The sequence below is a fragment of the Diabrotica virgifera genome, chromosome 8 (genome assembly GCF_917563875.1).
Source record: "Diabrotica virgifera virgifera chromosome 8, PGI_DIABVI_V3a".
Classification (NCBI taxonomy): Eukaryota; Metazoa; Arthropoda; class Insecta; order Coleoptera; family Chrysomelidae; genus Diabrotica; species Diabrotica virgifera.
Window position 1 is genome coordinate 81,590,654 of NC_065450.1, and position 72,089 is coordinate 81,662,742.

Sequence of the window (72,089 nt, forward strand, 5' to 3'; positions counted from 1 at the left end):
AGTTTTGGTTCAACAAGCAGAAATATTTTTACACCAATATATTTTTTTAAAAGTAGATAACTAGAGTTACCTATAAATGTTTTCGTTTGGCGTTAGTGCTGAATAGTAGATATCTGTACATATCAAGTTGTAGTTTTCATCATCTGAAAATTTGGGCTCTTCCTTTATTTAAATTTTTTAGTTAATGTTTTAGCATCAACATCATCATCACTATTAGAACGTTTACCATTCTGATCATTACTAGCAGAGTCCTCATCAAATTGGTATAACACTTTTGGAATATAGTTCTTTATTTTATATAAATATCGATCTAAGCTTGCTTTTAAAAGGGAGATAAATGCGTGCAAACAAATTTGATTATCTAAAAATAAGTTACAAATTTCTTCACCTTTATTATATTTCTTATATAATTCGGTACACTCTTTACTCGTATACGATGCACATATTCGTATTGCTCCATACATTGCCTCATAATCAGCATCCCACGCAAGATTTTCGAATGTTTGTCGCAAGTTCTGCACACCACTCTTTAAATCAACTACTTCAATTTCTGACACGTAGCACATCCACATACTTGATTTGTATTTTAAGATTTACTGTGCTTTAATACAGCTTCTCAACGGGTTAAATAGTTTACATCCAGCATCATGGAGTGACTATAATAATGGAGTTGACTATAATAAAGCATTCGACAAAGTACGACATGAACAATTAATGCATGTCCTGGAATCAAAGAAGCTGGACTACAATGACCTCAGGATTATATCGAATTTATACTATAAGCAACGAGCAAAAGTACGTGTTAACGATCAGCTGTGGATCGGCAGAGGAAATTGAAATCAGACGTGGAGTGAGACAGGGATGCGTGTTGTCGCCGGTTCTTTTAATGCCTACACGGAAGAGATCTTGAAAAAAGCTCTTGAGGGTGAAACAGCTGGAATAAAGGTAAATGGAGTTCCCATTAACAACATTAGATATGCGGATGACACTGTCATCTTAGCTGAAAATATTGGGGATCTTCAGAGGCTGGTGACCAGAATAGCAGAGTTTGGAGAAGAATACGGGCTAACAATGAACGTCAAGAAGACAAAGTTTATGAGAATATCGAAAACTCAAAGAAATAACGAAAATCTCGTCATAAACGGATCCAATATCGAACGAGTCGATCAATATGCATACCTTGGAACAATGATCAACTCCACAGGAGATTACTTACAGGAAATCAAAATCAGGATAGAAAAGGCTAGAGCAAATTTTAACAAAATGAGGAAAGTGCTCTGCACAAGAGATTTGAAGTTGGAGCTAAGAGTTAGGTTGGCTAGGTGCTACGTTATCTCGACTCTGTTTTATGGAATGGAAGCTTGGACCTTGAATGCTGCATCAATGAAAAAACTAGAATCATTCGAGCTGTGGGTGTACAGAAGAATTCTGAAAATATCGTGGACAGAACACGTTACAAACAAAGAGGTTCTTAGAAGGATGAATAAAGAAATGGAAATCCTAAGTACCATCAAAACAAGAAAATTGGAATATCTCGGACATATTACACGTAGAGAGAGATACAGTTTGCTCCAATTGATTAAGCAGGGAAAGATTTAAGGAAAGAGAAGCATAGGAAGACGCAGAATATCGTGGCTGCGCAACCTGAGACAGTGGTACGGATGTACATCAAATGAACTTTTCAGAGCAGCCATCTCTAAAATACGAATAGCTATGATGATTGCCGACCTCCGCCGCGGAGATGGCACTTAAAGAAGAAGATCATGGAGTGGGGTAAGGATAGACTTGTCCGTAACCGGGATAATCGGTTTTTTAATTGCTCTCTCTCTCTCTCTCTCTTTTAGGTCATTGACTTTCTCTATGCTAGGTCATTGACTTGCTCTATGCTTGGTCCTTGACTTGATCTATGCCGGATCCCTGACTTGCTCTATGCTAGGTCATTGAGTTGCTCTATGCTAGGTCATTGACTTGATCTATGCTAGGTCATTGACCGTACCGTACCATTTGGGTTCTCCAATACATCCTACTAAGAATGGCTCATATAACAGATACCTACTTTCAAACAAAATGCCATACCTAACGAACTAGGGACAATATCATATATCTACTTATAGCATTCGATACATTATTGCGATATGTCATAAAATGGATATCTCAGAATCGCAAAAAAGTTGAGCTACCTAGTTATAGAATTAAGGTATCGAACACGGCTTCAGGAATATCTTGAAATGTTTATTAAATAATATTGATAGTGTATTTGATAAATAATTGATTTAAGACATGAAGTAAGATGTGAAATTAATAAATAATTATTTATTGTTTATTATTTATGAAAGATCCCAAGCAGAGAATAAACCACGATATATTTTGTGATCCAAGTAAATTTTTTTGTTAAAGATGTTCGAAATTTATTTAAGCGTTTCATAGTATATTTATTAAAAAAGATCACTTTATCACTTTTCCTCTTTTATCGATAAAGTATTATTTTTTATTGCATAGTAAATAAATTGCTATAATCAGTGAATAAAGAGTTAGTGAAAAAATTATCATATTAATTAACTGAATTAATAATATAAGCGATTATACAAGTAACAATTATCCAAGATTATTCAAAAGTCATCTCTAAGTTAATGGAATGGTGACAATGTCAGTGTCAAGTAATGTTTATGTACGTATCCATATCCATGAGAATATTACTACACGTAATTTGTCGTCTGAAGAAAGAAAAGCTAGGAATTAGGCAATCCATCGACCTGTCAAAGATAAACCACGTGATCTTTGGTTGGCACACAAAACTGTTCTTAACCTAAACTCAATGTAATTATTGATTTTTCTCATTTGTTTTTTGTCGTGATTTTGAGGTAGTATAGTATTTAAAGACACTCATTAGATTAATTATTTTATAAACTTTACGTTTTTGGTGATTTTGAGTGCTGACAACATGCCTGTGACTTGTATAGTAGTGAACTGTGGAAGTCCAACTGATCGGGATAATGTTAATTTTAATTTGTTTTTTGTCCTGATTTTGAGCTAATATAGTATTTAAAGACATTCATTAGATTAATTATTTTATAAACTTTACGTTTTTGGTGATTTTGAGTGCTGCAACATGCCTGTCACTTGTATAATAGTGAACGGTGCAAGTCCAACTTATCAGAATAATGTTATTTTTAATTTGTTTTTTGTCGTGATTTTGAGCTTAATATAGTATTTAAAGACATTCAGTAGATTAATTATTTTATAAACTTTACGTTTTTGGTGATTTTGAGTGCTGACAACATGCCTGTGACTTGTATAGTAGTGAACTGTGGAAGTCCAACTGATCAGAATAATGTTAATTTTAATTTTTTTGTCGTGATTTTAAGCTTAATATAGTATTTAAAGACATTCATTAGATTGATTATTTTATAAACTTTTCATTTTTGGTGATTTTAAGTGCTGAAAATATGCCTGTAACTTGTATAGTAGTGAACTGTGGAAGTCTAGCTCATCGGATAATGTTAATTTTTTTCGTGTTCCCTCTATAGGGCTTTTCATTCACAGTCATTTGTTTTGAGCTTCTGTCATATGTTGTATAATCCGTGTATAGTAATATTATACACGGATTATACAACATCTAACAGGAGCTCGAAACAAATGGCAATCGATGAAAAGCCCTATTAGAAACACATTTGTTTCCTCGCCTAACTAAATTATCAAAAAACAGGACGCACTCATGCTAGGAATTATGGTTTTTATTAATATTATTACAATTATTTATATGTGACACCAAAGTAACTAGTGACATTAATTTTTAGGCTAATGTGACAAACTTTATTAACACTAAATTTTAACATTTATCCCCTATTTTGTTAAAACAATAGTACTTTGTTTTTCATTCTATTCAAAATAAATGCAGTTTTGACAGGGAATTTGTTTTGTTATTTATTTTTTCCATATAGACCTGGATCCCGCGTACCAAAAAAAAGTTGATCAATATCAAGCTGAAAATTTATTAATAGCTAACGGTGTGTAGTCCGACAAACTTTGATGTACGGGAACACTGGAAGTTTTAACTGTGGAACAGATTAAAAATTTGGAACGTCAAACTACGAAAATGTTTATGTAATTTGTCAGATAAAACTTCCAATTGATTTGCTACCAATTCATTAAACTCTCATGCAAAAACCAGACTGGTGAAAAAATCACGAACTGGGCATTTTAATGAGTAGTACACGAAGACCATGTCAAACTACAGGAATCATGTTGGTTGGTAATAGCAGTCTGATTTTTGCATGAGAATTTAATGAAAGGATAACAGATCAATTGGATGTTCTGTCCGACAAAATATATGGGATATTTTTGTAATCTGATGTTCCAAATCTGAGTTTCCAAACTGTTTCACAATTAAAACTACCCCTGTTCCAGTGTCACAATACATCAAAGTTTGTCCAACTCGACACCGTTAAGCTATTAACAAATTTTCAGCTTGCTATTAATCAATTTTTTTGGTACACGGGATCCAGACCTAATAGGTTTGTTCGTAGTACGACACAAACGATTAGCAACTGCTGCCAACCATCAGATGCATGAGCAGTTAACAGTTAGCGTTGTGCAGTTAATAGTTAGCATTCATAGACTACGAATGCGCATGTGTCTGATGGTTGGCAAGAGTTGCTGATCGTTCTACGAACAAACCTATCAGTAAGCACAATTTGTGATATCCATGGATAGTTACTAACAGAAAGAGGCAGGAGTCGATTTTTAAAACATTTATTTTAGAGTCAAAACATAGTCATACCTTAAACGATAAATGTATATTATCATTACAAGTTGATACTAATTACAAAAATAAATACACATTTAAAAGACCAATACATAATTACTCATGATGAAGAAGTACATTATAATTAAAAATGAATAACCATTTTCATATCGCTGCAACACAATGCCAAAGCCTTCTTATATTTCAGTTCGTTTAGTGAGCGCAACAAGAACTCTGACCGAACAGTTTCAAAACTCATTAGTTTTTCATCAGAGAATGCATATGTTGCTATCTCCAAACCATATAGCTGTAACATATGTACATGCATTGGATTCTTCTTCGTCTATCTTGCCCTGGGCATACTCAGCTAAAAATAGGATTGCTGTAATATGGCTGCAGACTTCACTATTACCGGCCATACGTATACAATGTGCATTTGCTATGTCATCAGAACTGGCTATCACCCCACCCAAGCATTTAGTCGTTTAGCATTAGATTTTTGGAAATGCTTCACCTAAAAAAAATATTTTATTTTTTTGGAAATTCTTCAACTGCAAACATTTATTTTTATTAGAGTATTTGCGTTCTATACAATGATTGAGAATATTTTATTTAAAATCAGACATTCATATTATAATATAATTTTAGAACAATCATGACAGTAATTCAAATAGATGGCAGTAATAAATCATTTTCAGAGAATTATGGAGTTCGCTGTTTACAGATTAGGACGACCATATGTCTGGTTTCATACAGATATATAAACGTAAATAAATCTAATATTTAGAACCAATTTATCCAAAAGACACTAATACTGTTATCCATATATATTTCTTAATGGTGAATAAATAAAATAAAGGCATACCTTTCCAACAATAATATGGAAATCAGGAAATCATTAACAATTTTTACTCCATTCAAAACAAATCCAGCTGTAAAATATTTATGTGCCTGAAGGCTTTTGTATACTTTCATCTGCTGCTTAGAGTAGCAACTGTGAGACTCCACCAGATATGTATAAATATCTATAATAGTAACTTGATGGACTGCACTTTACTGTAAAATCCAATTCTGACTGAATTGCGTATGGTTATAACTTCCCAATTATTTTCAGCTTCAATAAATATCTAAAACAATAAAAGAAATAATGTTATTGCTTGCAAAATTCATCATTATTGATAAATATCGGGGCAAAATGAACAGTAAATAAAAATTGTTTCGACTACCTTTCTCGCAACATCTGGAGTTTCCAATAATAATTTCCTTAAATAATCAGTTTGCATTGTGGTAAAGTTTATAAAGTTCACAAAAACAGGAAACGAAATCCAAATGAATCCAAAATAGAAAAATACGGCGATAAACAATGAAAAATCATTGAAAAATAGATTCAAACATAACCTCTTTGTTAGTTTGTGTGCCAACCAGAGGTCACGTGGTTTGGATTGCCTAATAGCCGTACAATATTTGCGCCTGCGCTCTTAAAAAAACAATCGGTAAATGATCAGTAGTCGAACGTTAAGGAGTGTAGTTTATATTTTAGAAAATCTAAGATTTATCTGATATATTGTATCACAGTAAGATATCTGATCACTTTAAACGTTTTTATACAAAGTCAGTATGTGATGAAAAGAAATTCGTCGAAATATAAACTGAAACACACGTCATCGAGCAACGTTTTTGGTAAATAATTTTTGACGTTGATGCCTCATGAAGGCAAAACTTCAGTCAATACTACAATTAATCTCTTTGCAGCTGTTCCGTGTTACAAAAAGGTAAAAATAGATATATTTGAGAAAAGGTTAGTATTTAAGGTTAGAATTTAACGCCTCTCTTTTTGGTACAGGGGAGAAATAATATGTCTAAAAAATTTTCACAAATATACGAGTTAGATAGAGGTATAGGGAATAATTACAATTTCTAAAAGGACAGGGCCTGTTCTAAAATTATATTTGCACGATTCATATTGCAAATACAAAATAAAAGAATGCTAAAATATAAAACAATGCTATTGAATACTGCTAAATCATATTATACACGGTAATCGCGCGATGAGGGAATATCTTACGTGAAGCGCACTGACTTAACAATCGAGCCATATTCTGAACCACCGTCTGAGCAGACGGGTCTATTCGATTGTAGAGGAAGGATATTAGGAGACTAAAAGGAACTACAGCATGTGTATTTGTAATTTACCAGGAAAAAAGATGTGTGCAATATTCCGAAACCGTGAGACAAAATCTCATATAGCGACCAATGCCGGGTTAAGAATATTTCATTCTTTTCAGGTTTTTGATTAATTTGTTTCCACTTTTTGATTTCACTTTCTGTAATTTTTATGACACTATCTATATACAAAAAACTATTCGGTTTCAATTTTTTTTTCTATATTTGAATAAAGTTCCTCAGAATAAAAAAATAATCTATGCGTAGAAAGAATTAAATATTTTAATAGCTATGAACGAATTTTCGTTAACTCTGTTAACAAGTATTTGGCAAATATGATATTTAATTTTCATTCTTCGTATTGGACTAAAGATCCGCTGTTAATTAATCAAACGGGCCAAACACTAGCAATAGTTCTATTTGGAAGCGGGATGCGACTACCTTAAAGTTTGGATGTCGACCTGGAGAACGATCTGGATTATGTGAACGAATTACAAAGAAGAATCGAAGATATATTATATACCAGTTAGTCCGTTCCCATCTTCTGATCGCTAGCTACTCCATAAAGAAACGGTACGATACCCAAGCCGAAAAGGGATATTTTAAGAAGAATGGCAAAGTCTGGGTCTATAATACAACGAAGCGTAACGGTGTCAGCAGTTCAGGGGAGATCCGAAACTTGTTAATGAGAACACTAAAGATGTCATCTACCGAAAAAACAAGATTCCGAGGCAAAATCTAGTGATAGTACACTGTAACCGACTAGCGTCATTCCAAGGAGATCACAACGTAGATGGAATTCAAGAAGCACCTGTCCAAATGTTTTAGCAGTTCATGGGAGCATATGGAGGAACAAATAAAGCAAGATATGGTGTTACCACTAAAGAAAAGAAAATATGTACCATCTCGTAAGGAAGGGACAATATTACGCCAGCCTTCTTACGCCCCTGATTAAATATTTGCGTTATTCTAGGAAGCGCTATGAGTGGCACGACGCCGAAAGAATTCCACTGGGTTCTAGAAAAGTTTCCTAGACTTATGCAAATTATGTATAAAGGCAATAAGAATTTAATAAGCTAGTCTAAAATATAAATGTGTACGGCCAAATAAATAAATGTGATCAATTCATCGTGTTTTAGTATTAGTATTAGAAGACTTTAAATAAATTAAAATAAACATGTACAGTACTGAAGAGAAACTAAGAACACATTTTAGTGAACGGAAGATACATTCATTCTAATTTGTTAAACTAATGTAAAGTGGATTACTCAAATAATTATATGGCGTACTCAGCGTAACATTTAATCGAATAAATTATAAAATGTGACATTTACCAATATAAACAATAAGTTAATATTTGTAAATTATGACCGAATATTTCATAATATTTGATCCGCTTTGACATGATTTCTAGCAGGGGAGAGTTGGACAAAACCGAGTACCAGTCAAAAAACCGTCTGTATCTTATGTTATGTTAGAGTAGCAAACGTTTGCTGCAGATTAAAATATTATCAATTGGCTTCATTTTGATATACCAATGTCAATTTATATAAATATGCGTCAAATTTTTAATTTTTTTATTTTTATATAAATATTGCAAAATAACCGGTTTTGTCCAACCGGTAGTAACTTAATTATCATGTAAAAAATTAATGGGCAGAAAATAAAATATTTTTTCTACAACCGTGTTAAAAATGCAATTTTTAGCACTCCATAGGAGCGTTAAAAATGCTACTTTAAGGCACTAGTGCTTTAAAAATTTTAAGGCACTGCAGTTAAAAGTTAATTGTCAAATTGTGAAACGTCAAAACATTTATATTTCATTTATATTAACATTATATTAACATTAATATTTAATAGCACAACTTGCGCAATTTGAAGAAGGTGGTTTAAAAGGTTTTTTAAAATTTAATTTAAACTGTATTATTGCATTTTTAACACGTTTGTAGAAAAAACAAATTTATGTAACGGTATAATATTTTCGCTAAGAATTGCTAGACATTCCCCTCGAGTGTAGAAAACCAGTTCTACCTTTTACGGGTCATAGGTTTCATGGTTTCAGCAATTAACAAAAATATTGTATTTTATAAATTTATAACGTTTGTAAAAAAATATTGTATGATATACGTGTTAAACAGTACATTTTTAAGGCACTCATGTGAATTGCAGAATTCGCTTCGCTCATTCTGCAAACTTGCACATACGTGCCTAAAAATTGTACTTTTAACACTTATTTTTAACCTTTTTTTTTTTTTTTTTTTTGGGAGGTGAGAATCTTCTAAAGACTTCTGGGAAGGTGTCCCAGGTGTGTTGGATTCAACTCTCTACGCCTAACCGTAGCAAGCCGCCTACCAACTAAACTCACCTCCTCTTTCTCCAACCGGCGGGCCAGGAACCGACCTTAGCGGGCATAGCTCTGACCCACCAGCTTTGCTCGTCACCCCATCTAGCACTCTCTGCGTGCGCTCTGTGACTGTCATGACAACCCGGTTTCGCCACCCCATCCACGCATGCAGCCAGCCAGGGTCCGTAAGGCAACCGACCTATCTGCATGATAATGGGTGAGGAGGCGCGACCACGCTATCATCCCATCCACCGTAAACTGGCAAAGAATTACTAAACAGCCAGTGAGAACAACTAAACTTTCATTCCCCACCCCCTGTAGGAGTGGCCCATTCATCTATACACTCACAACATAAGATATAAACACATGAAAAACAAAACATCTAACATTTACTAACACTAGGATTAAAAATCCTTTTATTTTAAAGGACACTGCCCCGGCAGAAGTGGGAGTTGTATATTGACTGCCCACCCCGGTCGGTGCAAAACGACACATGTTCAAAAGAAATACAAACAGATTATCTTTGTTGGAGTCTCCTCTCTCTTTCTTCCTTATGCTTCATCGTTTCAGTGACAAATCCAATGATCAAGTCAAACATTTTTTCATTCATAATGGCTTTATGCATTAATTCTTGGGGCTCACCCAGAGGGGACCCCATCCTCAGCTGCAGCGAGGTTCGCCCTGCATGATATACAGGGCATACGAATATCACGTGGTACGCGTCATCTACCACTCCACACTCGGTACACAGATCGTCCTCAGTCTTTCTTATACGATATGTATATGCCCGAAAGGATCCATGGCCCGTCAAAAATTGTGTGAAATAATAGTTAACGCGCCTGTGTCTGCATTCATACCACCTCACTACATCAGGGATAAGGGTCCTCGTCCAGGCGGCTTTGCCTGTTTCTCTTGACCACTGATCCTGCCAACTTTCCAGGCTTCTTCTTCTTTCTTCTGGTCCTGAACTTATAGCTCCGTTACCCCTTCGATGCATTCGTACCCTCTCCTCTGTCAGAATGTGCACCGGCACAGCTCCGGCCACTACCTGTAGAGCAACGGTTGATACGGTTCTGTACGCGCTGCACACTCTGATCAGGGGTTTTCTTTGTGCTCTGAGAAGCATGTCTCTGTATTTGGCTTTATTTACAACTTCGTGCCATACTGGAGCCCCGTATAATATTATTGACATAATGGATTGTAGCATTACTGCCCGTTTGTGTGATCCAGGGCCTCCTATATTCGGCATTAATTTTTGTAGGACTGAGGTCCTTGCCTCCGCTTTCCGACATGCTTCATGTATATGTGGGCCGAATGACCTTCTGTCGTCGAAGATTATTCCCAAATACTTAACTGTTTTCTGGGGTTTTAGTTCGGAGCCTCTGAACCGAAAATTAATGTCTTTTCGATCCCGCCGTCCCCTCAAGATAATTATCTCAGTCTTTTCTACTGCCAATTTTAAATCGTTGTTCTCTATCCATTTCGCGGTTTTTTCTATTGCTGTGTTTACTTTATGTATGATGCCCCGATTCGTGTCGTCCTCGATTAGTAGGGCTAGGTCGTCTGCGTATGCTATTGCCCTTACTCCTAGTGTTCTATTTACCTCTAGTACCCCATTGTATAATATGTTCCATAATGTGGGTCCCAGGACTGACCCTTGGGGTACTCCAGCAGTCATATTCATCTTATTTTTCTTCGTTATGCATACGCTTCTTTCCGATAGGTAGTCCTTTATTATATTGGACATGTAATCCGGGGCCCCCAGCTCGACAATCCTGTCGATGATGAGGCCCCAGTTCGCCGAGTTGAAGGCATTTTTAATGTCCAATAGAACAAGTACCACCCACCTCTTTCTACTTATTTGTGCCGCGTCTCTAATCCAGATCGCTGCGTCTACTGCTGATCGACCTTTTCGAAATCCGAATTGTTGACTGGATAGAGCTCTCTCACTTGCCAATACCCCTTCCAGCCTCTTCTTCACAAGAATTTCATAAAACTTGCCAAGACAGTCTAGAAGGCATATCGGCCTGTAGGAGGATGCCGAGTCGGGGGGTTTCCCAGGCTTGAGTAGCAATACCAGATTTGCTTCCTTTAATTCCCTGGGAAACTCTTGATTCCGCAGTAGATTGTTAAATACTCTTCTGATCAAACCTGGTTTCTCTGTTGCTATTATCTTCAGTGCCTCGGGTGGCAGACCATCGGGGCCGGGAGCTTTACCCGATTTGATTTCCTGACCAGCGGCTTTTATTTCTTCCTCCGTAAACTCCTCCACTACCGTGGGGAAAATCTTCAAGAAAGCTTGCTCCTCCTTGGCAGGAAAGAGAAGTTCCGCAGATTCACGCCGCTGGTCTTCGTCTAGTCTGTATGGGGCGATCATTTTGAGAGACTTCATTGTTATTTTGTATGCGTCTCCCCATATGTCATTTTCTAGCGCGTCTATCAGATTCTGCCACCTTTCCTTTTTCTCTTTCTTTATTTTGTTGTTTAGATTCCTCTTCGCTGTTTTATATATCTCATTGAGCTCGGGGTTGCCCTGGCTTCTTGTGTAATTCCTCCGAGCTCGGAGGCACACTTTCCGTAGTTCTCTTATCTCATCCGTCCACCAATAGGGGGTTCTTTCGTTATTTTTTGTCTTTTCTGTGGCCAACTCAACGGCATTAGCGAGTGTCTTCCTAAGTTGGCCGAGATCTGTAATTGCATCTTCGTCGATTTTTTTAATCTCCGACAGGTACCTGTTTTTGTTTAATATTTTCTCTCTTCGACCTATCGGTTTTCTTAGAACCCTCCCTTTAACCATCACCTCGTACGTTATGTAACAGTGGTAGGTGAATAACTGTTCGTCGAGGACATCCCAATTTTTTATGCGTCTGGATAGCCTTTCGGTTGCAATGGTTACATCAATATGTGATTTGCTAGCCCCTCTTACGAATGTGGGTTTGTTGTTGTTGAGTACATGGAGGCTAGCCTGGGCTATCCATTCATTCCAGAACTCTCCCTTCTCATCATTCATGGGAGAGCCCCATGACCTAGATTTTGCGTTGATGTCCCCGACAATCATTATTTGCTTCTCTCTTGTAGCGATGCTCATTATTTCATCTACTTTTTGTTTGTAGTCTCTGATGGGTATGTTTGGAGATATGTAGCATGCCAGGAGACAAAAATCCTTCATCTTAATGAGAATATAATTTCCGCCCCTGACTATGCCACGCACGCCAAGATCTTTATTTCTGAAGAGCACCGCCACGTTTTTGTTTGTATCCTGCACCCAGCCACCGTCCGACGTTATTTTTTTGTTAGGTTCCGGGACGATGAGTAAGTCTATTTTTAGCGTGCAGGCTTTCGCGTGGACGAGATCGTGTGCCCGTTTTGCGCGGCCCACGTTCACCTGCATTATCCTTATACCAGGTTGATCCTTGAGGTTCATTTTTGGTTCAGTTCCCTAGAGAGTTGACCCGTATCCGTTTGTATATATTGAACACAATAAATATAAATAAAATAAAGGTGTAAATATAAAATGAATAAATAGGTAAATAAATAAATAAAAGATTAAAATGGTATACTGGACAATACACAACACACTAAGTTTTTTAAAATTATATGTGAAATTAAATTTTATATAAATAAAATTTATATAAATAAAATGTGTATAGATAAAATTTTCAAATAAATTAAATAAATAAATAAAAATATGTATGATTAAAATCGATAAATTTACCCTATAAAAGGTGATTTCCTGTTTCACTGGTGGGCTGAATACGGACCCACCTCCGTTCATCAGGAAACCACTTCTCACCCTTTCGCTTTTGTTTCTTTTAATGTTTTATGGGTTCCCTTTCCCCTCCCCTGCCGTACACCCACGCCCTATAGGCTGGGCATGTCATGCGGTCCATTCTATGACCCTCTTCCTTACAAGTTAAGCAGTACGCAGTGCTGCTACACTGCACCGCTGTATGCCCGTTTTTAAAGCAGTTGTAGCAGCATGCTACCCTGCTCTCCCCTGTGCACTCATAGGTGCTGTGACCATAATGGAGGCACTTATAACACCTTACTGGCGTATGGCGTTCCATTATGGGGCATATAACCCAACCTATTACTATCGTTCTATACCTCCGTAGCTCTTCTGCTTTTGAGGGGCGTACGGCTATGGTCGCCACCTGTTCCCCATGCCTATTTATACGTAGCGTTTTGACATCTATTTCGTCCTCGGGGATACCGGTATATGTTGTTATCGCGCTTATTAGCTGTTCTTCTGTAAACCCAGGGTCTATTGCCGTGATGGAAAAATAATTTTCTTTCTTCCGAACAGCCATGCTCATTCCCGTTATTTTACTGTCCATCTCCTTCTTCAGTTTCTCCGCTGCTCCCTTCCCCTTTAGTTTTACGAGGATGTCTCCCCCTTCTGTTTTTTTTAGCCTATTTACTTTTAAGCCAATCTTCCCTATATCAATTTTCTGATTCATCTCTTTTAATACATCAGTGTATGATTTCCCCCCCGTTTTGATTAGGAGCGCTTCTTCCTGCTCATGCCTCTCCCCTTTATCCATCTCCTTCCCTCTGATAACTATTTCCCATACTATATTTTCTTTTCTCCCCACAAATTCGAGAGCTTTTCGCACATCTTCCTTATTTATCTCGTTGTTAACGATGACTCTAACGGTTTCCGGGGGCTTCTCCCTTTTTTTTATTATATTTATGGCCTTTACAGCCATTTCATACATTCCCTGTTCACCCACTTTGGTTACATATGTGTACCACTGCCTCCTTTGGTTGGCCATAGAGCTTTTCTTTACATTTTCTATGTACTCTATGTCGCCCACTTTGCATTCCTCAATGATTTCTGCTACTTCTTCCCTGAGCGTTCTTATGACGCCCTCTACCCCTCCGTCTTTTATTTCGTTTTTAGTTATTATTATGCATTCTTTTTTTTCAATTGTCTCTTGCAGTCCCCCATGTTCCCACTTCGTTTTTTCAAACACCTTGTCCTCCCATTTCTTCTCGTGGATTTGACTAAAGGTGTCTATGTCTCCTCCCTTGTTTACAATTCCTATTATTTTTTCTGTTTCTTTTCTTTGTCTCTCTTGCTCGATCTTAATTTTACATTGTTCGCATCTTATATTTTTCTCCTCCCCTTGTGTTGTTTGATTTGGGCTAATTTTTCTGTTTTGCATAGAGTTAATTTCCCCTATGAGTTTTTTCATTCTTATTCTTTGGTCCTCTATTGGGCCTTCTGTATTAAGTATATCGAGTATTTGTTTCATTTTCCGTTGGACCTTTTCCCTGTCGGTTTCTTCTGGATATTTTTTGCTTTCTTCAAGTTTTTCTTTTTTGAATTTTTCATTTATCTCAAGGCTGTCCCCTTTTCTTTTTTTCATTTGCTGCATTTCTCTTCTGTCCTCTTCGTCGAACAAGAAGGCTGTTAAAACACTCTCCTCTATATCTTCCCAAGTTCCTCCCCTTTCTTCTTCCGTTTTTTCATCGTGACTTTCTGTGAAGGCTTTCGCTTCCAGGATTTTCACCGAGGGATCTTCCTCTTCTTTCTCTTCCTCCTCTTTTTCTTCTTCTTCTCTTGTATTAATTTCTTCCCCTACAAGTGTCGAGTGCTTTATGGCACCCGACCTGTTTAGTTTAGGCTGTTGATCGTGCCGTTGTAGCAATTCCCTTTCAAACTTTCTAAGCTCATCTTCATCTATTGTGCCGTCTTGCGACTGTTCTTCCCTATTCTCAATTTTACTAATTAATGCGTCGTCATTGTCCTTTTGCCTTTGGTCGTCGTTATTTTTTCCTTTAGGTTTTTTTGAGTTGGTTTTATTCATATGAATTCCCACGAGTCGGGACGTGCTACGCGTCCGACGTGGCAGTGCGCCCTTACCACGTTAAGGCTAGGTTCTTCGGGAGGTCGCCAGGTATCCCGAAGGGATCGTTTGTGATGCTCTAACCCTCGCATCTCTCATATCTTTGGCACGATGCCTTCCACCGTGATAGTGGGGATTATTTTATTGAGGTTTGCTCCTCTAGGCTTTTTATCACGGTTGCCTCCGGACGCAGTAGCAGCCTGTATTCACAGGCTACCTGGAATTTCCGCGTAACTGCTGCCTCCACTGTTACGCGGGATTGGGAGTGGATGTGTGTTGGGAAAGGTACTTTGGCGGGGTAAGACATGGCGGCTACTCGTTATGGGTATGTCGAAAAAGATTTCGAATAGAGATTTGTGATCGGAGTTCGACGGCAGAGCCCCCGCATGGTGCGTGGGGCTCCACCATCGACCCCCGGCCACAACGCTGGAGTGGGCGAGATTAACTTTAGGAATTAGAGTAGTCGCAGGGAAGTTGGAGGGTGAAATACGACTGCTGAAGGCGAAGGCGTCGCAACTGCTCGCCTCAGTTGCGCCGCCTTTTAGCGTCCAGCGGCGGTGTCCGGCGACCACCCGGTGCACAGTCGCTGGACGCTGGAACTGTTCTTGGTTTCATCGGTCGTGCTCCCCTCACAATTTTTTTTAGGGACCACGACCGGTTACTCGGCCCTCCCACCGTCGTCGAGGTAGAATTACAGTCCCAGGGAGGGAACTTATTTTTAACCTAGGCTATTTAAAATCCACTCCAGTCCAAATAATGGAAAATGAAGCAGTGGAACCTCCATTGCATTTACGCCGCCAATTTCTCAGTGATAAATTTACAACTCGAATTCTGTCCAAAAAATGTAATTACCTTCAAGATCTACATGAGCTATCAGTTTTAGACCTCACTCATAGGTACTGGAGAACTAAAAAATCTGTACCTTTGGTAGAAAGTTATCTAAGTACGGTAAAGTACAGTGAAGTTATCTATAAAAGCCAAATTCCGCCTTACTACAGTGCAATGACAAACACATTATTTTCTAACAAGGTTAAAACATGTTATTTAAACTCACATTTACCGCCAAATATGTTTGATATACTTATTACAGAAAAATGGTTAAATTTTCAGTACATATTTACCGATGGGTCAAAAGAGGCAAATGGAACGGGCTGTGCAGTATTCCACGAAAATAAAAATTACCATCATCAATATAGCCTACCTATTGAATGCTCAATATACACAGCAGAAATGATAGCAGTAATGTCTGCTGTTCAGTATGTACTACTGAATCCAACTAGCAATTATGTTATATTTACTGACAGTAAAAGCGTGGTGGACAGATTGAGTAACATTCAAACAGTCAAACACATAAACCACATTGAATTGAATATTGTTAAAACTCTGTTTGAAATTATACAATTAGGAGTAAATGTAACAATTGCTTGGATTAAGGGTCATTCGGGAATAAAAGGCAATGAAATAGTTGACAATTTTGCTAAATCAGCTTATGTGATCGGAGAAAAAATAAACAAAAATTTAATTCCAGCTTCAGATATTGATACTTTTAGCAGACAAAAACTTAAAAATAATTGGCAATTGCATTACAGAGAATGTAATACTGGCTCAAATTTTGCTCATTGTAACCCTAGGATATTCTCAAAAAGATGGTTTTACACAGAATATAACAGACATTTTAAAAAGACCATTAATCGGTTGAGAGCCAATCATGCTCTTAGGCCATCTTACATGCATAGAATCGGCTTGGCAGATACTCCCAATTGTACTTGTGGCAAAATCGGAGATCTAACACATGTCATATTAGAATGTCATTTAAACATAAATAACATAAACGACCTTTATAAATCTATTGCCACTAGTTGTAATAGCTTAAACCACATTCCGACTTGGTTAATAATAAATTATTGCAAAAATAACGGTTTATAGTACGTTTACTCAAGGATTTTGCTCTTAATTTTAAAAAATCCACTAGGATTGACATGAAATTTGGCATACACTTAGCTAACATATCAAAAAAAAAACAAGTGATATTGTGCCGATGTCTTTTTTTAGCCTGGGGGTGTTTTAATCTCTTTTCGTGGGTGAAAAAAAACCTTTAAAATAAGTCCTGAAGTAGACAAACTGATTAATTCTAATCAACTTTTGTTCTATAGAGCTTTTTCACTAAGTCAATACTCTTCGAGTTATTTGCGAGTGAATAAATCTGTTTATTTTTCAACAAAAAACCCAAGTTTTTAGACGGTTTTTCCCAAATCACTCAAAAAGTAAGAAGTTCTTCAACAAAAATTTATTAGCAAAAATATAGAGTATAAAAAGGTGAAAAAAATGGTGTAGATGTGAAGTCCGTAGACACAGTAGAAGCAGAGTGGTAGCTAATGAACAAGAGGTTCATATTCGTCAAACTCCAAATCTAATATTTCAACATAAAATAACCAAAAAATGACGCAATTTTGAGGAAAACTCATTACAACTTTTTTAAAGCTTTTAAAAAACGTTATTTTTGTTATTTGAAAAAGTGTCTAGTGTCAAAAATAAGCAATTTACCAATTGTTTTTACCAAAATCAACCCCTAATTAGGATCTCAAATAATATTAATCGTTACCGCTTCACAAGTTGCTTTATTTATGTTGTCTTTATATGATCTGTAAGTTTCATCGGTTTAAAAGTGCCTATAAACGACTAAAAAGGTGTTTTTTTGTTAAAAAAATATTTTTTTTGTTAAAAATGAACATATTCACTCGCAAATAACTCGAAAAGTGTTGACTCAGTGAAAAAACTTTATGGAACAAAAGTTGCTTAGAATTAATCATTTTATCCACTTCCGGACTTGTTTTAAAGGTTTCTTTTTTCAACCCCGAAAAGGGGTGAAATTCACCCCACGGTAAAAACACACATCGGCACAACATCACTTGTTTTTTTGACATGTTAGCTACGTGTATGCCAGATTTCCTGTCAATCCAATTAGTTTTTTAAAACTTAGAGCAAAAACCGTGAGTAAACGTACTATAAACCGTTATTTTTGCAATAATTTATTAATAACAAAGTCGGAACGTGATTTAAGCTATTACGACTAGTGGAAATCGATTTAGCGTATAAAAATACTATTAAAAATACTATAAACTTGCTGTAGATAGCTCATTATTTCAAGCATTTCGGCGAATAAACAATTTTTTTTTTAACAAAATAAGAACATATTTTGAGTAATCGCGACTAGTCGCATTCGATTCAGCGACCAAAAATACACCAGAGAAGACCTTAACACTATCAATTTATTTACAAGGCTTCTAATAATTCTTGAAATATACCTAATTTTACCATAATTTGTTAATAACAATTAAACGCACCATATTTGGGCCTCCAGGCCACTTCCATTGGATTCAGCGACCCAAAAAACCTATAATATCACCATCAAATCACGGCGAGCTAGAATTTCCCACAGGACTCCCTGTTGCGACTAGACCTAAAATTAAGTAGAATGGAATACAAGCGACTGTTGGCGGTTTAGAGACACTAATAATTTGGACATCTTGGATATTAGTTCACCCTATATAACATACAGCTGAATCTTATGTTTGTGCGTCACTGTGTTGCCATGCCATTTCTTTCATAATTTCAATCAATATTAAATGTACCTACAAGAATAATAGAATAAGAACTGTCATTATACTAGGTAGAATGACAAATCTTCTTCTTTATGTGCCGTCTTCTACCGAAGGTTGGCGACCATCAAACGATAGGTTTCTCTGTTTTGTGCCGCATGTATTATGTTCGCAGCTTCTGGTATTTGAAACCATTCTCTCAAGTTTCTCAGCCAGGATTTTTTCTTTCTGGTCAAACCTCTTCTACCTTCAATCTTGCCTTCCACGATAAGCTGTAGCAGACTGTACTTATCATTACGGAACACATGGCCCAGGTATGATGCTTTCCTCCTTTTAACAGTTGTTAACAATTTCACCTCTTTACCCATTCCTCTCAATACCTCTGTTTTGGTCATTCTGTCTGTCCAAGGTATTCTCAGTATGCGTCGATACAGTCACATTTCTAGAGCCGCTAACTTCTTTATAGTTGCTGCTGTTAACGTTCACCCTTCTACTCCGTAAAGTATCGTAGAGAGTACGTAGCATTTCGTGGCGCGCCATCGGAAATTAATGCTTAGGTTGCGGTTGCTTAAGAGCTTTCTCATTTTTATGAATTTGGATCTTGCTATTTCAATTCGGATCCTAATTTCTACGTCTGGGTCCCACTTATCATGTACTGTATATCCCAGATATTTAAATCGGTGTACTCTTTCAATATGTTCGGCTTCAATATTCAGGTCGATATGTTGAATGTTCTTTTTACTGATCACCATAAATTTAGTTTTCTCTCTATTGATCTTCAATCCAAATCGGTAGCCAGTTGTATTTACTCTATTTAGCATCATCTGTAAATCTTCGATGTTATCGGCCAGTATAACAGTATCATCTGCATATCGAAAATTATTATTGGTACGCCATTAATCTTGATGCCCTCATTGTACTCTTCCAGTGCCTCTAGAAATATTTGTTCCGTGTACAGGTTGAAAAGCAGTGGCGAAAGAATACAGCCTGTCTAACTCCTGTAGAAATGGTTATGTTTTCACTCACCATATGTCCATTCTTTATGTGGGCTGTTTGATTCCAATATAGATTTTTTATAATCTGGATGTCCTTAGTGTCAAGTCCTGAAAGATGTAATAGTTCTATGAGTTTGTCATGTTTGATAGTATTGAATGCTTTCTTATAGTCGATAAAACAGGTCGATAAAACAGAATGACAAATGAGGTGTCAAATGAAAGCTTATATTCCAAGGATAGTACTAAAGGTGAGAAATTAGACCTAGATTGTCTGTCCCTCAAAAAATTAGCGTTATATTGGGGATTTCTAATGTCGACATTAAAAGTTGCACTATTTTTTTTTCTATAAAACATTTTGATCTAAAACTTACCAGAAAACTTCTTTGTACTCTCTACTTTCAAATAAACGTGATTAAGAAGCTAAATTTTAAACTTAGTTACACAACTTCTGCGATTAAACTTGCAATGCAAAAATCCGCATCTTTTTCTTTGAAAAATTCATAACCTTTATCATGATAAGAATAAAAACTTGTAGCAGATACCATTGTCTTCAGAAATGTTAGAGCTATATACTGTGAAAATTTCAGAAAAAAAAATATTAAAATGGAACAGAGTTGTAGCGAGGTAAACGGAAAAAACGTGATTTCATTTTTTTTTATTTTTAGGTTAAATTGCGATTTTGACAATGTTCCCCCACATGAAATTCAAAATAAACCTCATTTTCGTTTTCAGCACTCTCGAAAATATAAAGTATGAATAAAATTAGAAATTCACACCTCCGTGGTCAGTATCTCGAAAACTAATCGCTTTTTTGAGGGTGTCCCGCTCGTGTATAATATCACAAAAAATTGTAACGTGATAGTATGAAAAAATAGAGGATACGGCAACGGTGTTACAAGTGATGGTCGGATCCAATGCCAAAATATACATAGACATATTAGGGTGCACTAATATCCAAGATATCCAATAATTTTAACATTGTCTGATAGATAGCAGCAGACAGTTAGAAAAATTAAGGGGTACTCCGGATTTATCAACCTACCCGGTTTTGTCCAACTCTCCCCTACAGAATATATATATTTTGTCCAAATCTCCATATATTAATATTATTAAATATTCGTTTTCTTACTAGCGACGAATTGATTCGAAGGAATTAAGTTTTGAAATAGTTTTACAAAATAGTTATTTTCCTAACTAGTTCGGAAAGTCATAGTTTTCCGCACGCGATTGCAGTTTACAGTTTTGCACGCTTTCAGTCGAGTGCGGAAAAGAGACTTTCCGCAAGTGTTAGGATTTTTTTACGAGCGTTTAAAAAATGGCCAAATCTTAATCAATTAATTGAATTAAAAGATAACGCTAATTAGTACATTCTTTCACGGTTTTTGCTCTAAATTTTAAAGAACCGCTTGGATTGACATGGAATTTGGCATACGCATAGCTTACATGTCAAAGAAAAAAAGTGATATTGTGCCGATGTGTGCTTTTGCCCTGGGGGTGACTTTCACCCCCATTTGTGGATGAAAAAATATATGTCCAAAATAAGTCCGGAAATGGGTAAACTGACTAATTTTAACTAACTTTTGTTCTCTAGAGCTTTTTCGCCAAGTCAACACTTTTCCAGTTATTTGCTAGTGAATGTGTTCATTTTTTAACAAAATAACCACATTTTTAGACGGTTTTTCGCAAATAACTCAAAAAGTAAGTATTTTGTCGAAAAAAATGTTCTTAGAAAAAATATCGCCTGTAAAAAAGTAAAAGAAATGGTGTACGCGTTAGGTCTCTGGACCTTGTAGAACCAGAGTTATAGCCAATGAAAAATATATTCATATTCTCCAAATTTCAAATAGAATATCTGGACGTGAAATATCCAAAAAATTAAGCACTTTTTGTAGAAAATCCATTAGAACTTTTTTAAAGTGTTTAAAAAAAGCTTTGTTTTTGTTTTTATAAAAAGTTTCTAGCATTAAATTTAAGCAAGTTACGCTCAAAATAAAGTTGGTCCCTTTTGTTTTGGCAAAAAAAAAATCGGGAAGACCACCCCCTAATTAGCATCTTAAATAAAATTAATCGTTACTGCTCCACAAATTATTTTACTTATGTTGTGTTTATATGATCTGTAAGTTTCATCGATTCAAAGTGCTTATTTAAAAAAAAATTGGTTTTAAAGTAAAATTTTTAAAAATTTTAATTTTGAAAAATATGTTTTTTTTTTCAAAATAACTTCATTGCTGAAAAATTCATTGAAAAATTCAGCATTGCTTTTCTGAATATCATGTATTTTCTTGTTTTTCTGTTAGACAAAAATTGATTAAGATTTGGTGTTTCTAAATTTGCATACATTCGTGATCAGTGACTTGTTCAACCCTTTTTAACTACAGCCCTTTCAAAAATAATGACTTTGAACCGATGAAACTTATAGATTATATAAACAATACATACATGAGTCAAAAAACTTGTGAAGTCGTAAAAATTAAGTTCATTTGAGATACTAATTAGGGGATGATTCTCCCGATTTTTTTACCAAAAAAAAGGCACTAACTTTATTTTGAGCGTAACTTGTTTAATTTTGATGCTAGCATTTTTTTTTATAAAGCAAAAATGAAGCTTTTCTTAAACACTTTAAATAAGTTGTAATAAGTTTTCCCCGAAATGTGCTTTATTTTTGGTTATTTCACGTTAAATTATTCCATTTGGAATTTGACGAATATGAACCTATTTTTCATTAGCTATAACTCTGCTTCTTCTAGGTATAGAGACGTGATATATACACCATTTTTTTAAATTTTTTACAGGCTATATTTTTGCTCAGAAGGTTTTTTCGACAAAATATTTACTATTTGAGTTATTTGCAAAAAACCGTCTAAAAGCGTGGTTATTTTGTTGAAAAAATAAACATATTTACTGGCAAATAACTCGAAAAGTATTAACTTAGGGAAAAAACTCTATAGAACAAAAGTTACTTAAAATTAGTCAGTTTATCCATTTCCGGACTTACTGTGGACGAATATTTTTTCACCCCCAAGAGGGGGTGAAAACCACCCCCAGGGCAAAAGCACATATCGGCACAATATCACTTTTTTTCTTTAACTTGTTAGCTATGTGTATGCCAAATTTCATGCCAATCCAAGCGGTTCTTTAATTAGAGGTTTTGCAATATTTTGCCGTTAAAGAACGGACTAAATAAGTTATAATAATCCCGAATTAAAGTCAATGCGGTGCCTAAATACCTGTTATGAAGTAATGAATGGTGTGTATACAAGTTTTAATATGTTAGAGTCATAGCAACGATGTCAAACAAATCAATTATTGTCAAAAAGCACGTCACACAGTTTAAAATTTCCACGCATCTTTACTTACGAATTTTAAAATAATTCAGTGATTTAGATGGCATCAAGTGACGAAGAACTACCGCCATCTATTCTCGACGTTGTCAATAATTAGACGGAGAGCTAGAGCCGAAAAATCATCGTCATAAGTAATATGGAGTTTTTCCTGTGAAATTTGTCCATTGTATATTGACAAGTATGACCCCTTTCAGGCTGACACCTCAGTGGATACAGGAAGTAGCAATAAGGGATGAAAGGGGAAAGTTAGTGCAGTCATTTAAGGTTTTCACCTCCTATTTTGTTAAACCTGCATCGATTTGCATGAAAATTGGTGACTAGTTAGAGCATACATCAAGAAATAAAACTGATTTGGTGCCAACTTGCATTTTTACCCTGGTGGTGAATACCACCCCTTCCCGCGGGTGAAAACAATTTTATTAAAAATAACCCCACCAATCGATTGACGGACAAATTTTAAGTAAAATTTGTTATATCATGTTATTATGTTATTAAAATAAATCAATACTTTTTGAGTTATTAAAGATCAAATAATTATTGTCTATTTAAAAGCATATGCGTGAAGTTACGGATGATAAACAGAATATATTAATTAATTGTATGTTAGTAAAATATTATTTTTATATTATTTCGACATATTATAATTGAATATTTTCTATCAATATAAACTGAATATGTCCAGAAACTGGGGGTGTGCAATAATGGGTATATTTGACATATTCGAATACACTTTTGCTAAATTTATAATATCGAAATAATATAAAAATATTATTTTAGTAACATACAATTAATTAATATCCTCTTTTTATCATCCGTAACTTCACGCATGTGCTCTTAAACGGACAAATATTTGATCTTTAATAACTCAAAAAGTATTGATTTATTTTAATAACATGATATAACAAATTTTACTTATAATTTGTCCCTCTATCTATTTGTGGGGTTATTTTTAATAAAATAGTTTTCACCCCCCGAAAAGGGGTGGTACTCACCCCCAGGGTAAAAGTGCAAGTTGGCACCAAATATTTTTACTTCTTGGGGTATGCTCTAACTAGTCACCAATTTTCATGCAAATCGATGGAGGTTTAACAAAATAGGAGGTGAAAACCTTTAAAGACTACGCTAACTTTTCCCTTTCATCCCTTACTGCTACTTCCTGTATTCACTGAGGTGTCAGCCTGAAAGGGGTCATAATTATCAATATACAATACACACATTTCACATGCCAAACTCCATATTACTTATGACGATGATTTTTCGGCTCTAGCTCTTAGACTAAATCTTGATCTGTTACCGGAAAAATCATCAAACAGGTACAAGAAAGGCTACAACATTTTTATGAGTTAATGTAAAGAAAAAAGTGTAAATAGCTTAAAACTTTTGGCTTATTTTATTAGTTTATCCAAAATCTGCAAACCAAATACTTTGTTACTTTGTGGTCACGCTATTCCATGCTCAAGGCAGTATTAAAAATTGAAAAAAATGTCAATATAGGCGATTATTTTAAGTATGTACATTCAGTGCGGAACAGTAAAACTTTCCAAACTAAGACGCGTGCGGAAAAGTAGACTTTTTGCACGCTAGTAGAAAATAGTTATTTATGAAACAGTTCGTGAAGTATGCTTTTTGCGAACGCACGCAATGTTTATACATCGCGTCAGTTCGCAAAAAGTACTTTACGCACGGTTTCATACAATATTTTATCTATGATGAATAAATAAAAAAACTGTAACTCTTCGTCACTGGAATTTATTTCTCTCCGCTGAGAGGGTTGACATGGAGGGGATGACACATATCGACCGTCCTTCTCATGGTGGCGAAAATTGGAAGCTCGTCCCACAAGCGTTGCCAGAGTTGGTACAATTGTACAAATTTGATACAATTAACAACCAAACTTGTGATACTAAAGTATCTAAAAGTAAAAACTTAAAATTTTGTGATATAATAAATTTGCTTCAAATAACATTAAACCACATTTTTTTTATGTTATTTTACAAAATGTGTTGGTTTAGTACATTTTGTGTCAATATTCCAGTCATTCCAGTGCATTTACAAAAATTTCTCTGGCAACACCGTCACCTGCGATTGCTTCTAAAAATCAAAATAATTATTATTCGGTTAATTTTTTTAAAATGTGGTTCTTGTGTTGTTTTTGACTGTCATTTTACATGGAGAAATAGTGGAATGAAATTCTTTCGTTTTCCTACATCCAAATATAGGCAGGATCAAAGAAAAAAATGGATTAGTGCTATTCAAAGACAAAAGTATGTTAACCTCACTTTTATCTATTGAATTAAATCATCATCGGTGACCACTAACAGCCCATGGAGGGCCATGGTCACCCGTTAGGGTTTCTAGGCTCTAAAGTTTTTGCATGACAAAGGCCAGCTACACGCATAACACCTCAAGTTCTAAACGTTGTTTATCTATATTACTTTCTTGTTTTTTTTTTGAGGTCTTTTCGGCGTTATGTGTATTGCTTGCTTGACTACAGTTGCCCATGTTTTCCTTTCTTTTGCTTTTTTCCCATTCTCATGTTTTTAGGTCTTTCAAATCCTGGTGAATACCATCAATCCATCTCTTTCTAGGCCTACCTCTCGGTCTCTTCCCGTTTATTATTTTCTAAGTACTTTTTTGTATTTAATCCATCCTTTCTACTTGTCCCAACCAACTGAGGTGTTTACTTTGTATTTCTTTTATGATAGTCGGTCTGTTAAACACTCTATTTATTTTGTGGTTCACCCTTATACGCCTTTCTCCTGTATAGGTCCATATATTTTTCTTTCCCATCTAAGAAGTTGTTCCTCTTGTTCACTAGTCAAAGTCCACATTTCTGATGCATACATTACTACAGGTTTCTGTTGCGTATACTTTTACTTTTGAATTAATAGATACTGATTTTGACTTTATGATATTCTGTAGGCTGTAGAAGCATTTGTTTTCAAATGAAATTCTCACTGTTATCTCATCACTGTTTTTATTTCCTTCTGTAATTGTTGATCGTAAATATTTGAAACAGTCTACTCTTTTAAATATTTGCCCACTCAGGGATATGTTGTTGCCATTCTTTTGTACTTTTTCCCCAGTTTTTATCATGTACTTTGTCTTTGAGACATTAACTTGTAGCCCATAGTCTGTGCCGCTTCTTTAAAACATGTATAAATTTTTTCTAGGTCTTTTAATGTTCAACTGATTATGTCTATATATCTGCCTAAGCAAGGACTTAATTGAGCTTTGTAAATATTGTACCTTACCTATCTATAGGAGTTTTCCTGATTACTTGTTCCAACGCAAGGTTAAAAAGTGTTGTTGACAGCACATCCCCTTGTGTTAGACCATCATTAATGTTAAATTCATCGGACAGTTGATTTTGGATCCTTACTTTTGCCTTGGTGTTGACTAGGCATAGTTTTACTAATCTGATTAGTTTTTTTTTGACACATTTACCTCTTGCATTGAGCTATATAATTCCTTTCTAAATACTGAGTCATATGCTTGTTTGAAATCTACAAATAGATGATGTGATTATGTAGTTCGGTATTTCGCTTGTAGAATTTTCCCAGCATTTGCCTTACTGTAAATATTTGATGTATAGTTGACCTGCCTTTTCTGAATCCTCCTTGATAATCCCCTGTTGTTTGTTCCATTATACTATTTAGTCTTCCTTCCAATATTTTATATCCAACGTTTAGTAGTGATATTCCCTGGTGATTATTGCAATCTAACTTGTCTCCCTTCTTATGTATAGGGCATATCACTGCAACTTTCCATTGTTCCGGCATTATATATCTGTGGTCCATATCTCTAGTATTAACTTTGATATTTTACTCTGTATTCTATGTCCTCCATATTTTAATATTTTTACAGTTATTATATTGCATTCTGGGACCTTGTTATTTTTCATTTTTTTATTACGTCTTGTATTTCTGCTTCTTTAGTGCATATTGGTCTACTTGTTGGAGATGAAGATGGTCCATTGTTATTGTTAATTTACTATAAATACAGTAGTCTCCGTTATCCGCCATAAATGGGCCAACGGAAGGGCAGATAAGCTAAAATGGCTGATAATAGGGAGGGTTAAATGAAACACAAGTTTACGTCTATTGTAATGGGCTTACTCTTCAAAGTCTTTAATTATGTACTGTATACTGTATGCACATATTAATTTAAAAAAGATTAAAATAAAACTAGAATCAGTTTAACATTGATTTACATCTGACATTGTAGATAGAATAGTTTAGAATGCACGAAAAAACTAGTGATTTTCATCTGCCTTTCCGATGTATCTCGTTTGCATGCTGCTAAGTCTCGCCATCTCTGTAGCTTCATAATATCGACAGCTCTAGCTTCTTCTTGTTACTAAGTGTATTTTATCGCAGCTTCAAAAATTTTTACTTCTTCATTGTGTGAAACTATACAGGGTGTCCCGAAAAGATTGGTCATAAATTATACCACACATTCTGGGGTCAAAAATAGTTCGATTGAACCTAACTTACCTTAGTATAAATGTGCTCATAAAAAAAGTTACAGCCCTTTGAAGTTAAAAAATGAAAATCGATTTTTTTCAATATATCGAAAACTATTAGAGATTTTTTATTGAAAATGGACATGTATCATTCTTATGGCAGGAACATCTTAAAACAAAATTATAGTGAAATTTGTCCACCACATAAAAATTTAATGGAGATTTTGTTCCCTTAAAGCCCCCCAAACTTTTTTGTATGTTCCAATTAATTTATTATTGTGGTATCATTAGATAAACACAACATTTTAATAACTTTTTTGCCACGTAGTATTTTTTCGATAAGCCACTTTTTATCAAGATGCGGCTTCTTTTTTAATATATTTACATACAAATTTTATGGGGATTTTGTCCATTTAAACTCCCTAAATATTTGTGTACGTTCCAATTAAACTATTATTGTGGTACCATAAGTTAAACACAGTGTTTTTAAAACTTTTTTGCCTCATAGTCTTTTTTTGATAAGTCACCTTTTATCGAGATTCAGCTTCTTTTTTAAAATATAACTAAAAATGTAAATTATAAATAAATTTTCAGATTATTAACAGGTCTATAATCGTAGTTAACCATTTACAAATATGTGGTGGATCCGACACATATTCAAAACGTCTCGATAAACACTAGCTTATCGAAAAAGTACTAAGAGGCAAAAAAAATTTGAAAACATTGTGTTTAACTAGTGGTGCCACAATAATAATTTAATTGGAACATACACAGAAGTTTGGGAGGGTTGAAGGGAACAAAACCCACATAAAATTTTTTTGGGGTGCACAAATTTCACTTTAATTTTTTTTAAGATAAGATGCCATAAGAATGCCACATGTCAATTTGCCATAAAAAATCTCTTAAGAGTTTTCGATATATGAAAAAAATCGATTTTTATTTTGTAACTTCAAAGGGCTGTAACTTTTTTTGTGTGCACTATTGTATATAGGTAAGTGAGGTTCAATCAATCTATTTTTGACCCCAAAATCTGTGGTATAATTTATGGCCAATCTTTTCGGGACACCCTGTATATATTTACTATATAAGTATATAGTAAAATCACATAAGCAATGTAGTAGATGTAAACATAAGTTTACAGCAATGTCGTCATTAGCAATGAATGAGAACTAGATCATATTTCCGTTCAATTTTTGAATAACAGTTATTTATTATTTGTACAATTACGTAAATTATTCATTAATGTAATTAATGGGATTATTTTTTCACTATCTATGTATTCAGTAATTAGAATAATTTATATACTATACAATAAAAACTAATAATCGAGAAAAGAGAAAAAATGATAAAAAATATTTTAATAATATACCATTATTGTGAAACGAGTAGATAAATTTTGAACATCTTTAACAACTTAAATCATTGTTTACATGCACTGCCTTGCTAATTGTAAGCTAGCTTTCATACTGACCAGGTAAAATAATGTAGAATTTTGCATATAATCATTACATCTGGTACCTTACTTAGTTATAAAAGACAATAAAACGATTTTAAAGTAGGTAAAATAAAAGTATATTTCTTTTTTTTTCAGAAAATAAAGGCCATAAAATTTGGAAAAGAACAAAGAAGAGTCCAAATCATTGGTTAATGATATGTTTCATAGGGACTATATCATATATTTTAATGAAAGAAAAAAATGAGTACTGAACACAAAGCACGATTATTACAACCAAATTCAAGGCAACTTATAATTAATAAAAAGGAAGGTGTGCCACCTAGTGATCTGGATGCCTTCAGAATCGATCATATATGATGTCGGTATTGAAGAATGCTGGGAACACAATATAAAATTATTAAAAACATTTTATTTGAATAAATAAGTATATACCATTTTTATGTGGAAATAAAGCACTTTAAAATTACATTTTTTTGTTTATTTTATGTATCTAAACATATACATATTGAAGATAGCAAAAATAGAAATTTATTATTTTTACTTTCCAGATTGCATGCATAAAACATTTTTGATTTTAAAATGTTACTTGAAACTAATTAACTATATAGCTCATTGAATTAATTCATTCACTCATTGATTCTACAATATTTATTTCCATAATGAATGATAAAAAGAAAAATCAAAGAAGTGACTCTAATTATGTTACTGAACCCAATTGTGTTGCAAATTCCTAAGTAGATGTGGTTACCCATATTAAAAGAGTAAATCAATGGAAAGAAAATTTGTACCATGATTAGTAAGTCAATAACATATCAAGGATACATAATTTATAATTTAAAATAACATACATATAAAATCAGACTGATGTTAATTTTGAGAGTAAACTAAATGTAAGATCAAATAAGGGCCATTCAACAAATATATGACTCTCTTGGATTATCTCAACAACGAATATTTTACTGTGCAACATAAGTATGAAAGTAAATGGCTCTAGAGTAATTATTCCCATAAACAACAATGTAATTTTCAATTTACTTTCGTTCTTCATATTTTGCACAGTAAAATATTCGTTATCGAGATAATCCAAGAGAGTTGTATATTCATAGAATGACGAATGACCCATACTTACCATGTCGGGATAGTATAATGGAGTTTTTTCTAGTGATTTACTGTGTGACCACTAACATGAGAATGTGACTGTCATCATTGCATGTGTTTTTTAAAGTCAAATCATATGCTATGATTTTTCTGACATGTATTCTTCCTTTAGCAATTATTGGTTTGGTGTAAATTGAGCAGTTGTTTAAAGAGGTGGTCTATTTTTTGAACTTACAACTGAAGGAAACAAATGGGAAACCAAAAATCATTTATCAGAATTACTAAGTCACCTGATACCATGTGCTGTAATATACATACTAAATTTTTTACTATCTTCTTGTCAAATACTGAACCTTACTTGCATAAGTAACTTCCATTGGGAGCCACTTCAATTAGACATTTTAAAGTATTTCTATGTTTATATGAGCTATATGTTACTCTATCTGTTTTTCCAATTTTTTGGTTGGTTACAATAGATTTCTGTGCAGTCTAAAATTATTCTACAATTTATAAAATTTTTGAATCATGTTGGCATAAAATAAGTTATTTTTATTCCTGCTGCGAACATCCTTCATAATATTTTGAAATAATGTTTAAACCAGGTTCAGTAGGATGAAATCCTCATTGAAATTTTAAATATAATGCCTAAATCTTCATTTACAAGATTTAGTTTCAATTTCATCACTGTAAATAGTAACGGATCAATTTTAGGTACATTGACCACAGCTCAATCTTGATAACAATTAATTGACATCAGTCTAAACTCATATTATAAACACATAAATACATATTTGCATGGTAAACCAGTATAGTTCGTCTGCTCTAACTTTTCCCATGCGTCACGATTTATTTTCAAACAAATTAAGTCAAAACCTAAAGTGAAACGTACACTGATGTGTGTAGTATATAGTATAAGTATACAAAATGTATATACACATCGACGTTTGTTTCACTTTAGGTTTTGACTTAATTTGTTTGAAAATTAAGTCAAAACGGAAAAGTTAGAGCGGACGAACTATATAAAGCACAATTTTTTCATCACTACTTTCAGTACATCTAAATGAAAAACAAGAAGACAACTACTTTGCAATATTTACTGCTTCTTGAAGTACTTTGACATTCTACAAAAAGTCATTTTCAGCTTCCATAGTTGCAATCAAAGGAGTAGAAACTGAGTAGCTTCATTGGCAGTGCCGGGTTGACTTTCTTCTTCACTTCTCACTGGAGAAGTAGGTAGATTTGCAACGAGAGGTACTGGGTCCTGGTAAAGGCCTCCTGGAAAGTACTGACTAATGTTTCATTTTTCACATTTTGAATTTGATTCCTACAAAATTTCAACACATTGTCGTGATCATATTGATAATGAAATATTGAATTCATTTCCAAGTGTCAACATTGGACCAAGAAACAAATTCAACATAACATCGCCAACATAACACAGCAAGCCTGAGACCTTTATGGGTTCTTGTATTCTGCTCCTCTGCATCAGTAAAGTAAAAAGGAATGAACTTCAGTATAAACACTTTATTTTCTCATTTTATTATGGTCACAATTCAAGATCTACATTTTAGAACTAATGAAGTTATTTTATATAAAAATAGTCTGTCTCTGTTTATAGGCAAGCTACAGATTTTAATAAGGAATTTAGCCTGTGGTCTGACGGCTTCTTCCGGTGCTGTCCTGGGTTATTTACACCCCAAGATTTTCTTCAGAAAGCGTCAGATGGTATGTCCAAAAAGAGACAATGTGGTCACTGGATGATTGTCTGTGGAACTGTTAATTTTCCTATGATTCTCATTGGATGGTTGCCTGGGTAACTGTTAATTTTCTATAATACTCATATTTGAGGGTTAGGGCCATGCCCTTCTCCTGGGTGCCTAGAAGAGAAATTAAGATGTAGACAACCGCAGCATAAATTTATGAAGGGCCCCTACCACCCAAGCCAACAAAACCTTAATATTCCCTGTCAGCAGTACAGAAAAATTTACAGGTTACTTTTGAACTAAAAGTTATAACTAAAGTGTTTTATGAATTTTAAAAGTCAAAAGGCAGATATAGAGCACTGAATTTATTAAATCTTGCCCAAGTATACTTTCGCTATCTAGAGCATCCTCAGGGGCATTTCGTCAATAAAAAGAAGGTATCCTCGAATGTCATTTAATTAAAATAAATAATTTGGTGGCAAACTTAAATTAACATCTAACTAAACACTGAACAAAACAGATAAATTAAAGTGCCAGTAGATTCTACATTCTTGCAATATGGAGGCAGAATATTGCAAGAATGTAGAACCTACTGGCACTTTAATTTATCTGTTTTGTCCCTTTTCAGTGTTTAGTTAGATGTTAATTTAAGTTTGGCACCAAATTATTTATTTTAATTAAATGACATTCGAGGATACCTTCTTTTTATTGACGAAATGCCCCTGAGGATGCTCTAGCTCTAGATAGCGAAAGTATACTTGGGCAAGATTTAATAAATTCAGTGCTCGATATCTGCCTTTTGACTTTTAAAATTCATATATTCGAGCATTCAACCATTTCCTATTTTTCTAAAATGTTTTAATTGAAACACCCCTTAATCAGAAAATACAATTTTCTGTTAAATTAATTGAATCGCGAATATTTCTATAAATTTAACAAATTTTTAAACCGATAAATAAAACTTGAGAAATTATTATTTAACATAACTGCTGATATATCAATGAATTAGCATTAACAGAAAATAAATACCCCACAAATATTTTCTTTACCTAATTGGATGAATCAAATTATCAAACAAATGTATTATGCAAATTAGCAAATGTGTTAGTCAATTCATAAAAATTTGAACAGAAAATTAAGCAATATAATCAGAAAACCAACTAGATTTGTTTAGGTTTCACTTGACAGAATCTATACAAATGAACCTGAATGAGACCGGCTCATATTTATACGAGCAAAAGAAATTACCTGAAGGTCAATATTAGCAGATAGAGAAGTAGGTATTTCTATTAAGACAAAATTACAAAAAATTAAGCACTTGATAAATAATTTGTTTTTAAATAAAACATCTAAAGAGAATGGCTGTTTTACTGGAAATAATTTATAATGAAAATGGCAAGCTAAAATATTATTTTCTCAATAAATAATATACTAAATTTACAATCAAGATGTAGTAGAAATAGACAAACCAAGACACATTAAATGCTACACTAGGAGCACTCCCGAATCATAATTTACAATGTATAAACTTAAGAAATAATGATTTGGGATTTAAAATGTATATACATTGTAAATTATGATTCGGAAGTGCTCCTAGTAGCATTTAACGTGTCTTGGTTTGTTTATTTTTACTGCATCTTGATTGTAAATTTAGTATATTTGAGATAATGGAAATAAATTTTGGAATTTAGGTATACAAAATTGAAAATTTATATACCAGGCGGACAAAGTAAATATAAATGGACCAACAAATATATTATAATACTAAAAATGAAAATCAACATGGCGAACAGAGAGGACCTCTATATTCTATATTTATGCAGAGTGGGTCCTTGAAAATAGATTCTAAAAAGTAGCAGATATTTCAACACAAGTAAAATTATTTACTTTACTCTTTTAATTTGGATGTAAAGGTTGATTGTCTGTCAAAAAACCTTTGGCTTTGTTGTGCTCAAAAATTGCTGGGCCATTTTGTTGGTCAGAATTCCCAAAGTGGCAAGAGCAAACCAACAAAGAATAGACAGATGGTTCCCTATCTTTCAGGCTGTGAATCAATTATAAAACGATAAATTCAGTTCATTCTCTTCACTATATTTTCTTACCTTAGTAATGAAATCAATGTCTTCTTTTCAACCAGATCTTGGGAACAACAAAGAATCTACATATCCCTCTTTCACAATATTGTGTACAATCCGGGGCAAAGCACATTACCATTTTTATTATACAAAATAGAATGGTTCACAAAAGTTTGTAAACTTTGCTTGGTGAATATCACTGAAAAACTATATTTCATACAAATTTAAGACCGAATTATGGTGGTATTATGTTAAAAACAGTATACTTAAGCAGAAAAAGCTGCAGAGAAAGCAACATTTCAACTTTATAGGAATTAAAAAGGCTTTGAGATTGGGCAAATTCTGGCTTTGCAACTTTTGTTTACATTTACGAAGTCTTTCTTGACAGCCGTAACCTCACATTTCGGCTGTTAACCCAAAAAACTCTTCCTAAGTTTGTATATGGAAATTATATTTATGTATTATATCAGACATTTTCTACCATATATAGTATTTATAGCGAATTTCTTATGATGTATTGATACAATTGTACAAAATTAATAGTAATATTTTAAATAATCTCTTGTTTTTGCAAATCACCCATAAGGAATACACACAAGATCGTCCCACAAACAGTCACAGTGTACCACGTGACCATGTGTCAAAGTTAACGCTCCCAGCGGATTCTACAATTTTTAAACTGACATTTAAAAATTCTAACTTCTTTCAAACCACAAAACTGTCAAAGCTTTTGTCGTAATTTATAGCTCATTATGTCGTCACCATGACAACGCAAAAATTAAGGATATTTGATTATACCAAAGTGTGTCAAAAACAGTGCGAAAAATTAAGTCCCATTTAAAAAAATATATTGTTATTTCACGCACACTTTAAACACTTCACGCATTGTTATTTATAATGACAGTTTTCACAAACTAAAAATTTATAGGTACATAATAATATTATGTACCTCTAAATTTTTAGGACCTATGTCATATTATGACATAGAGTAGATAAACATATTTTCAATCGTGTTACTGTTAACCCGCGAGTAGTAGCGCCGTTAGATAGAATCTCACATTTTATCCTTTTTCGCGATAACTTGATGAAAAATTTTGCAATTTAAAAAAATTTCGTAAGTGCCTCGGGGAAGGGTGTAGTAATGCGTAGGTATTTTTTTTTTCTTCTTCTTTTTGTAGAATTTATGGCTTTGGGGAAAGCCAATTAGCTTTAATATTTGTTAGAAATAATATTTCTAACTTGACAAGTAAATAAAAATACTATAAAATAAAAATTTGTTGTAAATTCGTATATAAATTCGTATTGTGAGATGAAATCTAACACGCGACTTTTCACGTTACAGAAGTGAGCGCGACTACTCCCGGGTTAAACTTTGTATGATAACTAAAGCTCGGATTTATAGGCAACAAAAATTGAAGAAAAAGGCGCCTATATAGGCAAAGATTTTTATTAAAAAAGCAGAAATATTAACATTTAGGCAAAATGTAGGCAATAAAGGAATATAACTTATTATTTATTGTACAAAGTGAATTAACGTAATATTAACTTAAGACAGGTATATTTACACATTAGTATTAATAAACTAGTAACTAAATAACTGTTAATTAATAATTAAACATTGTAACCACTTAAAATTTTATCATTAATAGAAACAACTAAATGTTTTTCGATATTTTCGGTCTTAAAACTATGTCTTCGATCACTTAAAATTAATTTGTACATTGAAAACGAACGTTCGACATCGACAGATGTAATTGGAGCATATTTCAGAGCGGATAATAAATCTGGCATAATTTGTAATTCCTCGTAAAATGTCCCATTCAAAACTTTAGCAACATTAGATAAAAACGAAAAACCTTCATTCTTGTCGAAAACATATTTAATTTTTTTAAAAATTAATTGACCGTTACTTCCAGGTGCCGATTTAATTTTCGTCTTTAAATTATCTATTAATTTTACTGACTCACATAAATTTATCTCTTGTTTTTCTAATAAGGCAATTGTGGTAACTATTAATTTATAAATGCCATTGATATAAGCGAGTTCCTGTTTCAATTTGAGATTTTTTAATATTTTTTTTGCTTCTTAAATGGCTTCAGAAATATCATCATCAAATTCTGACATAACTAATTCTATTTCATTGCAGTGTTCAAAGTAAAAAAACTGGTTCGAGCCAGGTTCCCCACCTTGTAATTACTGGTTTAGGTGGCAAAGGGACACCGGGAATCTTTCTTTATATATTTGCACCCTCAACGGAGCTTTTACAAAAACTTTTTTCATAAAATTTATAAAATTATTTACCAACGGAAACAGATTTCTTATTTCTTCAGCAATTCTATTTACCCCGTGGGCTACACAAGTGCAATGAATTAAATTAGGATAAAAAATCTTTAAATTAACAGCAGCTTTTAACATATATGCCGCAGCATCTGAAAGCATTAAAACTATTTTATTCACTGGTATAGGGTTGGGTAAAAAGAGGTTTGTTAAACTATCTTGTATAAATCGACTTATTGTTAAATTGTTTGTTTTTTCCAATTCTTTAACGGCAACTAAATAAGGTTTTCTCGCAAAATTTTCGTTCAAAATTCCAGTCATTAAATTAGCTATATACCTGCCGCATACATCTGTCGTTTCATCCAAGATAATAGACAAAAAATTGCCATCTAACTCCCGCTTAATTTTTGAAATACATTCCACATAACATTTTTCCACAGTATGTTTTCTTAATGTATTCTCGTCCGGTAAGAATTTATCAAGATATTTTTCGAAAATGCATTTAAAACTAGGGTTATTAACTTTATATAGAGGAATGTTGGATGCAATCATCATCTGGCATAAATCAAATTTAAATACGTCTTCCTCTTTTTTTTTTGAACTGCTTAAACTATCCCGCAGAGATATTTGGGCTAACTTAGAGGAATTTAATTTTTCCAAATTACGTTTATGAAGTGGGGTTCCACAATGCTGTTCAATAAAGTACTTTTTTCTACTTGAAATCAGAATTAAAAAAAAATAATTAGAATTCTAAAACCGCTTTAGAATTTAGTTATGTTGTGGGACGAGAAAAAAAGAGAAAAAATAAAACTTACCGATTTGTCGCATGGTTTACAAAATGTTCCATCTCCTTCTAGAGAAAGTTCCGAATAAGGTGCGATCCATAGCCTTAATTTAGATGTCATCTTTTCACACAAATGTCTAAAATGTTTTAAAACGTGTTCTTTGCTTTTCGGTATACGCAACAAAACTAAACTAGGATATAGCAATTTGTGACTAAACTCTGATACAGTAACCGACTGTACAACTGATAATAAACTACTAAAGCTTAGGGATTTCCAAATAGTTAACCCTCAAGTCTGGATCAGGTACATTTTTCTAGAAATCTGTTATATAAACAAACCATTGATATTTTATTATTGACCCAAAATTTTATTATAGAATGGTTTAGTAATAGAAAAATATCATGGGTAGTACCATGAAATTTTAAAACAGGCACAAATAGGCGGAATTTACGAAAAAAGACAAAAAGTGCAAAAAACAATTATAATAGGCAAAATAGGCAAAAAAAGGCATTTTGCCTATAATCCGAGCTTTAGTGATAACGTAGTAATTTGTATAAAATATTTTTCTTAAATTAGAAAAGGCGCTTGTTTAAAACCGGTACATTAAAATTTATCATATTGATCGATAAAAGTTTTGGAATAAAACAAGAGGAAACTTCGTCCAGAAGTCATTTCGTTAAGTAACCGGCTAAATTTTTAATAGAAAATTTTGGTGATACCTCGTAGGCACAATTTAAATAATTACTCGTACCCACGAGACGACTGCTTGAAAAGTGAGTGACACATATAAATTGCTGAAAGTTCGAACAGAAGGCTTATAAGCTACTTTGTGTTGACACACGTTGCCTGGTAAAATGAAGGACGCCAGGCGCGAAGGGATGCTGGAAGGAACCAGGAACGGTTTAGCTGAATTATAAGGAAGTACTTTTGTCTCTCTTGGGAGTTGCTTACTGTTTTGAAATATATTTAAATATTAAAGTTTTAAATATTGGGAAAGTCTGTAATAAAAATCTCAATGTGTATCAATTGTACGGCCTAATGTTTTCGTCTTCACTCCTTCAGGGCTGAAATTAGCTAGTCATATATGTATATAGCCAATTATTAGTTAACCATTTTATACTCTATGTAAAATTTATTTAAAAGAAGATAGATATATTGTATTTCAAAATTAAGTTAAAAGTAAAATAATTTTATGTCAAAGACCACGAGGCCATAAATTTTGAAGACCCTGTATATGGTCAAATTTTGAAAAAAAAAATTTAGCATTAAGAAGTGTTTCGCAGAAGAGTGAATTTTTATAGTGATTGATTTTTTAAGAAAAATTTGGGTTGATAAACATTTTAGAGATTCAAAAGAACGGATTAGTTTAATTTAGAAACTTTTAATGTATTATTAAAAGTAACGACAGTATGATTTACAACTAGACAATGCATGTTGTATTGTTTTCCTCAAAGGTATTGGGTAGTAAACATACTTTTCCGTTTTGAGATATAGTGTTTTTTTGCTTGTAAATAAAAAGAATTTTATTCTAACTATCTCCTAGAAATTTGGAAGAAACCAATTTTTGATACGATATTGTTGTGTTCTTTAAAGAAAGTAGGCATGGCTAAGAAAGGGGATCGTGAGAATGAATGCGTGTGATTGGCTATGAAAAACTGATGGAAGGAGAATAGAGAGGTGATGTTAAAATTGAATGAGAGAAAATTGAAAGTAGTGAGTTGAAAGTAGCAGTTGAAAGCAGTGTGTTACAAGTTGTGTTAAGTTGGTGATAGCCAGATCGTGGAAGGCGAAACGAGACAAAGTCGAGAATTCCAAACTCATTGTGTCCGAAAAGATTCCAGTTTCTGTAAGTAAAGAAAAGAAGTATTATATAAACTTGCACGAGGTACCAAGTCGAGGAGAAAAATCTTTGTGCCCTAAAGGTTGCTGTTGTTACTTTGAACCGAGTCGGAGATTTTGATTTGTGGAGAGAATCCGAACGAGTGATGTTTTCAATCAGAGGAACACGTTGTGGAAGAACTTGGACAACACAATCAAGGAGAATTAATAGGTGTCCGTCGGCAAATTTCATCGATATTACATTTAAAGGTTAGTCAGAGTAGTTGTGACATGAGAGTGCTATTTTATATTACATTCCATATTTGTTTGTTGAAAGCCACATCGATTTACTATTACTGGAACATAAATTTTCCATCAATTAATTCATAATTTTATACCCAAACAGCACAAGTACATCCCTGGGACGTACCTGGTACCTGGGATGTACCACTAGGACATTCGTACGTCCTGAGGACGTACGTTTCAGGTCCTGGGACATCCTCGGGACGTACCTAGGACGTCCGATGTTACAAAATCATCCATGCCCAGTACGTCCGACCAAACTCTCCTCGGGACGTCCGACTAAAACCTCCTTGGGACGGTCGTCCAAAACCTCCTTGGAACCTCCGACCAAACCTTTTTAGGGCATTATGTAAAACGTTTTCAGAAATTTTAAACATGGCGTTTAATTACTATTAAACAATGTTGAAAAAGTGTAAAATTATTTTATATCAATTTACTCATAATTTTTAAAGATGAAACCTGCATTTAAAATGAAAAAACACATATTACCTATATAATATCAAACAAATTTTTATTAAAATTTAACAAACAATAAGTCTTTTTATTTTCTTCTTTGCTTGCTTCTCCAAATTTTGATAATTCTTTTACCTACAATCGTAGATAAAAGAATATACCCGTACCTAAGTCGGCGCACATGGATTCGCTCCCAACACCTATAAAACCACTTTTATTGTACACGAGTTGGCTCCGAAACTCATACCCGAAAGTTAAGTTATGACCGAAGGGTTAGGTCTTCCTACCTGAACCCGGGAGCGAATCCATGTGCAGCCACCTAAGTTCCTACCTTATATAAAAACACTTATGCCACGGCTTATCGGGTTCTTGCTTGTATCTAGTATCTAGCTTAGCTGTATCTTCCTCTGTTTGTATAGAAAGTTAATCTTTTGTGCTAACATTTCCGTTCCTTCTATAACGGTTAATCTACCCCCTATCCTATGATTGGCCAGGCGCCAGGGTTCTACGATTGACATAATATGACACCGTTGCCGTATCCTCAATTTTTTCACAAACATAACCACATCACATAAAGTTACATTTAAAAATAGCTGCTTCAATAGTTTTGAAGCACCAAAAAAATAAAGTTTGGAAAAGTAAATAGTACAATATCAGTGTAAATACTGGATAGAAAAAACTCAAAAGAGGCATTTTAAATAAAAGTTAATTAAAATTGTTACAAAAAAGATAAATAAAGATCAACTGTATAAATGTTTTTAAATCGCAAGATAATTTAAAGTCTTTTTATTAATGATTACTATTAAAACATTAATTGAAATTTAAATTATTCAGTAGATTATATTCAAAGTTAACTAACACTGTTATAAAAAGGAAGATCAACTGATAAATGAAGATAAACTGTATAAATTTTGTTTAGACTATAAATCTATCTCTATACAGGGTGTCCAGAAACTCTACCGACAAACGAAGACAGGAGATCCCTCAGATAATTTTAAGATAATTTAACCCAATTCACCTAGTCCGAAAATGCTTCCTAAGGGAGCTAGAGCTCTTTGAAGATGGCGTCATGTAATTAGTTTTTCTTAAATACCTCCAGAACGCTTTTATTTAGAAAAACGAAAATTGGTATACACATTTACTTTCCAGAAATGAATCGATTCCATGCATTGCGAATTTCTAGTACAGGTCATAGGCGTCCGTTTTGGGTAGGGCAACGGTTATTTTATCGCCTAACTTTTTTGTCTTCAATTTTTAAGCATTTTTGACTCTGAATTATTTAATTGTGAGTTATTCTAGTACTAAAAGGTACTCTTAGTTTAAGTCGATAAGATACACCGTTTTCTAGAAAAATCGATTTGAAAATTTTTCGTTCCTTGAATTTAAAAAAAAAAGTTAAAAAAAAACTATTTAGAAAGATGAAAACTGGTACATTTATTTATATTCCAGAGATTAATCGATTTCATTAATGGCGAATTTCTAGTACCGGTCATAGGCGTCCGTTTTGGGTAGGTCAACAGTTATTTTATAACATACTTTTATTGTCTTTAATTTTTAAGTATTTTTGACACTAGATTATTCAATTATAAGATATTCGAGTACTAAAAGTTACTCTTGCTTTAAGTTGGTAAAATACTTTTTTTTTTAATTTTTTAAACTTTTTTTTTTCAAATTCCCAAAACTAAAAACTTTCAAATCGATTTTTCTAGAAAACGGTGTATCCTATCGACTTAAGGTAAGAGTACCTTTCAGTAATAGAATACCTCACAATTTAATAATCCAGTATCAAAAATGCTTAAAAGTTGAAGACAAAAAAGTTATGTAATAAAATAACTGTTGCCCTACCCAAAACGTACGCCTATGACCGGTACTATAAATTGGAATGGATGGAATCGATTCATTTCAGGAAAGTAAATATGTATACCAATTTTCGTTTTTCTAAATAGAAGCGTTGTGGAGGTATTTAAGAAAAACTAATTACATGGCGCCATCTTCAAAGAGCTCTAGCTCCCTTAGGAAGCATTTTCGGACTAGGTGAATTGGGTTAAATTGTAATAAAATTATCTGAGGAATCTCCTGTCTTCGTTTGTCTGTAGAGTTTCTGGACACCCTGTATATTAAACGTTCTTAGGCAATCTTACTATTCTTGTATATTATACCATAGATTAGAATTATACAAGAATCAAACAAATAAAGTATGGCAACACTGCAAATGCCAAATAACTGAAGGTTATGAGATCCATTCCTGAACTGGTCTGGATTCCTCGGGACGTCCGTAATTGTACTTCCTGGGGACGTCCGATTAAGGTCCCATTACATTCTGACTAAGCGGGACCTGAAACAGACGTACTGGGGACGTCCGTATTCGTACTTCCTGGGGACGTGCGGATTTGTAATATCCTGGGAACGTCCGATCGAGGTCCCCGTACATTCGGGCTTAATTGGGACCTGAAACGAACGTCCTCGGGATGTCATGTGCTATCTGGGATAAAGTTATTAATTTCAATAGTGGAATCACCTATCAAACTAAAGTAGGTAATTTGAAAATAAAATTAACGTCAGAAAATTTGTAGAGAATTAAAATTTGTTTTTTTTTATAATTATTGAAATCTTGAAATTTTCAGATTCAATTGGATAAATCTGATTCACAAAGGAGATAGTAAAATTAAAGGTTCTTTTTTTTGTTTGATGATTAGGTAAGAAGTTTTGCACATAATAAATGTTACCATAAATCAATTTTTTTATATATTTTATGATATTATAAATAAATGGTATTTAAAAAATTATAAAATGTGTATTGAGTATATTTATTTTCCTTGTTTATCCTGAATAAAGCAAGCAACGGAGAAAAAATGCTAGAAGCCACGAAATTAAGGTATTACGTCTGGATCCCGCGTATGAAAAAAAAGTTGATTAATAGCAAGCTGAAAATTTGTTAATAGCTTAAGGGTGTCTAGTCGGATAAACTTTGATATGTGGGAACACTGGGACAGGCGCAGTTTTAATTGTGGAATAGGTTAAAAAATTGGGAACGGTCAGACTACGAAAACGGCACATTTATTTTGTCCCACAGAAAAGACTTAATCTCTCCGAACAGAGATTAAACTCTCATGTAAAAATCAGACTGCTATTTATCACCTGCCATAATTCCTGTTATTTGACATACATATTCTACTAAGAAAAGAGACGTCCACATTATTCAAAAACCAAAATCGTAGGATTATCTCAAGGATAATACAAAAGGAGTATGTAACAAAATCAGCCCTCCAATTTGTCCTCAGAATTTCTAATGTTAGGAGAAAATCAACGCTTCCATTCACCCCCGTATAATGCCATCTAATCAAAAAAATTTTGTTACCGGAATAATAACAAATGATATGAAAACCTGTACTTACAAACTGATACAAGAATCTTGAAAATCGGAGCACAAATAATAAAGTTATAAATTTTCAAACAATAATCAAAAATTTTGGGTGGCGGAATTTTGTTCCGGTGAGTGTAGTTATAACCGTTTAAAAGATACGAGGAGGGAGAAGGTACTTTTGACTGGCACTGTATATTTTAAATAATAAAATCCTTTTGGCTAATTTCTAGAATTTTAAAAGGTATATTATGTTGTTCTGAATAACACTAAAAGATCGAATATAAACAAAAATTAATACAATAATAATTTATTGTTTAAAATGTCTAATTTTTGGTAGTGAAATGTTCATTCTAAATGTTTGTAATAATATTGTTAAAAAAAATATTTTTTTTCAATCCAGTTTTCTCGCTTTTGTATTTATTTTTCCCATAAGCTAGTCATTCTAAGCATCATGTGTTATACATTTTTGAAATCAGTACAAAGAGAAGAATCCAAATATCAAATAAAAAAGATGGAAGGAATTAAAAAAAAAATTAAGGGATGGTACAGGGGTGCCTTTCCCAGCAAGCTTAAATATGGTATAATGTCTCTCCCTTCAAATATTATTTGACGTGTTTTTGCGCTTTTCCTAAAAATCAGTGGTTCAAAAGTCATTAAAGGTGGATGGTTTTATCTGAAAAGCACTGAATATTTTTTTACAAGTTAATTTAAATAGAATCCGGCAAGCGAGACCTGGCGGCTGACCTTCTCGTATTGTGTATTTGTCGTTGTGTATTTCCGCTCAAGGTCACCCGCCAGCTATTGTTTGTGGGATTGTACATACATGAAACTATTTGTGAAAGGATGGAAAATATTTAAACATTAAATTACATTCACATTCGATTAGCCATGTTTGGAAACTATAAACAATATCACGCGTAACTTCAAAAATTCTACAATAACCACAGGATCTATACTATCACTGTTACATTTTTTTATAATATGGTTTTGCACACCACAAAATAGTACGCGTCATCTCATTGCAAGTAGCAGCATAACCAAATTAGAGGAATTTGTAAAGGGTTCGTTTAAAAGAACGGTGATCTTATATATATATAATCAAATTCCCTTCTACCTATTGGTGTCGGGATTACAATAATAACTTAGATATTGTGTACAAATTTACGCCACTGACTTCTATTTTGTGCCAATACTTTTGCTTCTGTCCAGGATTTGCCTCTCTTTTGTAGAAATTTTCCAATAGCTTGGTCACATGTTTCTCTTGGTCTTCCTCTCTTCCTCTTAATATTTACTTTCGCTTCCCAAATCATTTTTACCGGTCTTCTATCGTCTAGTCTTTGTAAATGTCCCCACCAGCTGATTTGTTTTTTTTTCTATGAATTCTAAGATTGATTCCACCTCCAGATCCTCCCTTATCTGCTCATTTCTTACCTGTCAAGTCTTGTGACTCCTCTCGCTCTTCTTAGGTACTTCATTTCCGTCGCTTGTATTCTGCTCTTCTGCCTCTCTGTTAATGTCCATGATTCACAACCGAAGGTGAATATGGTTCTATATATTGTTTTAAATACTTTCATTTTTGTACTTTGCGCTATTTCCTTTTTTAAACGCTTTTATTTATTTCAATAGTTTGCGTCAAATTTTTAGACGTTAATTTGACTGCCTTTTCTTCAATGCAAATGAATGAAAATTTACAGACATATGCATTGGCGGGAACAATACACGAATAGTCAATAAAAAAATGTTTTCATGTTTATTAATTGTTTAAATAAAAAAACGATTTTAATGGAGAACGCTTATATTCTCTTGTTTTTTACAATGTAAAAATTTGAAACTTTTACGGATTGTATAGCTAATGATATGAACAATACATAATTTCACTTTTTACGTTAATTGTTTACGGTGTGCTTCATTAATAAACAATAAATTTTCAAATTTTTTGCCGATTCCGACTACTTGTCATGTTAGTACATCATATGTTTTATACATATTTTAATAATCATGACGATATATTTTAATGTTTGAAAAGTGTAAGACTAAAAATAAAAAATAAAAAAATATGAAAAAAGATTTTTAAGAAACGCTTTTCTTTAGTTACGAGTGGCTAAAATTAAAAATATTATAAAAAAATCAACCAAAAGCAAAAAATAAAAAGAAATTGAAAAAATCTAACACATTCGTTAAAGAAAAGCGTGGGGAGAAAACCGTTTATTCGATGAACACGCGCCACGCTTTTCTTTGACGGATGTGTTAGATTTTTTCAATTTTTTTTTATTTTTTGCGTTTTGGTTGATTTTTTTATAATATTTTTAATTTTAGTCACTCGTAACTAAAGAAAAGCGTTTCTTAAAAAATGTTTTTCATATTTTTTTATTTCTATAAAAGTTGTGTTCATTGAATAATATGAATTTATTGCTTTCTCTATACGTTTATCGATTTCTAAACCTTGTTGACCTGAATCTTCAATTTTTACACCCAGGTATTCGAAGCATTCAACTTGTTGTATATGTATACCATTGATCTGTATACTCACGTTTTCTTTAGTTTCTGCTACTACCATCACTTTTGTTTTTATTAGGTTTAGTTTCATGCCACTTTCTTCTAATATTTCACTCAACGTTTGAAAGTTTTCTTGTAGGTCCTTTTCTTTTGCTGCCATTATAACGATGTCATCTGCAAAACACATTCTGATATTTCGATCGGTTGTAAGTTTTTGTAACCTACAAATAGGTGTTGTGTTCTTTGACTACATTTTTTAATTATTTCGTCCATAAACAACGTAAACAATGTTGGACTTAATCCTCCTCCCTGTCCTAGACCATCTATTGTTATAAAATTTTCTGACTTGAGGTTTGTAGTTATAACACACTTCGTCGTATATTTATATAGACATTCAATATTTTTCCTTAGTTTGGTTTCTATTCCTCTGTGTTCCAGGAGCGACCATACTTTTTGCCGAGGAACAAGATCAAATGCTTTTTGTAAATCGATAAACGCAAAATATGCCTTTCCTCTTCTGAGTTTCGTTTTCTCAATGATCTGTTTAATAGTGAAGATGTGATCTTGCACACTTCTTCCTTTTCTAAAGCCACTTTGAGTTTCTGCTAATGTTGTATCGATTATCTTTGTCAGCTTTTCTTGTAATATTTGTTCGTACAGTTTCATCGCCGAGCATAAGAGCATTATGCCTCTATAGTTTTTGCATTCTTTTTAATCTCCAGATTTAAATATGGGTAGCATCAACGAGATCTTCCATTTTTCTGGTATTCTTTCAGCTTTCCATATCTTGTGTATTAATTGTAATAATATGTGTTGTCCTTGTACTCCCATATATTTGAGCATCTCAGTTGTTATTTTATCATGCCCTGGTGACTTTCCATTTTTCATGTTTTTCATGAGTTTCGTTTTCTCAATGATATGTTTAATAGTGAAGATGTGATCTTGCACACTTCTTCCTTTTCTAAAGCCACTTTGAGTTTCTGCTAATGTTGTATCGATTATCTTTGTCAGCTTTTCTTGTAATATTTGTTCGTACAGTTTCATCGCCGAGCATAAGAGCATTATGCCTCTATAGTTTTTGCATTCTTTTTTATCTCCAGATTTAAATATGGGTCGTATCAACGAGATCTTATATTCTTCTGGTATTCTTTCAGCTTTCCATATCTTGTTTATTAATTGTAATAATATGTGTTGTCCTTGTACTCCCATATATTTGAGCATCTCAGTTGTTATTTTATCATGCCCTGGTGACTTTCCATTTTTCATTTATGCCAATCTTTGTGTAAATTATTCCCATGTTATTGCAGTGTCTTGCGTTTCTTCTATGGTTTCTCCGGTATTTGTCACGTTAATGGTATAATGTGGTGTTTCGTTTTCAGTTGATAATAGTTCTTGAAAATACCTTTTCCATCTTTCCATTATTTCTTCTTCCTGTGTCAAAATGTTTCCTGTTTCGTCTCTAATTGTTAATTGAACTGTATTTTTTCCCCTTCTTAACGTTTTCATGGTCTTATAAAACAGCTTTTGGTTACTTTTACTATCTGATTCTAGTTTTTTCCCGAATTGTTTCCAACTTTCTTCTTTTGCATTTTTATCATATTTTTTACTATTTTTCGTTGTTCTTTATATTTTTCATACGTTTCAGTTGTTTTGTTTGATAGTTATATTTTCCATCTTCTTTTCTTTTCCTTTGTTTCTGATTTAATTTGTTCATTTCACCATGATGTCTGTTTCCTGTTGCTAGTTGTTCTACTTACGCCGCAGGCCTCCTTGGTTGCCTCAATAATAATTTCTTTTATACTATTCCATAACTTATCCACATCTGCATCTCTCATTATTAATAGCCTTTTTTCAATTTCTCGATTTATTATTTCTTCATATTTAGTTCTCACATTTTCTTCTGTCGCCTTGTAAGATCTTTTTGATTAAAATTCTACTATTCTTTCTTTATTTATTTTCTGCTCCTCGTTCTTCATAATTTGGTGTTTAATTTTTGTTACCACCAGATAGTGATCACTATTTATTTCTGCACCTCTTCGTACTTTGGTGTCGGTAATGTTTGCCCTGTAAATATAAAAGAACGGTGATCTTATTTAAGTTAATTCTTGAAAATACAGTCCTCATAGCATTTTTCCATAATTTGTTTTCTCAATATACTTTCCTCTGGTTAGGATTTATTAAAATGTTTTTTAAATAGAAATTAAAAGTAGGCTGATTAATTTTATACATACAGAGGAATTTTTGGCATACATCAAATTTAAATGTGTTTTTCTCCTTTTTTCTAACTACTTAAAATGTCCCGCAGAGATATTTGGACTAACATTGGATTCCACAATGCTGGTCACTAAAGTACTTTTTACTACTTGAAATCTGAGAAATTTAAAAAATAACAATATCTAGAATTCTAACACCACTTTGGAATTTCGTTATGGAAAGAAAAATAGAAAGAAAAAATAAAACTTAGAGATTTGCTGCACGGGTTACATAATCTTTTTCTGAAGAAAGTTAAAAAAATATAGTCCGATACATGCATTAACTTAAAAGTCATCTTTCTAAACAAACGTCTAAAATTTTTAAAATAATGTGTTTCTTGCTTGTCCCTATAGGCAGAAAAACTATACTCTGCTACAGTCAACGATTGTACAACTGATAGTTGTTTATTAGAAAAGGAAAAAATATTCGTGATTTCCCAAAAAAATAAGCTTTAAGTCCCGATCTGGTACATTTTTACACAAATTTATTAAAAACAAAGCATTCATATTTATTTTTTTATTAGTCCAGAAACCAAAGCTTTTCACCTCGCAATTTTTACAGAATGGATCGATTTGCTTTAAAATTTGGAAACAAGTAGTCGATAGTCCAGAGATTAAAATCTATATGATGCCGAAAGGCGCTTTTACCATGGTGGTTACCACCCCATCTCGGGGTGGAAATTTTTTATTATATTTTGACAGCAAAAGTCGGTTATACCATTAATTCTAAGTGAAAAATGTTTAGTACATTTTTTGATAAAATTAATAGTTTTTAATTTATTCTCTATCGAAAGTGTTAGTTTTATATAAAAAAAAATGTTTTTAATGAGTTTTCTACTAATAACCCAAAAAGTTTTCGTTTCAGCAAAACAACTTTACCCAACAAAAATGTACCTCTTAAAAAAATAAACAAAATGTTTTTTTTTACTTACCTTTAAGACCAATAGTGATCGAGCTATACTTTATTATATGTTAGCTCTTCTTCGTCAAATGCTAAATATTATAGTTTCAAAGTCAAAAGACGAGAAAACTATGCATTTTTCGAGGAAAACTTATAGAAACTAATTTAAAGTATTTAAAAAGATCTATCTCCAAAAATAAAAAAAGTCTCTTGCTCAAAAACTAAGTGACTTATAATGAAAAGAATGTCAGTCCCTATTTTTTTAGGTGGGACGAATATAAATTAATATAATTAATACATAAATCATCCGAATCAAATTTTATCCTGCTTAAGCAATTTTTGAGTACTTAGAGGTAGTTTGCACCCTTAAATAATGAACTTTGAAAGCGTCAAAATAGTCAAAAAATATAGTTAGATTATTAGACAATCATTATGTAATGCATCTGAACAAATTTCACTCTTTTTAAGCTTTTTTATAGGTTTTGGCAATAAGGGTTAGTTTTCACGCTTCAAAAATAAAATTTTAAGGGTTAAAATGCTCAGAAATTATATTAAGAATATCAAACCATTATTACATAAATCATCCGAATCAAATTTTATCCTGCTTGAGCATTTTTGAGCAATTTTGAGCAAATTTAAGCAATTAGGGGTAGTTTTCACCCCTAAAAATTAAGTTTTAAAGGGTCAAAATAGTAATAAATATAGGTAGCGTATTGACAATCATTATGTAATGTATCTGAAAAAATTTCACTTATTTAAAGCTTTTTTATAGGTTTTAGCAATAAGGGACAGTTTTCTTCCTTAAAAAATAAAAAGACCCCATCAGCACAATATAGATTTTGAAGTAGAAGGTAAGGTAAACTTAATTCCAAATTTTCATGCAAATCGATCCATTCTGTAAAAATTGCGAGGTTATGTTCTATTTTAGGCTTCATTACTTAGTACAGACAAGATTGTTGCCCAGACCCTAGCTTAATTCACGTCAACTTGGAAACAGCGTCAGGCGTGACGCTTGGCAACGAGAGTTTATTAAAAACTATATTTGCAATGGAAAGTGCACAAAAAAAAAGTATAATTATAAATCCGAACCAATGATTGTACCTATTATAGAAAGGTTTAGTAATAGTAGAGTGAGTAATATGAGTAGTGGCGTACAATTTTACAAAGGCATAAAGAGGCGTACTTCACTACAAAAGGCAAAATGTGCAAAAAAAAACACCTAGAATAGGCAAAATAATAGGCTTTACTAATAGTTTATATATATGATAAGCATAACATAACAAAAATGCCCTTAAAAATGTACAATGATTTTATGTATTCCAACAAATTAATAAACACCAACCCTGTTAAAAAAGAAGCGGCTAAGGGAACAGAAGGGCAAAGGGATTGTTGACGACGAGAAGTACTCTATGGCCTAGAGAACTGGACTTTGATTAATGGTCGCCCTTCCCAAACAAAACTGACCAAACGGGAGAGCAAGTTTATTCATTTGCAACGAATTTGCGGCTTTGTTTACCGGAAATAATGACGCAGAAAATAAATAGCCGACATATCTCGAAAAATGAAGGGGAAGCCAAGAATATTTTACAATTTTACAATTTTTAAACCCTAATAATTAAGCCCACTGTTTGTACTAATTTTACTCTTCCGTATAGAGAAAGTATTTTTAAATAAAATTATTTTTATTATAAAATCCTGTAGTAATTCAATAATTCGATCATATGTCGAATTGGCGATGAATCTCAACGAAGAATATGGGTAAGTGAATGTTTTTAATTGTATAAGAAGCAAAACCAAAAAAATCTATGATATCTGATTGACCAAAGAAAAAAGACCAGCATTTTGAGTTATGTCACTTTTCTTTTAAAATATTGGCACTTTCTTAAACATTAACGAAAAATACCTATGGCACTTCTCAAAATCCAACAGTTTTCGCGGTAAATAACGATACGTTCACATCGAACGTTAGAGAATACCTAACTCGAAAATGTCATTTTTCCGGAATAAAAATATTCATTTTACCGCCATATGAATAATGACTCTACCGCCATCTTACGAAATTTAAACTAAAATATATATGTGACAGTTTTCATGGTAAAAGTATAGAATTTTTGGAATCAATTTAACGAGATAAATTGAATTATGCATTTTTGAGTTGTGTCACGTTTCTTCCGGACGAGCGAATTGTCATTATCGTAAGTGGCTCGACAATCCGTTGTGGATCTTAACCTGCTCGCAAAGAAATCTCAGTCCTGTGGACTCCTGGCAACTTCCCTCCATCTTCTGACCCCTGGAACCTTTAGGTCTTCTTCCACATAATCAATCCATCCTTCTCGTGGTCGTCCTCTACTTCTTGTGCCCTCTGTTTCTGGCATTCTATCAATGTGTCCAGTAGGGTGATCGAAAAAATAAAAGTTGGAAATGTTATATCTAATAGCGTGCAAAAGTTTCTAGTGTTATTTCTCAGCATATTGGTATTCTTAATTTTATTTTCTAACAAATTTTCTGCCCACCCAACGACCTTGAATTTTATTAAATATCTGATTTTTATAGAAATTTCAATTTATATTATTTGGAATAAAATATGTGCTAACTCGATCTAAGATTAATTAACGATATTTAAAGTTTTATATGTTTTTTCAGTTTCCCCAAGACCTTTCAAATGTCCCGCTTCGTGAGTCCGTGCGTGTAATTTTCACTTATGTTGCTGTTATGTGCGATGCCTTACTTTGTTATTATTGTTGTTTGACCAAATATTATACCTGAAAATGTTTTACCGAAATACAAACAAGCGATGAAGTTTTGTGGTTGCAAGAGGATAAAAAACTCAACAAGAAAGGGCCAGAATTTTCTGGTATTGCCGAACAGGTTGCAATTAAATTGGAGGAAATACGGAAAAAGGTTTTAATTCCAATAATTTAACATACAAGAATTATTTAGCTTTTAAAAGCCTATCATGACAAATATATGAAACTTCTGAAACTATTTAAGAACAGGCAGAAGACAGTGAATTTTACAAAAATAAAATTCAATGCTTTAAGAACAAAAGTAAAACTACACGTTTCGATCTTGCAGCATGCAAATGTGACACTCTGATTAATTGTCTTTGTAGCAAATCTCAAAAAGTGCCTCTGAATGATCGCGAATTTCTATTAAATCAAAGAGGTCCCAGAAAAATGGTTATAAGCTCGATTGATAGGGAAAACAAAAACAAATATAATCAGAGAAAAACACGGTAAAAGAAGAAAGTTACCGACGAAAAGACAAAACTTTAGCTCAAGTAAAAAACAGTACCAAGTTTTATGGTCAATCGATCGTGAAAGAACACAACACTTGTGCATGAGCAAATATTTCGGATATGGGTATCCGCTGTCTGATATACCAGAAAGTATTAAATCCAGCTATTGCATGTGACGAAACAGTCGTAAATACTGGCGTTAATGGTGATATAATACGGCTGTTAGAAGAACATCTTAAAAAACCGCTTCAGTGATTTGTATGACTGCGACATTCAAATGATCTACTCCTTGGACATCAAAAGAAATTTGCCAGTGACCAGTTCAAAAAACGTGAGAGTCTTCAAACTTTCTCCTATAAAAATTTCGATTCAAACGACTACTTTGAGTTAATTAACTAACAAGAATATCACCTTACAGAACCACCTATATTCTCTAGATTTTCGAGTGAAAATCTTCGAGATTTTATTAAGAATCCTAACTTAGACCCTTTTAACATTGAGATTGTGAAATATCACTGCCACAAACAATGTGTAGAATGATGTGTCAAGCTTGTGACACAAGCTTCTCTAGCAGTTTGTGGAGCGTATTAGAAGGATGGATTTATAAAAACTCGAATTGATTCCAGAAAAACTATGCTTCACTTTAATACTAAATTGGAAGGCATCTTCGAATAGAATGCTTTTACCATATTTTTTGTAATATTAATATACCTAATTTTGTACTTTGCTTTATATTTATTTTAGTATTAAAAAAATTGGGTGACGTCAGGGAGACGAATAAAGGCTATTTTGTTATAAAAATAATGTTATAGTATACTTTTCTTAACTAAAATTTTTAATTGCCTTGTGAAACCAGAAAATATTTTCCAATATAAAGCGAATTTATTTATTCAAATTATATAAGGTATTACATTTCCCTTACAAAAGAAATTCGCATATTAATGTAATTTTTAGTTGCCGTGGGGGGCAGAAAATATTTTTTTTTATTTCATTGCAATTTTACTAAAATACTAAATAGTGTGTGAGGCAAATTTTGTGAGCTATTACATTTTCGTTTTGAAATAAAATTTTTTTTCTTCTGTTAACATTTTTTCAAAAATTTTTAATTGTCTTGGGGGGGGGGGTAGAGAAGATATTTAGATATTTTCCAATTTCGAAAAAATTTTACCAAACTACTTAAGTTGATTGGGCAACTTTTGTGAGGTATTACTTTTCCATCGCAAAAAAAAATGTTTCGCCTTTTTCGATGCACCCTGGTGTCCAGCCCATCTAAGTCTCTGAATCCCTCTTCCGAGCGAATTGTACTGTACTTATAATATCACTGATATTCGGTTTCACTATAATATTTTTTATTTACAAAATCCACATGGAAAGGAAACATTGTTCTCCTGTAGTTGGCTGAATACCATCAATCACAAAAATTGGAAAAAAATCCTTTTTAAAAGATGTACATTTTTTTATTAAAAATCCCTTTAACACTACAAGCACCAGCATTTTTGCATACCTAGAAGCACCGGAGCGGTCAAGATGACGGGTATTAGAATTTTCTATCGCCAGTCGTTTTTGTATGCTTTTCTACTTGAAAAAAACATATACTGAGTTAATACCTACTAACGAAAGAAATACATATTTAGTTAATTTAAATAATAATAATAATAGTCTCCCGTTTTATGCCACTGTGGCTTTGGGAGTATAGCAGGATAGTCTGCTATATCTAGGGCCTACGGTATACAAGAAAGGTCACAGGGCCAGTGCTGCGCTTCAACCGCCTATTATTACCCTTGGTTTTACCCAAGGTACTCATTTTATTCAGGCTAAGTCGACTTGGGGCCTATAGACATTTAAAAATGTCTAGTTGTTCTTGCCGGCGGTAGGATTTGAACTTTGGACCACCGGCATGCGAGCCAGCACACTACCACGTAGCTACGCCGGCCCTTAATGTAAATAACTTATTTAATTATTTAGCACAATTTATGTATGTAAATAGTAGCAATTTTTTTAATTTTGCTTGTACAAGACCTACATACAAATTTTTTACACAGGTATATGACAAATTTCACATGTTTTATTTTTGTTGTAGTTCCCTGTTTGCCACTGCCTACGTTTATTATTTGATTGAGGTGTTGTATCTCTGATTTGTATCCGTTGACGTTGTCCTGCCCTTAGTTATATTATAAACTTGTCTCAATTCTTCTGCTAACTGAAGGAGGAAAGTTTACCTAGGTATTTGGCAGCCAGTAACATCCTTATATAGAATCCAAGCATTTATTCCTGCCGTATTTAAGATATTAAAAAAGCCTGCAACGGACATCTTCTTGAAGCTGATTTGGTTGCACAATATATGACCATCTGATCTACAATGTCTACTCGGTGTTTTGTGTGGTTGTAGTAGATCATTGCTTCTGGTTTCTTTTTTTTACCTACACCTATTTCAATATTGTTTGCGTAGAGAGAACTCAGCGCTAGAACATTTTTGCTCATTTTTATCTGGTACACCTGGTTTCCCTGGTTAGCTCCAGTCTGCCTATATGAAAGTTTTTGATTTATACAACTTCATCTTTTCGTTTTTCTTGCTTTCTTGCTCGGTTTATTGTTCCAACATTGCTGGTAGCCTTCTTTCGTAATACTTTATATGCGTCGTGACATTTCTTCCTTTATTCATAAATGCTCTCATTAGATGGCTAACTACATGTTCTACTCGAAGTTGATTGTCTGGTCGTTGTTCATCTTTCCCTAGGTAAGGAATACCGTTGAATAAATATTTGGACTAGACATTAGCTCTAAGCCAGAATTTAATTCCAAACTTATCGGATTTATACGCCATTTACTGGGTGAAGTGACATCTTGCCTTCGTGGGAAAAAGCCGTTCGGCGATACCTAGATATATTTTAGCCAGGTGTTATATTTATAGATACATAATTTTTAGGAAAATATAAAATTCTCTATAAATGGGTTCCATATTACCGACGCAAGTGCAAATTTATCTGTTGATAATCGCTCAGATCTGGTACTTCTCCTCCGTAACAAGACATTTTTTCTAGGTAGACATAAACATATTTAAAAAGTAATTACACTAAGTACTTACCTGTAAAAGAGAAATTTTAGTTCTTAAATAGATGTAGCGAAGTTCTAAATTATCAAGTTTCTAAAATAACTATGAATAAGTAATACAGAGGGTCAAAAATAGAAAGCAGTCAAAACGACTGCCCTGGTGCTTCTAGTTCTAGGTATAGAGTAACACATCTCAAAAAGTAATTATAGTAAGTACCTGCAAAGGAGGAATTATAATCCTCAAATACATCTAGGAAAAGTCTTAAATTATCAACTTTCTAAAGGAACTATGAATAAGTAATACAGAAGGTCAAAAAGAGAAAGCAGTTAAAATGACCGCTCTGGTGCTTCTAGTGTTAAGGGGCAGATCACAGAACGTTTTCGATTTTATAGAAAAATCATTATCAGTGTTAAAACAGGTTGGATGCCAGCTGAGCCACCAAAGAAATATTAGGGTAAAAACCCTTTAAATATTCTATAGTTGCGTTAAAAGTGCATACTTAAATAAAACTCCTTAGGATGGATACATATTAAAAATAATAATACCGTTAGGTAAGGTATTGACCTTCCCAACACATGGGATGTAAATTGAGTTGTTTTGGATGTAAAGATTGGATGAAGTTTTAATGCAACTATATCATATTTAAAAGGTTTTTACCCTAATATTTCTTTGGTGGCTCAGCTGGCATCCAGCCTGTTTTAACACTGATGATGATTTTTCTATAAAATCGAAAACGTTCTGTTATGTAGCCCTTAAAGGAATTTTTAATAAAGAAATTTTATACCTTTTACAAAGGATTTTTTTCAATTTTTTATTTAATTACACATTATATTTATGATATGTGTTGTTACTATAACAGGGATGAAAGAAGCTGTTTGATGGCTAGAACATTTTGGTACGTTAATAGTTATTTATGTACCAAGTTAGTAAAGTTACTCTTTATCGAACGAGTCTGATATTATAAGCCGAGCGAGCCTAGCGAGCGAGGCGAATAAGAGACGAGTTCGATAAAGAGTCTTTACTGACGTGGTGCATACAAGATTTTATCGCCAATCATACAAAACATTAACACTTACTTAATTACATCCTTCTAATGAAAAAGAGTGTGTGTACTTTGTATGCATGTAAGAACTAAAAATAATAGCCTTTCGAAGTTGCTTTTTCCTTGTTAGTCGTAGAAAATCTAAATAAATAGTAATATTTTGTTTAATCTTTTTATTGTACAATGTACAATCCGACTTGTCGGGGTGAAGTCATTGGGGTAACTTGTCTGGACTTGTCGTTGACGTCATTGGACAACAGCCCGATTAATTATTTTAATTATTTTTAATCATTTTTTAAGTCCTTATAATAGTCTAAGTATGTCAATAACCATTAATATTAAAAAAAAAATTTTTCCTTAAGGGGGACTCGAACCAAGTACTAACACGTCCGTAACTAGATACACATACCACTAACCCCACGCAACCAATTCCTAGACACGGCCGATATTAGATATAAAAAAAAAGAAATAGGTGATTAAAAATTGTAAAGAAAATTACTACTTACATACTTATAAATTAATATATTCCTAAATTTTAGCAGAAACATTTGTTACATAGGTACAATAATTATACAAGACATTAGTAAACTTGCTTATATCTATGTCTTTATTTGTGGTCAAAGTTGCCTTCAACATTGAATAATAGGACCACGTAGTCGATGGAGAATATTCTTTAGACAATTTACAGAAATATGCTAGTAAAACACTTTCACTATAATTAGTAATACTGTTTTTTTCAGGCCATGCTTTAAATGTATCATATTGCCTATTGTATTTTTCGACTAGTCCAGAAAGCCACTGCGCATCCGCTAGGAAAAATATTCTAATTCGGATTTTTTGCACAATCTTATTCAAAAAGGACTCCTTTTAACAAATTTGCATGTTGCCAGGACCAAAAGGTGGTCAAAAATTTTTTAAACGTTTTTTTTTTGTTTTTTTAGGTTTTTTAGCTCATTCCAAATAGAAAAGGTCTTTAGTGACTTTTCTCTAAAAATGATAGTTTTAGACATATAAGCGATTAAAAATTGAAAAATTGCGAAATCGGCCATTTTTAACCCTCAAAAGCTATGTGAAAAACTGAAAATTTGAATGTTGCCAAGGTAGGTAGATATTCTTTAAACATTGATTGATGAAACCCCGAAGAGTTTTTTGCAATACAATATTCAAAACTCCTTTGTTTTTTAATTGCTAATCAAGCGTGCGCGACACTATTTTCCACCGACAGTATGGTGCAAATGAAAGGAATAAATTCGTTATTTCGTAAACCGGCAACTTTAAGGAAAAATCCCGAAACAGGTCGATTTTTATTTTTAAGTTATGATATTGTGGCATATATGGTATACTAGTGACGTCATCCGCCTGGGCGTGATGACGTAATCGATGATTTTTTTAAATGAGAATAGGGGTCGTGTGGTAGTTCATTTGAAAGGTTCTTCAATTCTCTATTCAGTAATGTAAATATTTACATAATTATTTATACAGCGTGTCCTTCTACTTCTTTTTTTGTCAAATAATTTAATTTAATAAAAATTCTTTGGACACCCTGTATAAATAATTAGGTAAATGTTTATATTACTGAATAGAGAATTAAAGAACCTTTCAAATGAGCTAGCACATGACCCCTATTCTCATTTAAAAAAATCATCGATTGCGTCATCACGTCCAGATGGATGACGTCACTAGTATACCATATATGCCACAATATCATAACTTAAAAATAAAAATCGACCTGTTTCGGGATTTTTCCTTAAACTCGCCGGTTTAGGAAATAACGAATTTATTCCTTTCATTTGCACCATACTGTCGGTGAAAAATAGTGTCGCGCACGCTTGATTAGCAACTAAAAAACAAAGGAGTTTTGAATATTGTATTGCAAAAACCTCTTCGGGATTTCATCAATCGATGTTTAAAGAATATCTACCTATCTTGGCAACATTAAAATTTTCAGTTTTTCACACAGTTTTTGAGGGTTAAAAATGGCCGATTTCGCAATTTTTCAAATTTAATCGCTTATATGTCAAAAAGTATCATTTTTAGAGAAAAGTCACTAAAGACCTTTTCTGTTTGGAATGATCCAAAAAATCTAAAAAAACTTTTTTCCATGCAAAAAGAATAATTTTAGGAAAAAAACAAAAAAAAAACGTTTAAAAAATTTTTGACCACTTTTTGGTCCTGGCAACATGCAAATTTGTTAAAAGGAGTCCTTTTTGAGTAAGATTGTGCAAAAAATCCGAATTAAAATATTTTTCCTAGCGGATCCGCAGTGGCTTTCTGGACTAGATGGATTTTGCTGGGAGAAGCTCTGAAACTGCCTCTAACGATTTCTTGCGTATTTTAGGTGGCGTACATGACATGTAATTTCTTCCATTTCCAAAGCAGCACTACTGTATATACTATAATTTGATATTCGTTATTTTAACACTTTTATTACACTAAATACAATTTTCAATTTAAATTTTTTAAATATGACAGTGATGACAAATCATTTATTATAGGCAGGCGGCTTTTGTCTAAAAAAAATGCTGTTTAATGCCCATAAGCTGAAACTTGTTATATTTGGTAGACTATGGTACCAATATGATATGTTTAAATGTTTCGCAAAAATTTTCCATGGTTACCATCCTATTTATTTAAAACAGGTGTTAAACACATTACAAAAGATTGTTGTTTGCCCTTCGAATGTACGATTTTTGCGAATTTAAAATTGTACTTCCGGTTGAAATTCTGAAATTTCTCACCTCCAATACCATATTAATTTGGATTATAATCTCTCATTCGACACTTCATTTGTCATGCGGTCTATTTTCATAACATAGGAGTTATGCTTGTGAACAGACAAACGAACCGATACCTTTGCATGTAACCAGAAGTATAGATTTGTTTTCGCCTTGCTAAGGCGCGTCGAATAATATATCGCTTCTACTATTTCGGTGACTTAATAATAGTACATCCAGTTATAACTCTAAAACCGGAAGAGCGAAACAAAATTTCTCATTTTTATTACCATCCTTGGGTTATAGTCTTTCATTCCACACCTCATTTGTCCTTCTATCTGGTCTAATGACGGAAGAGTTGTGTTTACAAAGTCTATGGGACAGACATAAATAATTCAACGTTTTCACAATTTTTTTTTTAAATATGTGAAAACAATACTTCTTACTCAAGTTTTTTTCTTTTTAATAATTTGTTTGTTTATTATATTCGTTTACAAAAATTATTGTTATTTGTTGGGTTTATATGAATGCATTCGCCAATTTAAAATGTTTTACTTATTAGTCACTTTTTCATATCTTATCCTAAAACTAATAGTCTGGGCTGATTATCGGAGAATAGACCATTTTTGGGAAAAGTTATTTACCAGCAATTTTATTGCTGGAATCGAATCTTACTATTGTATGTATTAATAATATAGGTATGCAAAGTCCGCAGATAGTGTGTTACTTTTTTTATAAACAAAATGGCGCCCGAAAATCGTGTTTTTTTTTTCAATTTTTGCTCTATAACTCCAAAGATTTTAACTTTACACCAAAAATACTCAAATAAAAATTCACCGCAATTAAATTCTGCATAGACACGTGTTTTTCCCGATTCACTTCGATGAAAACTTTCCCCGGAAAAAGCGGGTTTTTCCAACAAAATCTTTAATTTTCAACTAAAATTTTAGATAAGTAATTGTTAAACAATAATTAAATAACTTGGTAAGGTGAAAGCCCTTTTCGCATAGATTATAATTCCAGAAGCCGATGGAAACTGAATGAAGAGTTTAGCAACAATTGAATTGTTAATTAAAAATTTACGGTCACTATAATAACGACAATTATTATGATGCATAAGAATACCTAGGATTTTTTCATAAAAAGAGACTATACCTATCTAATGTACTTTACAGAATTGAAATTGGACTATTTAAGCGGCCTCAGGAATATGTTAAAATTATAAAGAATTTTTTGGCTCATAAACAAATAGAATATCTCGGGAAATATTAAAGAAAATTAAATTGTAAAAACGGAATTCGAAAAACAGCGGCAGGACACTTCTTTTAAAAGAAAAAACGTTTAATTATGATGAGTAGTTCCTGAGATACAACCGGTCAAAATTGACCGGAATTTACGGCAAAGATGTAAACAATAGGATCATAATTTTCAAACCATCACCTATTTATTTTTGTCCTCTTTCTCTACACCAATTTTCATGTCCTTAAAATACTCATAACATATATTATTATAATAAAAACTATCGATAATACGTGTGAAAATTGCCAAAAATAGCAAAATTCCAATAAAAAATTAGGTTGGAGAAAATGTATCCCTCAAAGTTCAAAATCGGTATACGTTAAAAAATGCATTTTTTCGGCTTCCCATGGAGCAATTTCTTTCATTCTTTTTTTGTTCCCAAGTAACTCGAGTGGAGCCATCGAACTAATGCGTTATTAAATGTCAAACTTGCTTTTGTTTTGTTATAATAAATTAATTTATTTATTATAACACAAAATTTTAATTTGTTTAAATAAAAATTGTTTAAATAATTATACAGCTTTCAAATGAGAATATTTATGTTTTTAACTTTAAAAGGTATACTTGTAGTAAATTTATCTAAAAAAAAGCCTACAACTGGAAAAATATGTAGTTTTCTGTTCTTATAAATAAATTAATCTATTATAACAAAACAAAAGCAAGTTTGACATTTAATAATGCGTTAGTTCGATGGCCCTACTCGAGTTATTAGGGAACAAAAAAAGAATGAAGGAAATTGCTCCATGGGAAGCCAAGAAAATGCATTTTTTTAACGTATACCGATTTTGAACTTTGAGGGTTACATTTTCTCCAACCTAATTTTTGATTGGAATTTTGCTATTTTTGGCAATTTCCACACGTATTATCGATAGTTTTTATTATAATAATATATGTTGTGAGTATTTTAAAGATATGAAAATTGGTGTGGAGAAAGAGGACAAAAATAAAAAGATGACGGTTAAAAAATTATGATCCTGTTGTTTATATCTTTGCCGTAAATTCCGGTCAAATTTAACCGGTTGTATCTCAGGAACCACTCGTCATAATTAAACGTTTTTTCTTTTAGAAGAAGCGTCCTGCCGCTGATTTTCGAATACCGTTTTTACAATTTAATTTAGTTTAATATTTCCCGAGATATTCTATTTGTTTATAAGCCAAAAAATTGTTTATAATTTTAAAATATTCCTGAGGCCGCTTAAATAGTCCAATTTCAATTCTGTAATGTACATTAGATAGGTATAGTATCTTTTTACAAAAAAATCATAGTTTTTCTTATGCATCATAATTATTGTCGTTATTATAGCGACCGTAATTTTTTAATTAACAATTCAATTGTTGCTAAACTGTTCATTCAATTTCCATCGGCTTCTGGATCTATAATCTATACGAAAAGGGCTTTCACATTATTAAGTTATTTGATTATTGATTAACAATTACTTATCTAAAATTTTAGTTGAAAATTAAACATTTTGTTGAAAAAACCGCTTTTTCCGGGGAAAGTTTTCGTCGAAGTGAATCTGGAAAAACACGTCTCTATGCAGAATTTAATTGCGGAGAATTTTTATTTGGGTGTTTTTGGTGTAAAGTTAGAATCTTTGGAGTTATAGAGCAAAAATTGAAAAAAACACGATTTTCGGGCGCCATTTTGTTTATAAAAAAATTAGCACACTATCTGCGGACTTTGCATACCTATATTATTAATACATACAATAATAAGATTCGATTCCAGTAATAAAATTGCTGGTAAATAACTTTTCCTTGTATTTTGCTAATTAGCCCAGAGTATAATACTAATATTAATCTTTAATAAACAATTTTAATACTAAATAATTATATTTATATTTTTTAATAATTTCTTTATATTTTCTTCGTATTTTTTTAAATGATGTTCTCACTGCTCCACGCCAAAATTAGTATGTAGTCCTCTACTTAATTCGAGAGATTTTTTAAGGGGGGGGGTTGAAATCAACATATCAAGCACATTTTCATGATTTTTTTGAAGCTATGGTAGAATTATTTTATTTTTAAATAAAATAAACATATTAACTACAATTCAAAGAATATTTAAGAAAAAATTCAATCAAAAATATTGAAAAATATGCCATTGTTGACAAATTTTGGCAGGCAGCTCAAAAAATGGATTTTGCCGTGGACATCAGAACTCATCAGTGGATCATACGAAATAAAAAATTCAAAAAGATTTAATAAGCTTATGAGTTTTCACTCAGAAGTGAAAAATACGAAATTTTTGATAAAAATTTTGTGAAAACCAACAGATTTAAAATTGTTGAACAAAAAATAAGCACAAAACGAAAAATATCTCGACCTTGTTACCTCACGAGATGTCTAAATAAAATATCTGCAAAATTTCAGGTAGATCGGTCAAGTAGCTTTTCAGTTACAATGTCCACCGCATTTGAAAAAGCAGTTTTGAGAAAAATGCGTGTAAAGTTTTGACAGCTGCATCTTCATCTTCTTATTGTCTGCCAAATCGTAAAGTGATGAACATTGTTTTTTTTTTTAATTGCAGAGTAATCTACAAAAGAGAAGGCGAACAGTTGTTTAACGTTTCTCACTACGCTCAAGCGTGCTGGCGCGAAGCCGCGGCAAAGCGGGTCGAAGGTAGGGATATTCAATACTCGGTATCTCGGGTAATTTTACTCCGATCAATCTGACATTTTCAGAGAGTATTCTTGAAAGTATGCCCTTTTATCTGAAATAATAAAAAACTTAAATATATCATAACATACCCCTCCCCCCCTTAATATGGTCTGTCCAAAGTTCCTCATTCATTTTTGTATTTTTTTTTTAAATTTTTTATTATTTTTATTTTTTCTTAGACATTATTTTTTTTTTAATTTTGTTTTAATATAAAACAATTTACAAAAGGAATACGCTATTAAGGATTACTCTATATTTACAATTACAATTTAAGTTTAATATCTAAAATATATTTATACAATAGTAGGTATAAATTTAATTAATTTAATAATTTATTTAATATATTATTTTTTCTCCTTTCTGAACCCTCAACTGGTATGGTGATTTAATTTAACGTCTAAGGCATGTTGGGTCAATAGTGACCCGCAAGTATAAATCCTGCAAGAGTTTCCATATTATGCAAAATATGTTATGTTGTAATTAGTTTATTTTATTAATTAAACGTTTAGGAATAATATAAAACAAGAAAATAAATGGATATTTACTTTATTATTGTGAATTAAACATAAATATTGACGTTTTTGCATGTTGATACAAAAAAATAATAGAAATATTTAAAAAAACACTAATCTGATTAAATACTTTTTTTCCAACTTATTTATGTTCGTCCGGTAACAAAGAAATAAAAGATCAAGAATTTTAGGCAAAAAGTAAAAAAATGTAGGGTCTTTTGTACCTTGAAATTATTTGAAAACGTAAATTTAAGAAAAAACAGTCAACCGCACGCACAATGGTCGTAGGTCAACTGAGACTGACAGTACTGTAGAAAATAGGAGAATTTATAGCTGACCAGTGACCAGTACCGTACGTCGATTTCAATATATTGGTTAAATTGTCAAACTTAATGTTGTTGGGTCAGTTTTGACCCATCATACCAGTTGAGGGTTAATGTCTTCTGTTAATTTTCCACCTTGGCAACGCTGCTGTAGCAACATGACATACCTACGAAACGAATTTGTGTGGTGGCCCTGCCTTCTTTTCTTTTATGCCGTATTAAATAAGAATTACATATTTTGTCTCGTTTCCCATTGAAGGCGCACATTTTCGTTAGATTTTTTTCCAATCAGAAATCGTAATTACATCTATATAAATAAAAATGAATGTTTGTATGTATGTATGTATAGTATTTTTACTACAAAAACGTTATTACGTAGGTCAAAATTTTTGACGTAAGAGAACTGTCAAAACATTAGAATGTGACTGTTCATTATTGCCGTATTTATAATAAACATAGCAATAATGAAAAGTCACATTCTAATGTTTTGACAGTTCTCTTACGTCAAAAATTTTGACCTACGTAATAACGTTTTTGTAGTAAAAATACTATATGCTTGTATGTATGTATGTATGTATGTATGTATGTTTCTATGTATGTATGTATGTATGTATGTATGTATGTATGTATGTATGTATGTATGTACCTTGTAGACTCGCAAACTATGCATTTCTTCATATGATGACCTTAATCAAAGTTGTTGTACATGAACCCAGGATGGTTTCTGAGTCGGTACCACCAACCTAAGTAAAAAAGTGGGCTTGACCCCCATAATTATTTTTTTATTTTTTTGGACAAACTGTTCTTTTTTAATATTGTATGATGTAAAACCAAAATATACATTCAACCCTACATTTTCACTTTTCTATCACCAACCGTTATTTTTTAATAGCCATCTAAATATTACCTCTTCTATATAAATAAAAATAAATGTTTGTATGTATGAATGTATTATTGTGTTTCAATTTATCAATCAAAGGTAGAATAAAAATTTTTATTTTTTTTTAATATAACGCGGGCACATTTGATACACCCTGTATATTGATTTGTAAATATTTATTAGAAGTTAGCTTTCACGCAAGGTGGTTTCACCTTAATGAATTTTTCCATGAAGAATATTAAAAACATTTGTAAATAAAAGTGAAATGAAAGTTATTTAGGATTATTATTTTGAACCGATTGTTTATTACGGGAAAGGTAGAAGCCATAGGTAAGTAGTTCTTAGAAAATGAAGGTAAAGAAAGTTTGGAATTTTAATCTCTTTTTGTTTAACCCCGAGTTAATTTTGTAGAATTTCCCGAAAGTAATTATTATGATGGTATCAATATTTTTGAAAGTATAAGTGGGTGTTTCGAATGAGAAAAAGAAGGGGGAAGAAAAAATGTCTCTGATTGGTTTGGCAATTTGGAATGGGAAGGAGAGAAGGTTGAATTTTTAGATAGTTTTGGAAAGAGGGATTATTGTGTTACCGGCATTCGAGAAGAGCAGTCAAAAGTTTTCTTTAATAGTTCAGAAGCAAGTACTAGTGGTTGTTTTGATAGTGAGAGTAGCTGAAAAGTGAAACGAGAGACAAATCAAATTGAGAACAAATACCTCTTTGATTCTGTTAAGTCCAAGAGAGTAAGTTACAAGAATTATCGTTATTAAAATTATTTGTGGCACCAAGTAAAAAAGATACTTGGGTCTCAGGAGATTATTGTTGAGAGAAAGAGAGGAGAGAGTTTTGGAGTTTATTGAACGAGTACTGGCAAAAAGAGGCCTGGCTTGTGTTTTGGAGAAATAGTTGCTGGTATCCTGCTGGATTGTTTGCTGAGAACGGAGAGGGCTTTGATTGGTAGCCTAACATAATCAACAAGGAGGAGCTGTTTGGGTCAAGAGGAGACATCATTGTGTGTGAATCCAAAAGGCCAGTCAATAACCTATGTGATAGATTTTCTTTATAATCAGAAGTTCATTTTTTTTACGTAAAAGCATATGCATTTAAGATTCCAACATTTCAAAAATTTAATAGGAAGTATAAGTAATTTGCGAATACCAAATTCGTTTGTTTAGCTTGTTTTTTGTTAAGGCTATTAAGAACAAAGAGATAAATATTTGTTTGAATTAGATTAATTTATATGGTAAAAGTTTTTTTGGACAGTTATGCCCACAGGATTTCCTATTTTATCCCGATAAGGATCAACTAAAAGATACTGAAACCACGAGAAAGGATAAGTATAACCTAAGATAATTTCTTTAAATTTTTTTGACAAAAGGCACCCTGAGATTTTTTTCTTAATATTTTTATGTATGATTTGCGGTAATTAAATAATTGATCAAATAAATAATAATTAATATAATAGTAATAGAAAGCAGATCATAAGAGTATGTATTTTTGTAGAATTGTTTTTTGTCAGAATTCAAAAAAAAAATATAGTTCATCATTTAAAAAGAAAATTAAATTTATATCAAAGACCATTAGATCATAGATTCTCATCCCAATCTAATTTAGCTATTAGACAGTGTTTCTGGAAAGTGAAAACGATTAGTGATAATGATTCGACGAAACGAATTGGTACACTAACAAACAATTTTGGGTTTAGAAAGTGGACATATCGTTTTGGCGAGAACAATAAGTTTTTGAAAATGTTTCCGGGAAGGTTTGGTGATTGTAAACACTTTGTTTTAGTTTTTAGAAGAGAAAGTAGTATGTAGAAAAATCTAATTATGATATTTCTTAAAATTTGACAAATTGGAAAGTTATATAGAAAAATATTTATTTCTTGAGAAATGTGGTATCGAAGGTTTTGAGAGCGGCTTGTTTTTGATTGGGTAGAAAAGATCGGTAGAATGGATAAGAAAGTTGGAGTCTGAATTTGCGAGAGAAGAGAGGGTCACTGGATAATGGATATCTAAAGAGAGCAGTCGAGTTTCCAAAAGTGAGAGATCAGTGTATAGTGTTGTGATCGGCCTTTGCGAGCAGAATCAAGTTGAAACCGAATTGACGACCGGTTGAAAAGTTAGTTTTTCCTGGTCCGAGGGAGATTCCTTTGTTTTGTCTAGAACGAGTAGCTGATTGATATCTATTTGCACAAGATATCGAGCAAGGAGAAAATTGAGTAAGAGAATTCGAGCAAGTTCCTGTGTGTGGTTTTGGAAGCAGTTTGGACGAGAGGGACCTTTTCGCAACATCCAGAGAGTACGTTGGGAGAATCGAGAACCACGCAATCCGGAAAAGGAGGAAGTGAAGAAACAAAAAGGTTAGTCAAATAATTTGTCGGAAGGGAGAGAATTTGTTTATATCAGAACCATATTTGCTTAGGTTTTTATTAAACATTACTATAACGCAGTTAGTCATTTCAAATTTAAGAATTCAATTCAAATATATAAAAGTAAAATTTATTAAATTTAATATGAGAAAAAATAATTTATTTAAAGAAATTTTTTGTTAACACAAAGAGATATCAGAATTAAAGTTTGATTTATTAAGTAAGAGATTGTTGCAACAAAGTTAAATTTAGTATTTTTGAATCATATGTACACGGCTTATTCGGTAATTGAATAATATATTACATTTATATGATATTGCATTTTTTTAATTTCCCTGTTTCCATCCTGGAAGAAGTAAGCAACTAGAAATACTAGAAGCCACAAATCATAGGTATTGTATAAAATACAGAATTAGCCCTGAGAATAAAATTTATTGGAATATTTAATTTGAATTTAGTTTGTGTTTTACATAGGCAGTGATTAAAGTAATTGAATAATTAATTGAATTAAGAATTTGCCAATCAATCTAAATAAATAGTTAAAGTAGAGCTTAACAGTATGTACCTTATAGACTCGCAAACTATGCATTTAATCATACGATTACCTTAATCAAAGTTGTTGTACATGAACCCGGGATAGTTTTTGAGTTAGTACCACCAACCTAAGTAAAAAAGGGGCTTGCCCCCCACCCATAGTTATTTTTTATTTCTTTGGACAAACTGTTCTTTTTTAATTTCACAATATGATGTAGAACCAAAATATACATTCATCCCTAACTTTTCACTTTTCTATCACCAACCGTTATTTTTTAATAGCCATCTAAATATTATCTCTTTTATATAAATAAAAATGATTGTTTGTATGTACGTATGTATGCATGTACCTTATAGATTCGCAAACTATGTATTTCTTCATATTATGATGACCTTAAGAGAATCGGTACTTATTTTCGTCTGCAATGCTATTCAAATGGGGATTCATTTTTTTCGAATCCTGAGAAAACTAATAAGTATTTTTAAAAAATTTAAACGCAGAATGAAAGATTACGTTATTAGCGAGGGCCGAAAGTCCCTGAGAACTCCTATAATGTTTATTTTAATAAGTTACAGGGGTGAAAAACTAAGAGACAATGTAGTGTGATTTTGGATTTCAAATATCTCATTCGAAAGAAACTTCTTATATATTCTAAAAGACTTTCGGCCCTCGATAATAATTTAGTCTTTCATTTTGTGCTTAAATTTTTTAAAAATATATATTAGTTTTTTCAGGATTCGAAAAAAATACATGTCCGTGGAAATCGAACATCCGCTATCTTTGTCATACAACGCACTTATTCGAATATTATTATAATGTTATGACAAGACTCAAGACAGTGACAAGTACAGATGTGTCCGACCCGCTATTTTGATATAGCAGTTCATTCTGCTACTGCTTCTTAACGCTTTTACGATGATAATAAAAATCAATCAAAGGCGTACAATTAATAAGAAGTTATTTATGGTTTATATATTATTTATGGAACATCCAAGTATTTCAAGTCATTAAAGTTCAAACAAAAGTATTATTTTATAAGAGTTTGTTCCGATAACCGTGAATAGGTACGAGTTTAGCTATAAAGTAAAGGCCCATGGTGGCATAAAATGTAGTAAATGCTAATGCTTCAAGTACGTACTACATTTTTGAAGATTTCACTACACTTAAAAAGCATTTGCTTTTCTCCGTAGTATTTGCTACTATTTACCAGCCTACATAGAAGAATGTACTACGCTTTTGAAGTATGTGCTTGTTTAGTAGTATTTTCCTTCAGTTTAAGTGAAGTTGGTGGGTGGACGTCTTCGGCGTAGGTACTTGTTTGGTACAATATGGCAGCATTTATGAATGTGTGTTATAGAAAAATTTACAAACTAAGAAGATTCTTAATTTTTGGGGTCATTCTTTTATCAAATAAAATTTAATAATTGTGAAGAAGATTAACAAATAACAATTGTTCATTTTTATCCTCGCGTAACTCTTTTGACGCTTCGGATCTGAGTCACTCATTTTTACTCATGCACAATTCTAATAATTTGGTACGTAAAAATGTGAATTCACAAATCACAACAATTCACATGGAAAACTAATTCCATCACGATTGGTGTAATGCAGACACGGCTGGCGTAACGCTTTTTAGTAGATACTTCTGGTCAGTAGTAGGTACTTCTGTTGTGTAGTAATAAATAGTTTACTCCTTTAAACGAGAATAAAATTTAATGCGAAAATTATTGGTTTACCGATAGATTTTATAGATCATATTTTCACTATAAATTTAAAATTAATTTGAAACATACAAAAGTAATTAATTTGATTTATGTAAAAAATACTTATTTCAATTGAGCTAACCGTTTATTTTTCGCTTTTCAGTAACACATTTCTTATAACAACGTCCCATATTTTAATTTGCGCAAATAAACAAATAAATAAAGTCTTTGTAAATTAATTGGGTAATACTACATTTATACAACGCAGTTCTTCACATGTTCAAACCTTATCTAAGCTTTCCATGGTAACAGGACATAATTAAAATAACTTTACAACTTTTTTTCTTTTTCGACTATTTGTATAGTATATAAATAATGGTAACCACTGAATACATAATTAGTGAAAAAATAATCCTATCATTTATACATTATACAAGTAAAGGTTATCCAAGAACATTCAAAAACTGAACGAAACCGAAATAGGCATCTCTACCTTTCTAATGACAATGTCACTGTCAACCTAATGTTTACATCTGCAGTTTCCATACCAGTGAGAATTTTACTACACGTAATTTGCCGTGTAAAGACAGAAAAAGTAGGGATGGCCGTAAAATATTTGCGAATTATGTACCCCTAGCCTTTATCAAATTTGTCGTTATCGCGGGGCGGGTGTCTGGATCGGGACAAAATTAAAGTAAAATTACGAATTAAAATTAAATAAAGTGTGCTATATTGTAAGATTTGTGAAAAGTCAAAGACTGCCATAGCTGTGATATGTCTAGAGACAAGAAGATACAAAAAGACTAACGAAAGTATTACAATAGAAGCTGACACACTGACAAAAAAAGGAAAGTCCAGAACGAGATGGCTGTTTGACTTAGAAGACGACCTAAAAACTAGCAATGTAAGAAAATGGATAAGAAGGACATAAAGGAGGTCTAAATGGAAGGGCATAGTCAGACAGGCAAAGTTTATTTATGGTTATGATGTCAAAAGAAGAACCGTGTTCGATAACTGACCAGTTATTATTACTAGACCCAGGGCAGCGCCAAGACTTTCAAGCGCCCCGGGGCAAGTAATTTTAGGCGCCCCTTTCCCCTTTCCTCCTTCCTTTGTAAGTAGTTTTTTGTAGCTTAGTGAATCGTTATATGGTATACCTACAAACCATTTTTTATGTGTTAGGAAAGTATCATCATCATTATAATCTAACCGTTATCGTCCACTGCTGAACATAGGCCTCCTCTAGGTTTCTCCATATCTCCCTATCTTGAGGTACCAGCTATGCAGTTCCCGGCAGTTCTCTTTACACCGTCACTCCAGCGCGTTGGTGGTCAATCTCTGCTTCGTTTATCCGATTGTCCTCCCGCGGTCGCTATTCCAATAATCTTCTAGTCTAGCTGTTGTTAGGTGTTCTTCCACATGACCTGCCCATCTCCATTACTTTTTTGCTACATGTTCTACTACGTCTTTGATTTTTAACATTTGCCTGATATTTGGTATTATGTCTCCTTGTGGTTCTTAGTCTGGCCTTCTGGGTAACCCTTATTTTCTGCTCTTAGATTTTCAGCAGCAGGAAAGTAATATTATTCTTATAATTACGTATTATTTATGGGAAATAAGCCACAATTTTAATAAAAAATGAATTTATTAACGTTTCGAAGCCCAAACGTTTCGAAGCCCAAATCGGGTTTCGTTGTCAAAACACAAAATACTATTAAAATAAAACAAACATGTTGTTGCTAAGTAAAAAAATTCTTCTAATAATTTATTTAATCTGACTCATTTATATTGGCAATTCAGACGTATATTATACATTTTAAAGTAGAAGACTTTAAAATGATATCGCCAATATTTATGAGTTGCGTTCCTGGGACGACTTTACTAAAAGATAGTTCATTCGATTACATGAAATCAATCCCAACTCAAGAATATCCGTCGCAAAAAAATCATAGCATGTGATCTGTCTTTAAAAAGACAACCAAATGCAACGATGACAGTAAAATTCTCGAGTTAGAGATTCCATAGTAAATCACGAGGGAAAACCAGGAAAAAACCTCGTGATACTATCCCGACATCGTAAGTATTTGGTCTTACATTTAATCTACCTTCAAAAAACTAATACCAAATTCTGACTTTAATATGTTTAAATTATAAATCATATTAATATTACATAGATATACAATAAGTAATACTAAAATATAAAATTTGTACTAACTCGATATGTTATTGACTTACTAATCGTGGTATTTTCTTTCTATTGACTTCCTCTTTCAGTATGGGTAACTATGTCGGGATAGTATCACGAGGTTTTTTCCTGGTTTTCCCTCGTGATTTACTATGGAATCTCTAACTCGAGAATTTTACTGTCATCGTTGCATTTGGTTGTCTTTTTAAAGACAGATCACATGCTATGATTTTTTTGCGACGGATATTCTTGAGTTGGGATTGATTTCATGTAATCGAATGAACTATCTTTTAGTAAAGTCGTCCCAGGAACGCAACTCATAAATATTGGCAATATCATTTTAAAGTCTTCTACTTTAATATCATTTTAAAGTCTTCTACTTTAAAATGTATAATATACGTCTGAATTGCCAATATAAATGAGTCAGATTAAATAAATTATTAGAAGAATTTTTTTACTTAGCAACAACATATTTGTTTTATTTTAATAGTATTTTGTGTTTTGACAACGAAACCCGATTTGGGCTTCGAAACGTTAATAAATTCATTTTTTATTAAAATTGTGGCTTATTTCCCATAAAAAATACGTAATTATAAAAATGCCACAAGGAAATAGCTTCAGAACAACATTCTTCTTATGGTGCCTATCTGTTAAGGATTTTGGACACTAACATGGCTATTCTGACTTTGTTGACTCTGCCCTTAAAAGTCCGGTAGTAGTGGTTAAGTTAAACCATTTTCGCAGGTAATGCAGCAAGGATATTCTTCTTCGTCCTGGACGTCTTTTCCCATGCACTTTACCTCGAAGTAGCATTTTAGTAAACGAACTTTTATTTCCAATTTTATATCGTGGCTGTTAAAGATTTTTTTCATTTTGACGAAAGCTGATCTTGCCTTCTCGAAAGTAATATACTGATAAGTTATTATGAATCCTATAAATATTAAAAAAAAAACAACGATTACATTATCAGAGAACAGATAAATATATAATTATTATTATAGTCCATTTGCTCACGGTTTTTGCTCCGCATTTTAAAGAACCGCTTGGATTGACATAAAATTTGGCATACGCATAGCTAATATATAACAAA

General features: G+C 32.7%; 1 protein-coding gene and 2 long non-coding RNA genes across 3 annotated transcripts; 1 reads left to right on the forward strand and 2 right to left on the reverse strand.

Annotated features, from left to right (window-relative positions):
* Positions 1-13,063: 13,063 nt before the first annotated feature.
* Positions 13,064-15,064, reverse strand: LOC126890189 (FK506-binding protein 5-like). The gene has a single exon (XM_050659043.1). The coding sequence runs from the start codon at positions 15,062-15,064 to the stop codon at positions 13,064-13,066; it is 2,001 nt and encodes a 666-aa protein (XP_050515000.1).
* A 10,142-nt stretch (positions 15,065-25,206) lies between these two features.
* Positions 25,207-29,428, forward strand: LOC126889463 (uncharacterized). Its single transcript, XR_007700037.1, has 2 exons — positions 25,207-25,305; positions 29,098-29,428. It is a non-coding gene; the product is annotated as an uncharacterized LOC126889463 (long non-coding RNA).
* A 2,141-nt stretch (positions 29,429-31,569) lies between these two features.
* Positions 31,570-34,423, reverse strand: LOC126889431 (uncharacterized). Its single transcript, XR_007700026.1, has 2 exons — positions 33,866-34,423; positions 31,570-31,937 (listed from the first exon to the last, which is right to left on the reverse strand). It is a non-coding gene; the product is annotated as an uncharacterized LOC126889431 (long non-coding RNA).
* Between the last annotated feature and the right edge of the window lie 37,666 nt (positions 34,424-72,089).

What these genes read in the sequence shown, in the direction of transcription:
- LOC126890189 (XM_050659043.1), bottom strand. Translation starts at nt 15,064, where the DNA reads ATGAATAAAACCAACTCAAAAAAACCTAAAGGAAAAAATAACGACGAC.